Source organism: Ammospiza nelsoni, chromosome 8 (assembly GCF_027579445.1).
Source record: "Ammospiza nelsoni isolate bAmmNel1 chromosome 8, bAmmNel1.pri, whole genome shotgun sequence".
Lineage (NCBI taxonomy): Eukaryota > Metazoa > Chordata > Aves > Passeriformes > Passerellidae > Ammospiza > Ammospiza nelsoni.
This window is the reverse complement of record NC_080640.1, coordinates 10,088,660-10,156,496: the sequence shown is the minus strand read 5'-3', so window position 1 is coordinate 10,156,496 and position 67,837 is coordinate 10,088,660. Positions and strand designations below refer to the sequence as shown.

The following is a 67,837-nucleotide window of genomic DNA, read 5'->3' as shown; positions in this document are numbered from 1 at the left end:
CCGTGGCAGGTTTGTACTGTCCGTGCACACGTTGCTGCACAGGACCAGAGTCCCTGACCCTGCCTGGACCCAGGGGCTTTGCTCCCTCACATCTTTGTTCCTGACAATAGCAAGTGTAGCAACACCCTCTGGCTGCTTACGTGGTTATCAGAACCGCGCAAAACTTACTGCCAGGCAGCTTAGGAGAGAGTAAGTTTTTCAATAATCGTCCTGCTGAGGAGAAAAGCTCAGTGGCTTCTTCAAGCCCGTCACAGGGAAAAAATATATATTTTTGGTGGAAAGCCAGTGATTAATTTGGCTGTGAGCCAGGCAAATTAAGCAGATGCCCAAAAATTTTCTTCATATTAGCAGGAGGATCAGTGTCTCCTGCAAACATCCTGCCCCTCGTGGTCACAGGCACACGGTGCTGCACAGGAAGCTGACTCCACTCATTGGATTTGTTTATTTGTTATGAGGAAAATATATCTACTGTGTTCTATGGCACTTGGTGTATGTCCTCTGAGGATATCCTGACCCTGAATGAAACACATTTCTGTATCTTGGTGTATGATTTGATAATTAAAATGCAGAAATTACTGGACTCTCTTCAGGGATTATTGATGAGACCAAGTGTAACAATGAAAATAGCAGCAACATTTTGGTGTTTTCATTTTTATGCAATTATAAACTAGAAATAGTTAAGGAAACATTTTCTGATAAGACTTTGCAGACGTATCAGCAACTGTTGAAATGCATACAAATTTCTTGATACAGAGCAATCCTAATGACTTTGTGAGCATACCTATCCATTAAAATGGGCATTAGTACTATCAGTTTCAACTTCACATTTCAGGACAAGAAATCTGTGCTGTATCTGTAGGACCAAGAGGGACTGAGAAGGCATCCACGGTCCAGCTATCTCCAAAGGCAGCAACAGCAAAAAGGAAATAACTTCTGTGGTTGCAGCAGCAGGACAAGCATAAAGAGGCATTTTATTTCTATAAAATGTTTGATGAGAGTTAATACTGAAGTAGATTTATGGTTATATAGTAGAGTATGTACTTTATAGTAGAGTATGGAGTTTTATGTAGTCTGCAGACATATAAAAAGAGGCACCAACATTATAAGATTATATAGACTATATAATGCTATATATAGGAAAACAAGCCAGATCTTGAAATGACTGATATTTAATTACTACTAATTGAAAATTCTCATTAATTGCATCCTTAACACTGGATTTATCTTCACCTAGAGACCTTTTTTCTGTCTTTGACTAAAGAAGCTCTTTTACACTATACTGAGAAAAAACAGTGCAAGGAGAACATCTTCCTGCTGTCTTACAGATTACACTCTTTTAAAATATGTTTTATCGTTCATTAAATGTTTGCTGCTTGGACAGATACATGCATAGCAGCACATTGCCATTACCTATACCAATACATACAACTTAGAGAAAAAAAAAAAAAAAAAAAGGCAACTTAATTGCCTTTTACCAAAAGAGAATGGCCCGGCCGGGTGGGAAGGCGAGGTTTGCGGTGCCGGGGGTGGCTGGGCACGCCTTGGAAGGAAGGGGTACCTACGAACCAAGGCAAACTGATGCGCGGCTGGGAGAGGCGCTGGCACAGCCCCGCTCGGCTCGGCCAGGAGGTGGTGGTGTTTAACCGGCTGCTCGGGAAACAGCTCTGCTCCACAATTCCGCCTCCTTTTCACAGACTGCTGCGTGATTTTTATGGCTAGATAATGGGAACATATATAGGAAGTTGTTTTTGAAGGCAACTTGGGCTATGCAGTCTTTTGGAACATGGATGTGCTTTGGTAAATAAGTACACTTAAATCCTCAACACTCTGCATTAAATCTTGAAGCACTTAAGGATCAGAAATCTGAGTGCTGAGCAGCAACCAATGCTTTGAAGATGTTATTATGTCAAAATGATTTAATGTCCTGTTTTTCAGCTTTGTATGGATGTGTCGTTGTGCTCAGCACAGAGACCTAGCCACTAGCCAAAAACTGGCATCTGCAAATAAACCAGTCTGTCCTCATGACAGAAATTGCATCCCAAGTCTAGGCCAGAATGGAGACTCTGAATCTTTTTAGGCTTTTCTGGTAGGCTGCCTGCATGGCAGGCATTGTTCTGTCAGTGGGGCAGTATGTCAATCTTGAAAGTTATTGGCATATTAATTTGGATTAAAAAAATATTGTATTAATATTTCAATTTTTAGGATTGCTTTCCTGAAGGTTTTTTTGTTCAGTTGTCCTGTGCCTCTAAGGAAAAATTGCTTTATTTTAGGGGGAAGGGATTACTATTTGTCATTATAAGCAGAACTGTCAACTTTGTCCATAGATGCAATTATGCAATATTTCCCATTACGAGGCATTTTGTTGTGGTTGCTTCTGCAAAATTTATTTCTACCCTTGATTGTGTTTTTTTTTTCTGCACCAGCTGTTTGAGTCTGGCTGAACTTAGCAGTTCAAAGCTTGGCTCTTATAAAACCAAGTTATAGAAAGAAATTCTGCTTTCCCAGGCACTTGATTAAAATACACACTTACACTGGTGAGAGGTTCAAGTGCCTCTTTGCTGTAAAGCGTGGGCTGAACATTTCTCAGGGAAGTTCTGTGTGTTTTGAGTCTCCATTTTTTGCCTTTTTACTCTCCTGAAATTTGGCCTAATGGTCAGATTTTTCAGTGCCTGCTTACACAGAAGTTTGTGTGGAAGGGAAGTTGGGTAGTGTATGCATTCCTGAAGATAATTTGACTCTTTGCAGCCCAGGTAATCAATACAAACTGTAGTGCTAAGCAAAGAAATTGAGAGTTCAAACATGTTCTGTCCTCTGAATTACTGCAGAAATGATTCCCATTGCTGAAAAAGGCACAGTGACTAAAACTGAGGAGGAAAAGTGAATCAGAACTCAATGAAGAGTAAGATCCAGGGTGGGGCAACATAGCAATAAGAAGAAAATATCAGAATTAGAAAGAATGGACTGAAAACTTGCATCCTTCATGATGTCATCCATTTCAGAGGGATTTGAGGCTCTTGGATTTCCATTCCCTTGCAACTGACAGCTTGTGGGAATGCCAGCTTAGGTGGGAAATGACAGCCTGCCAGTGTGATTGTTCACTGGCACACACAGCAGGTCCCTTTGCTGGGTCCTGATCTGGCCTACACAACACAGACTGCCAGATGGGATCTGCAGCTTTGTGTGAGCCTTTGGTTGGGAGCAATATTCCAAGTCTTTCTCTGAGGCAACTCTGCCATCTGTGTCAGGGGGCTCAGCCCTGGAGGCCTGGGCACTGCAGGAGAAGGCAGCTGGACGTGCTGGTTCTTCTTCTAGGGGTGTAGGAATTGTGTTCCTGAGACTCCTCACATCCAGAAGGTGTTTGAGAGGCAGGAATGCTGAGAAGATAAGGGAAGTTTGGAAAGTAGGGAGGAAGGGCCATGGCAGAGGGTAGAGGAGCCTGGGAGCATTAGGAGAAGAGCTGAAGCAGCAAGCCAGCAGTGTGGGAGGTTTGGGAAGCAGGAACTTGAGGTTAGCATGGGAACAGCGTGGGGGTGTTTTGGTTAGTGCGTGGGGCGGGACCTGGGAAGGAAGGAACAAGATGGACTGCTGGGATGGAGTGTGGGGCTGCTGAGGGGAGAGGAGACCCAGGTCCTGCCCAGTGAGGGCAGACAAGCAGGAGGGTTCTGTATGCACAGGGAGAGCACACGAAAGGAGAGGGAAGGGATACGAGGTGCAGCTGGCAGCAGGGATGACTGTGTGTGTTCTCCCCAGGGCAGGGCTGCTGCCAGCTGTGTGCCACGCTCTGCCTGGGGATTGTGGCAGCTGGATAGCATCCTCCCACCACGAGCTGTGTGGCCTTGGGTGCTGCTGAGCTGCTCTGCTGTGGCCCACAGCTGCAGCTCCCTGCCAGCAGTCAGTCCTTGGTGGTCCACCCCATGGGAGCTGCACAGGCCTGGTCTGAGCACTGTTCAGAACAGGGGATTTACAGTAACCAAAATGTGCAGTTAAAAATAGGCACTTGTTTGTGGGTCCTGTGTTGCTGTTTGCTGAATTTTAAAGGAAAGTGAGCTGAAAGAAGAGAAAGAGATCCTTGCAAGAACTGGGTTTATTCTCCTGTGTAGGAGTATCTACATATTGTGAGTGAGGTAGTTCTGTATGGAACAAAAGCTTAGAGTGTAACTTAGAGCTGATTGTCCCATGGGACTTGTAGTTGAGAACTGACCATAAAAGCTCTGATTCATCTGGAGGTAACTTTGCTGCCACAGGGGCATGGTTAGATTGCTTTTAGGAACTGTCATACATTCCTAGGTTTTGAAAGTTCATAGCATCTTCACTTGGAAGAGCTGCCACTCCTGATCAGTGTTACTTAGGGAATATGAGTAGTTTTGAGGGTAGTCAAAAATAGGAAGAGATTTGAAAAAGTGTTACTTAGTTATAAAAATGGTTTTGATTATTTTCTGCCTCTTCTGAAGTTAACATCAAAATATTAATTAGTCACATGGACACCTTTGTACCTCTGTACCTCTTGTTTCTTTGCCCTCCTTTAGAACAAGGGGTAATACAGATACCTTATGTTGTAGAAATGAACAATTAAAAAATGCTGCCACGTAGTACTGAGGAAAACCAAATGAAATCCAGTGAGAAAATGAAGAATTCTCTTTCTAAATAGAATTCAAGGAGTCCATGGCAAATAGTGAGATCTACTGATGCAGAAACAGGTTATGATTAGCTGATATAAGAGCAGTGTCAAGGACTACTGTAGTCTGGCTTTGTCATGCCACATTGTACTTCCATCCTGTGAACCTAGAAGTTGCCAGCAGCTAACGTTTTTGTTTCTGATCTATGATAAGTTTATTTTTGCTAACTGTAGTGTACATGAACCTTTAAAAAGGTTAACTATGCCATAGTAGCTGTAGAGAGAATTCACATGCACTGATGTAATATAAACAACATGTACAATTTACATAAAATGCAAAATATGTGCATCACTGTTCCAAACTTTTCCATCATTCATTCTACCGACAGACTTTCAGACACATTTTCCTGAAGTGAGAGGATTTCTGGAGCGTGCACGTAGTGGTGAGAGATGGCATTCACCCATCCTAGTGCATGAAGGAACTTGTTAAACATTCCTTCTACAGCATGTTAGTCACTACTTGAGCAGCAAGACTGCTTTCATGTGGTTTAGCATCCTGTTCCTGGTAATCAGAGTTTTTGGTAATCAGAGAGTGCTGTCTTACATCCTACAGCTGATCCAACACTTAGAGAAACTGGAAACGCCTCTAAAGATGTTTCCTTTGAAAATGAAACTGAAATGTCTCCTACAGAAATTGTCTTGCATGTCATTACAGTAATTTACAGATGAAGTCAGATTGGATCCTTGGCCAGCAAATGGCACTTTGCAGAGGCTGCTGATAAAAGAAGAGTATATCAGATGGGCATTTAGAACTATTTTTATCAATGTTCCTATTTATATGTCATTTGAAAGCAAAAATAGTGGAGCTACTGGTGGATATTTCTTTAAATGCTAAACTTAATAAAAACGTATTGTGGCATCCATCTTAATAGGAAACCAAGATAACAGGTTGCCTAGGGTATAGTAAGATACCAATTTAGAGATATAGCAAGGATTCTTTTTTACACAGAGATGTCAACACTAAGTTTGGGCTCTGGGATAATTTTTACTCATTGTATATTGGCTAAAAATCTATGGGAGGGGTTTGATTGGATTCTTTAAAAAAAATTTCTTTCAAGTTTCATCTTGCACTGCCTAAGTGCAGTGCTGTCTACATCTTTTAGTTACAAAGAGAAAAAGCTGCAGTTAATGTGTTGTGCTGTTTCATGCACTGAAATGAGGATTTCCATGAGGATTTTCATTGCTTGTGCTATACTTCCTATGTGAGAAAGTTTCAGTTCTTTGGTGTAGTTATCAATCTGAAGTCTTTGCAAAGTTTTAGATCTCCAGGAACATTTAGCACTTTGCTTGTGCTTTGTTCACTCAGGGACAGACAATGGATTAGGTCCCCTGCAATTATGGGGATGTTTGTCCTCATCTTGGTCAATCCTATTCACATAATTTGGTGAGAGGGTGTAATATGCTGTCTAATGGAATTTGAGCCTGTACTGTTACCAGCAGAGAGAGCTTAAACAAAAAAGCAACCGATGTCCAGGGGAACAAGGTGACGTTTTTTGTCAGTGACCATTATAATGGGTATGACTTGATATTATTGCACTATCTTTTCAAGGAGGCAATGTGCCTGTAACATGAATTATTGAGATGCATATGCTTTCCTCTGAATTTTGAGTTTGATGCACAGGCAGGGATGTACTGAACTATTTCAAGAGAGGTGCAGGCAAGACTATGGGCAGACAAATACCTGTTCTTCCTGTGTTTGGAAGGAGAATTTGATCTGTAGTTTTTACATGAGTATGAGAAGTCACGGTGGTTTACAGCATACATGAGGATGGACAGCTAACCAGCTAAAGTGAAACAGAAATCTTCTCAGTTTGAGGGCTTGGTGGGTTTTCAAGTTTGGGGTTTTTTTAGGCATTGGTTTCAAAATTGCCAAGGGATTTGCCAGTCAGGCATATAAACATGAAAACCTAAATATAGATCCAAACTGCTGAAAGTAGTGCTGATCCATAGATTTTATCTAGAGACAGATGACTTATGTATCTAACTTCTTTTCCCTTTTCTATCCTTCCTCCCACACCTGATGAAACTATTTAGACTTGCAATGTTGGAAGGCCACATACCTGAAGCAGCGGTGGGCTTGTTGAAACACCATTTTCCGGTATTAGTTTTATAGATCCAGAGATGACTAATAAGGAAGTTTCTTCATTCAGTATTCATGGATGACCAATTTTTGCTAGCATGAGGAACAAAGCTGGTATGAGAAGGTCATGTTGCCCAGGGAGCAATTCAAATCTCCAGAGTGAGTCATGACATTGGTATCTTAAGACACAGAGAGAAAACATGGTGCAAAACTCAAACAAGGACATTTTTTTCTTCTGCCTTTTTAATTTTTTTGAGATATATCCTGGCAGACTTATTTCACTAGCACTCCTGGTGTCAGTATTTCTAGACTTAGGGCATTTATTTGGGGTCTCCACCTCCCTTTTATTGTAATAGCATGAAGATGGTAGCTGCCTGGTTTAATCAGAAATATGACATAAGAAATACTACTGGCATAAATTCAGATGAGTTTTCATAGTACATTTCTCCTTTTTTAGTTACTTTGGTGATTTGAATATACTTGTTTCCTTTGGCAGGCACAGCACAATTACCATATCAAATTATTGCATATCCTGAAATCATACTGATAATGTTAGTGGTCTAAAGGCAGTAAATGCACCCCTAGATGTGATGCACCTCAGCAGGTCTGCTCTGTATCAGAAACTCCTCTACAGCAGAGTTGTTGTGTACATGGACCACAGTTTTCTGCACATCCTCTCCCAGGATCACTGCTGAAGTCAGAAGGGCAGGATATTTGCAGCTGGCAAAGCTTTTAGTGGCATCTTCAATTAAGTCAGTGAATCTCTCCTAATTCCATTTCCTGCTGCACTAAAAACTCCCTACCAGTAGATGATGATGCTTTTCAAACCATGATATCATATTAGAAGTTTAATCTGGATTATATGTAAATTAACAAAATCAAAGTTCAATAAAATCTAGGCTTGGTTTCAGACTAATGTAAAACAAGGCAAAATTAGGCTATGATATAATTTTAAGGCTAGCCTTGAGGGAGATCTTGTCAGGAACTGTGGTGCAAATTGGTTGAAGTATTAGATCAGCTATGTTAATACTTTTTTTTCAGTGAAACCACTTGGGAAACAATCTTCCTTCTCTTTGGGGCATCTGTATGGATGTGAGCAGGGAAACATTATTGGCTTTGAAACTTTAAATCACTGTGAACTAGTCCTGTCATCAGTTGTATTAATAATACAAGTTATTTTAGTACAGAGTGTTTGGTAGGTATTGATTTACTTCTTTTTCAGAACTTGTCAAGCTTTCAGGCAATATATTTACATTTACAGGGTATTAAAGAACTCTCTGTCAAGGCCCAAATAAGCTTCTATAAAAATGTGTTGATTTGAGAAATTTTTGAAAAGTTCCAATTTGTCTATTGGAGAAATTGTAGGAAGCAAGGAGGAAAATTTTGTCATAAGTAGATGTCAGTCTCCTTAGCACAGAAACAGGAAGAGAGGAAGGAGAATGCAGAATAATAGAAGGAAGGAAACTAGGCATGGTTTAACCTACAGGTGAAAGTTAACAATTTGTGTTCTGCTGCAGGAAGAAATGCAAAACTGACCCAATGTTTAGCACACACCCAATGGACATGCTAAGCTACATAAAATGTATAGTCACCTCAAAAAAACCAGAACTGTTTCATGGAGCTGTTTATTTTCATTAGACAAATTGACCTCTATATTTGTATTCAAACTATAAACAATACAAGCCAGCATGGAGCAGCTTCACTGTGGTTTGCTTCTGTGTAAAAATGTATTCAGCAGTGATTCTAAGTTTATTTAGGTGCTAATTCTGTAATAACATAGCCCTTAAGTGCAGTTTTAATAATTTTTACTTTACAATTCTATTTTTTCAATGTTTTTTCATTAAGATAGACAACTTTCACTTGAAGAAACTTCAAGAGTGTCTGTAGTTCACTTGGATGGGGTCAAGCCTCTGAGATGTAGAAAGATGTAGACATCTCCTGGGCAGAATGTGAGTAGCCTGTTTGGAAAGCAGCAACATTCACACAGGGAGCAGGAGCATGTGGGCACCAGTGCAAGGGCTCTCCATGTCTAAATTCAACACTTGTCTGAAAACTGGAGGTAAGGTGCAGAAACACAACTGTCTTAGGGTTCAAAGGCTGCTTACACACTTTAGCCATTTAGGAATCCTGCATTTCTGGTTTTATACAGCTGGTCCAGTGAGCAGGTTTGATCTTCCTTTTGCTTCATCTGAGCCTGTCAAAACATAAGACGTGCAGCCAACTTGTGCATGCACCCATGTTCGGACTCTGCTCAAGCTTGTGAGGAAAGGTAGCAGAGATGCCCTGTATTTGTTTGGTGATCCAATGAAGGCAGTTATTTACAGCTCTCAGCTCTCATGGAAGAGCCAGGCTTTGCCAGGTTAGATCCTTCAGGCAGAGGATTTTTAGGGATTACATGCAGAGGGTGACTTGGAACCTGGATGCCTGAGATATTGGTAGGGCTTTTATTCTGTCAGGGATTTGCAGTTAAACCCTGGGCTAAGTTATTTACCTCTTGTCCCTGCCCACCAGGGGCAGAGTGGGAACACAGTGGGTAGAAGCTCACAGGCACAGAAGCACTGCCAGTTGCTCAGGCTTCTCTGCTGGAGCACATAATGAAAGGAGTGTGCTGGGTCGCTCAGCTAAGTCATTTCTTTACCCATTGTTGCCTGAAATAGCGTCAAGCGAGCGTGACGCACGCTGCGCTCTGCCCAGGCCCACAGAACATATGTTGGTGTACGGGCTGGGAGCCCTCCATTCCTCTGTTCCTCATCCCCACCCGGCCTTCCCCAGTGCCTGCTGGCACTCTGGCCCTCCTCTTCCAGGCTGTGGTGATGTGGAGGCAGTGACAGAGCAAGGCTCCTGAAGCACACATCTTCAGAGAGCTGCTGCTCACAGGAGAAATTAATATACATCAGGTAAATCTGCGGCTGTAAATGAAACCTTGGGACTCTTCCTCAGCCGTGACTAATCCTGTGCGCACTGTGACTCAGCTGGTGAAGCATTTATCAGGAGAGCTCCCAGAGCACTCAGCTATATGCCTGTAAATAAAAATATCTTGTTTTCTTGTAGCAAACAGAATCATTGAACCTAATTTCATCGCCTCTTCCTTACTCCAACAAAAATAAGCCACTATAAATGTTTATAGCCATGCAAGAGAGGAAACATCATTGATAGTAAACACGCTGCCTTAAATTCACATGTGTTTAGCTCCTGATTTCCACGTTCAAAATCTTAAAGCTCTGGAACCTGACTGACTCCAAATTATTTTGTGAAAACGTGCTTTTGGTCTGCTTTGTGGTTTATGAGCTGCATGGTGATGAAACCAGATGTAATTCATCAAGTTTATATTATGGGTAACCTGTGTATGTTGGCTGAGGTTACTTAGAAGAGACTGTGAAGCTCACAGGTTTTTTTGAGGGACATGGAAACAGAACTTAAAATAAGTATATTATTCATAGTTTGGTTACCCCACCAAAAAAAAACCCTGCTAATTTCTAGGCTGAATCCAAACTTGACATCTGATTTATCACAAATTCCTGTAAAGCTGTTAGGTTTATTATACTTTCCCATATTTCATTGTGGTTTTGTTGACTTTTTGGCTAAGTCAACCCCTCAAATCATAAGTGCAAATTTTCTTTCTCATTTTAGCTCAGTTGTAGCATTTACTGCAAATTGTTATTTAAGCCTACATCTTGAGCTTTGGAATTGTTTTGTTGTTTATAAACTGCACCTGCCCCAAGATCTTTGTGCATAAAATGTAGCAACCTCTGCTCCCAGTACATTTACTGGGAGTATTGCTGTCAGTGCAGCAGCCCTGATTGTAATAAGGATGCTTTTTTTACAACTCTTAAAACCCTAAAGTGTGGCATTGTCACCTTTCATGTCAACTAATACTGCTAAACCTGTTTATTGTATTACTTTGTATTCTGCTGGAGTCCAGCATCTTTTTTGCTCATTCTCATTCTTACTCATTCTTTCATGACAAACTTTTCTTCTTTGAATACAATCAAAGTCTTCAGAAACTGAGCATTTTCAATGTTTTAGATAAATGTTTTGTTCACTATCATATGGCTGGCTTTGGAGAGTCTGTTTAAGAGAACCTTTAAATCAAATATGTCCCAAATAACCCATTTTCTTGCTGTTTGAAATCAGGAATAGGCAAACAGCAGCTGAGTACAAAAGTTGTGTTTGAGCTTTGAGGGCTGCTATAAAAACAGTATTTCACATGTTCTGCATTTTTCCTGTTTTTTAAGTTATGGGTAGCATGAGTGGATAGAAACAACTTCAATTTATATGGTGATAAAATTGCTTGCTGTGAAAATGTAATTACTTGAAAATATCTCAGTCATGCTTCTCAGTTGTGCTTCTCACTTTTGTTGGAGGCACTGAATCAAGCTATTGGGCAGGGTATGATTAATTGATCCTGGAAAACAAAACATCTCAGGGTGTCTCTTCATTATTTAGACTATTTGTCCTTAGGTCATCTGGATTATTCCAGCTGGAATATGCAGTAGGTAAAATTTTACAGTGGGAGCCTTTTGCTAAATGTGAAACAGATGGGAGAATCCTAGCCTGCATCTCAGTGGGCAGGAATTTGTGTGTAAAAACTGCATCAATTTTGTCAGACCACCTTACAGGCAACAAATAGTTCCAGGGCTAAAGCTGGTAGATGGAGTTATACCAATGCTTAATGTAATCCTTAGATATAATGCACCTCTCTGTGTTTCCTTGTAACATCTTGCCTGAAATCAGCCTAGTTCTGTCTAGCAAAACGACTTCATTTCTTAGACTTGTTCTTGCTGTAGATTTGTGTCATCAGGTAAGTACCCACATGGCACTTGGCATGAGAATGTCCTTGCAAATTAGAAACGCACCTGCAAATCCATTTTAGAGATGCTGAAATATCTCACTGCATGAAGGTGACATGTATTCAATCAATTTAGCATATTTCAAAGCCAAGAAAATGCAATTGCAGGTTCTTTCTTCTTTTTGTGGTGTTCCTGCCAAGGAGCCCAGCTGGGTGAGTTTTGGAAGATGGCACAGTGACACCTTGGGGTCTCTCTGCAGTGTGCCTGCCACACACACCTTGCTTGTCAGTTCTTCCCCCCCACCCCTCAATAGCAGTTGCAGTGCTCGCAGCTCCCCAATTTTCAGCTATGGTTCATTACTGGCCAGGTAAGCTGGCAGATTTAGCTCACAGTAAAATTCCTTTGGGTGGTGAAAAGGTCAGCGGATACTTGAAAATTAAGAGTTTGGTTACCGTGAGAGGAATAAAATGCCCGGGTTTTTCACTTTAGAACATCATGTAATTCTTGCTGTTTGCTTTTTGAATAGTGTGTCATACACCAATAGCACCTGCCAAATACCAAGCAGGCATTTGAGTTATTTGTGTCATCATTCTCAGTGGAATAAATGGAAGAGGCTTGGGTGAGAGCATACAAGGCAGTCTTCATACATCAGCCTGTCTCTTTGCAAAGCAGCTGTGAATTTAATGGGAATATAAATGAGAAGTGGCTGATAATTAGGCTGCTGGATGTTTTAGCATTATTATTGTTAATTTCTAAAAATCAGCTAGATAATCTGGAGACTTCTCTTGAGAAGCATATATTTTTGCTTTTTAATATCCTAAGCAGGGTTTCAGCTGGGTGACATGGTAAATTACAGCTCCTGGTAGGAAGTGGGTGTCAGAAGGGACTTAAGAAGATCCCTCAGAGATGAAAGGAAGAGGACTGTGATGGGAAAGATCAATTTTCTCTTTGCCCCCTCCACCCCTGAATCCAATGATGCAATCCTTACATGAGTTGTTACTGATATGATTTATATGCTTTTTGTAGTGGCTGTGAGAGTAGGTATGAAAATTGATTTCTGTGGCAATCCAGTCTTACTTGCACTTAGAGTCAGGCTGTTGCATGGTGCTAGTTCCAGCCTTCCCCATTTACCCAGGCAGCCTCTGCTGTCTTTACCCAGCAAAGCATTCCAGATCATGCTTTGCTTCCCATAACCTCCATCCAAATCCCTTGGCCTTTTCTACAGCATTCTCAATGAAACACTAACAATGAGTTGCTTGGGAAAGCAGTTGTGTGTTGGAGCTGAAAGCTGTGCCAGGTCAGCAAGTTTGTGCGTGGCTGCCTGCGCCTCCTTCCCGTGCCAACACAACAGGCATTCTCTTTTCCTACACTGTCAAACACAGGGGTGGCCAAGTGCACTTGCCACTCTGGGGGGTTGATTAGGGAAGAGAGATGGCAGAATTGAGATTGTTTAAGGGTAACAGGGAAAGATTCCTTCAGCCCTTTGCAGCATGCTTGAGAGGAGCAGTACCTCACTACTCTTGGTTTACAAGAGTAAATTACAGCTTGTGTTGCTGTTTGGGATGCAGCAATAACATCTTGAAATACTAGATCAGGGACACTGCTTCTACAACATTGCCTGAGATGAAAAGGTGTGAAAACTGATATTAATTCTTAGAGATTTGTCCTGCTTCAGCTGAGAATATGGTCCCTGTGCACAGGCATCTCGGTATTGATAGAGCTGTCTTGGCATGTGAAATCTGAGTGATGGCTCTATACCAAGGACTGCCCAGATGGTGAGCTCTCGTAAAGCTTTGCTCCTTTTCCTCTCAGACCTAGTTGTTAGGATCTTTTGTATCCTCACATGGTCAGGCATGAGAGCAATGGCTGCCTGACAGCAAGGTTAGGGGCAGAAGAAGTGGGATGGCTCCATAAATGGAGGAAACAGAGGTTGACTCTTACTGTCTTTTCAAAGATGAGCCAGTACTTGCTGCCAAAAGGAGGATTCTGGTGTAGTTGATCAGGGTTTGTTGTGGCTGAAGCAGAGACACTGGCAGAAAGAGAGGCATCCTCATGAGTGGGAGAGAGTGGTGCAGTGGCTGAGTAGATCATGGTGAAAAGAGGGAGGAAAGAAAAGCTGGGAGAGTCATCAACATAAGAGTAATGGAGAGGTTAAGAGAAGAATGAAGGGACATCAAGGCAAAGGATGTGACAAATCTATCTGAAGCTCACTCTGTCAACAGTCTGTTGTGGTAAGGTAGTAGCAGCACATCCATTTGGAGCTGAATATTGCCTCAGTAATTGTTTTCGTAATCCTCTTTCTACTCTAATACTGCAAATTATGCAAATGCGTCAGGTGCATGCTGGGTGCAGGATGCTGCTCAGAATCCCTCATGAGCATGCAACACTAATAGGCAGCTTTTGTCCAAAGCACAGCTCTTCTGTGTGACTCACAGTCCTGGCTGCTCTTGGAATATGCAGCAGTCTGTTTTGTTTCTCCAATATGCCACCTGATAGCTAAGGTCATGTAACAGGTTCTTGGCACTCTGGAACTGCTATGGAAATGTTCACAAGTGAATACTCATCACCTTCCAGATCTCATGCTGCCTGCTTTGATGTGGTGGGGAGCAGTGCAGTGCCAGTGCAAGGATGCTGATGCAAGAAAAGAGCACCTTAGTTCTGTCATGGATTCTCTTCAGCAAGTCATGGCAACTTGTTCAACTTGTACAGTGGGATCATCCTTTACTGTGGTGGTTTCCTTTCCATCACTATTATCCCTAAGAGCACAACAAAACCATAACACCTCAGAGGTTACTTGCTGGTGGCATGACAGATGCTGTTACTGTTGTGGTGATCTGCACAATTACCTACCATGCAAGGGTGGTGCTAGCCCACTAAAATTAGAAAGAACTGATGGCTCAGCCCAAAGTACAAACATTGCTATTGTGTGACTTGCTTGTTTTTGACTTTTAGCTAACAGTTGTCCCACCAGAGTGAGGATAATGCACAGCAGATGAAGAGCAGTGATTTTAGTGAATTCTCCACGCAGGTGATTCATGTGTTGTTCTATTTGCTTTTTTTCTCAGTTAAATTTATTGTAAAAGACCAGCTGCTAACCCAAAACATATGCCAGGGAAAGAAACATTAAAGTGCAAGGGTACAGAAGTTTTCCTTTTGGATTGTTTCAAAATGTTTGCTTACAGACAGGAATTCCTGCTGCTTGGGTTTAGAGAGTTGTCTTTTTCACTACCTCCAAACTGATTCACTCTCACTTATGAAGGGAGGCATTTAGCATTCAGCTCCTCCATTTTTCTGTTTCTCTATTCTCAGTGAGTAACTCCAGTGTTTCTTTGGGTAATTAAAGTTTACTGCAGGAGGAGCAGGAGTGGGTTGAGAGCACTGATGAAGAGATGACTAACAAAGTAATCGGCATGTGATTAAAGTGTGGGCTGACAGGCACAGATTAGCCCTCCCTGGACTCTGCTTTTATCTTAGCTCCATGTTTGAAATAATTCTGGGTAATAATATATAGAATTTCTATCCCATCTAGCTTATCACTTTAGAGCAAACTAGACAAAATGACTCAATTTCAAACGATTCTGAGTCAGCTCAGGCTGCAGCCACACATTGTGAGGTTAGGTGACTGACTCCTCTTTTGTTTCTTTAAAATTCTTTCCCTGTGTGAAGTATGGGGGGGAGAGGGTTGGTCAGAGGGGAAAGCTGAGGTAGCATTATAAAGCCTCATGACATGCATTGGTGACAGTCATGTCACAAAATGCTTTGTGAAAATTATGTCACAGAACACTTTGTGACCTGGCAGAAGCTGAAGGCTGGGGTGGATGTAAAGGTTTGAGTGGTGGATAAATCACGAAGGAAAAAATAAAACTTTTCCCAGAGGGAGAGTCACCACCTACACTTGCACAGAAAGTTGTTTGCTCTATGTGGTGATTCTAACAGATTTAACAGATTTTTTTACCAAAAAAAAGCATGAATTCAATTTTTTTTTTCTTTTTAAATTATAAATTTAATTTGTGGGGTTACTGACAGCTGCCTGATGCAAGATGACAGAAAGACGTGCTTTAAACATGTCATATTAACACTTCCTCCAGCTACTCATATCCTTTTCCACCTCTGTAATTCTGGTATCCTGTGAGTCTAATACTGAGGCATTACCTGAGCTGCTGTTCAGGTAATAAAATAGTGTTTTGTTTTTTCACCAACATGCAGAGAGAGCAGTAAGATGTCTGTTTCCCCTCCCCAGATTCCTCCATCTGCCACTATGGCCTCAGTGAGGACTATTTGGAAGCTAAAAGGGCCAGCATCCAACCTGAAGGTACCAGAGGAGGTGGCAGGGATGGAAAGAGAAATCCCATGGGGTGGTGGTGTCCATGGCCCACCAGAGACACTGAGGCTTCCTCAGTGGTGACTGCCATGGAGTGCTGAGGTGCTCATCCCATCAGAGAGCACAAACAGCATCCCCTGAGCTGCCTGAGCAGCTGCTGCTGCCAGCACTTTCCATGAAGCACAGAAGTCATTACTAAGAAAAGGAACTTAAACCACTAAGTTATTAGTGGATTATTTGTGGAATCTTAGAATAAGGAAACAAAAAGAAGAAGGAAAAAAAGAAAAAAAACCCAGGAACCCCTAGGTTCCTGGAGAGTTCAGTAAAGTTTTGGTATGTCATTTTTCTCTGAGCATAGCCCACAGTAGCCCTGTACTGCCCATGCTTAGGAGCTTTCTTTTGGGAGATGCAAAATTGCCACTTCCAGCTGCTGCAGATGTTGGGAACCATCAGGAGACTGTCAGTGCAGTGCCATCATACTCAGTGGTAGTAAAATAATTTGTATCATTCTTATCAAGAAAGGGATAGTACAGCTGAATAACTCATTCCTGATCGCTGCTCAAGACAGTTGTGATAATCTGCATTCTTTTGTTGATGGAGTATGCGTCAAACTAGTCTAACAAACTGATAATTTTTTCATCTTACAGGATAGAATTGGTTTATCTCTTTGATTTTAAAATGTTCTTTTAAAAAACTCATTTGTCATCTGCTTAAGGCTGTCAAATGAATGCTTGTTTTAGAAGAACTTACAAGTTAGAATAGTGTCTTAATCAGGTTTCTTGGCACAACACTTAATGATGCTCCCTTTAAAGCCAAAACAAAAAACCCAGGGATGCATTATTTACAATATAGAGTGAAAAAACTAGATGCTTCATGCCATAAGGAAGCATGGGTGTTTGCACATTAGCTGAACAATATCTGCAACTTCTAAATTAGTTGTTGTCTGTACACAGAAAAACAAAGTCCCAAAACCACAAGGTCTGCAAAAGTCATGCTTGAGATAGGTATGATCCTTTAAGTTCACAAGAATGATTTTAGGTGTTGTATTCAGTTCAGCATTAAGACCTTGAAAGTGACACAACTATAACCCCAACCTCCTCCTTCTTCTGTTTCATTCTTGTTTATTTAGATATGGGACTTCATGGAAATGGCTAGGAAAAAAGGCTGCCAAGAACTAGGTTGCTCTTCTCTTAGAATTGAACAGTTCAGGTTGAAAGGGACCTTTGGAAGTCATCCATTCCACTCCCTATATCATCTTTACCATGACAGGAATTGGAGCCTGAGTGTGAATAACAGATATGGGTGGGAGGGTGTTTGGAGTGGCTCTCTCTACCCTTTCTCTGGATCAGGTGTGGGCAGGGAGCAGGTTTTAGTGTTGTGGGCTGCTGGTTTTAAGTCTGAAAGAATCTCTCTGAATGACTATGGAATCAGTTAGACTGACAAGTGGTTTGTTGGTGGGGTTTTTTCCCCAGTCTGATTTCAAGGCCATTATTGGCACTCTTTTTTAGATCTGAAAGCCAGATGAGTGTTAAAAAGAAAAAATTGTGAGGGAGAAGATACTGTGTAATGCAGTTTGTATTGCAGCTTTCAATATTTTGAAAATTACCTTAAAAAAATAAAATAATCAAACAACTTCCTAGACACAACAGATTATTTTTCTGTGGTTTTGATACATCCAGTCTGGTTGCCAGTGTGGGTGTCTAAATAGCCATGCCAGCTCTAGTGGGAATTATGTGGGAACTGGACTGCTGCAAGGGAAATTTTAGGGGGACCACAAGCACAGTAACTTTTGAACCAGGAACTCTCTACTGTAACAGTCTGGCCATCCCAATGAGTGACTAATTGGAACACGGAAGCAAAGCAGTTCCTGGCATGTGGTTATCAACCAGCAGCTCAAGATAGGCAGGTGATGTGAGTTCCTTCTTTGAGTTCTGTCTGGGTTTTGTATGACATCTGAGCACCAAACCGCCAAGTAAAGCCTTTGTGTCTGACCTGCCAGGAGATTCCTGGGGTCTCTGGAATCTGCAAGATGACTGGGGGTTTAGCTGGTAGCTAGGTTCTATTTTATCATTTAGTCTCCCAACTTGTAATATTTTGTGTTCCTTCAATCCTGGCTCTGTAATGAATGTTGCTTTGCTTAATGGCAGTAAACACAAAACAATCTATTTGTGCAGCTGCCATCAAAGGTGTCAGGTTTGGTTGACATTTTGAATGCTGCTGTATGTACAGCTTGGAAACCTGTTGGTCTCTGCATGTCACATTGCTCTGTAATAAAGTCCATTGGGAGAGAAGTGGAGCTATCCTCTGTTACACCACCAAGGGAGACTATGAAACTGCTCACAAGGACAAACAAAGAGAGCTGAACGTTGTTTTCAAGCTTCTCCTTTGCTTGTCCTGAGTGAGGGGATGGGGGAGGAAGGACCTGCTTTTTGCAGATGGTAGAATGATTCACCAGCTAATGGGATCTTAGAGGCTGGCAAGAGAAGATGTCATTAGCTGTGCTGCGCGTCTGTGCTGCGCACATTCGGTCCGGCGCAGCGCTGGGTGTGCTGGCTCTGCCGGCTGCTCGCTCCACCAGCGCCTCTCCTGCCCTCTGCTTACGCACATCCAGTGCTGCTCCTGATAAACTGATTTATGGGCAAGTGACTCTCTAATGGAACAGTGCTCTCATCTGCTAGGATGACAAAGAGCTACTCTTTGCTTATTAATAGTGGTTTAAGAGACAACTTGCTGGTTAATCGGTGGTGAGATACACAATTGGGTTGCAATTTACATTTTAATCCCCTTCACTTTAAATGCATAATAATATGAGACCATTGTAGTAACCACTGTGGTCAGAACTTCTTGAAGTGATTGACAAAATACCAGGTTTGTTAAAGCATTCAATATTCATTAGCCTTTCACAACTAACTAACTAGCTAACTAACTAGCTAACTAACTTTCAGCCTTCAAGAGTTCCAGAATACTTGTGCAATGGGGATTATTTCTAAATCTTTCACACTAAAACCAGTGTTCAGTTGTCAAATATCATAGCACTTTAGCAGTGGCTTGTCCCATGACCACAGTTCATGGGATAGGCTTCAACTTTACTCATGGGAAGTTACACAAAGTGGTAAAATAAGTTTTAAACTTTAGATTTACCAGGCTGTCACAGAAGGTAGCTTTTGCTTTCAGTTGCAGGTTGGCTCTTATCCAAAAAGATTTTTTTTTTGTCTTATGACACTTATACTGTGCCATTTTAAAACTCTTGATATTTCTAAGAGAAAAACGTTAAAAAAAAATAAAGGAAGACTGTGTCTGTTTTGAATAGGCAAAGGTGTAAGTTCTTCAGTTGGAGAGTTCTGTCTCTGTGTCAGTCAGCTGAGTGACTCTGTTGTGATACTAATGCAGGTCTGAGTCTGGATTTGAAGCCTAAATTTCTATAACTGAAAAACTCAGCATAGCTATGTTGAGAAAAGTGATATTTGTTTTCATATGCATCATCCAATTTAAAAGCTTTTTTTCCTTCTCCATTATATTTCCCTCCTCTTCTGCTCTTGCATATTTGTTTTGACATGATACCTGTCTTTCTTCATAGTAAAGAGTTGTGATTTTTCAAAAACTCTGAGAATATCTGCATAATATTCAATTTAGTGGTTTAATATTTAATAATAATATATTATTCTGGAGACATGGTACCTCCTTCAGCTTAACTTCTTTTATTTGCAAGGCAAATCTTTGAAGAAGATATGTCATAGCAGTCCTGCCTTTATTCTAGTTAATAACACCAAATTGCTCAAAGATTACTATTGTCTTTAAATCTTATCTATCTTAATCCAAATAAACTTTCAATGGCAAGTACATCCCTTCTTCTGAATTGTTTTAAATGATAGGAACAGGCATATGACTAATTGTGGAACCATACAGAGCTATTTGCTTTCTTTGGCGAGCTACCTCACCTGCTTGGGCTGTGCATTATATCAGGGAAACCAGCATGATTCATAATGGAGGAGAAAATAAAGTGGTAGAAATGATAGAAAGTGTTGAACAATACTCATTTGTAAGGTACCGCTGTCATATCTCAAAGGGGTTTAGAGCTGCTGTTTGACTTCCAGCTGTCTACTACTAGTGAAAATGTATTTGAAGACTTTATTATGTATCCCATGGTGAAACATTTGCTCACAAGCTTTCCCTGTAGTGAATGCTGAGATTTGGATGTACCACTCTAATTTGTTTGCTCCTAATGCAGTTGTGTACATCAGGCAGCATTTTGCAGGCAAGGGAAGTGCTTTTTTGCAAGAAAAATACTCTGTACTAAAAACCCCAGCCCTGTTACATTGCAGGCTCTCCTGCTGCAGCGTGCTGCCAGTAGAGCTCCTGAAATGTCTCTCCTTGATTGCACAGACAGCCACAGTTGGCAGCTGTCTAGCACAGACAAAGCTAGAAAGAGATTTAGCCAATTCTGTCATCAACAATCTGGGGTAAATACCTCTCTAGTTCTGCTCTGGAGAATGTGTGCTCAAAAGTGGAAGGAAGATGAACCTTTGGGCTAAACAAAAGTAGGTCTAGTAAATTGTCTTTTAGGAAAGCACCTCTGTGCTGAGAAGCTGGCAGTAATAACATGGCATAACTGATACCATGGCATAATTGGTCTACTGTGCTTAGTAGGGGAATGCCTTGTTAGGGAATGACATTAACATTTCCCTTGTGTTTCTTTTCCTGAAATGTACTGACAAGATGACAAAAAGATTGTATCAATAAATAAGTGGCTTTGTAAAAAGCTATAAAGAACTGAAGAGTAGTATACAAACACCATCAAATTATTGCAGTGCTGTAGAGATACAACCTCATTTTGCACACAGTTTAATGGGCTCAAGATAGGAGTAATGAGTTTCAGGTAACTGGAAGTGGAAAATGAGTGCCTAGGTCTTGGCTCTCATTTGGAATTAGCTGCCTGTACCAGCAGTATGTCTGAAATGTGCCTGGGACTGTCCTGGCTTGCCTGTGCAGGCTTTTTCTTGACTCACATTGTCCTCTGAAAACAAGGGAAAGGGACCAAAAATACAAATGCTGGCTTGGCAAAATGGGGAGCATTTTGTATATGCCCAGACATTTGTACATCAGCCCAGGATATTGGCCCAAAGCCCTGGCCAGAGAGGTGAGAAATGTCATCCTGAAATCAGACATCAGTTCTTTTGCCATCCTGCTTTTGGCTGAGATAACTGGTCCCCAGTCTGGTACCTTCTGAGACCAGCTGTGCCCAACTAGGCACAAGCTGTGGCCAGCTCCTTCTGCAGCACGGCGTCCTGTGATTTCTTTGTTCCTGACATTCTCAGTTTTCTAAATCATGTGCTTTGAGGGCAGGTGGGGTGAAAAATGTGAGTTTGCTGCAGTGCAGTATAATATACATTTTATAGGTTGTTATATGCAGTACAAAAAGGGAAGGGAAGGGAAGGGAAGGGAAGGGAAGGGAAGGGAAGGGAAGGGAAGGGAAGGGAAGGGAAGGGAAGGGAAGGGAAGGGAAGAGAAGAGAAGAGAAGAGAAGAGAAGAGAAGAGAAGAGAAGAGAAGAGAAGAGAAGAGAAGAGAAGAGAAGAGAAGAGAAGAGAAGAGAAGAGAAGAGAAGAGAAGAGAAGAGAAGAGAAGAGAAGAGAAGAGAAGAGAAGAGAAGAGAAGAGAAGAGAAGAGAAGAGAAGAGAAGAGAAGAGAAGAGAAGAGAAGAGAAGAGAAGAGAAGGAAATTAGCTCTCCCAACATTGGAATGCGAACAATTCTCTCCTATTACCCAGCAGCAGCTACCTCAGGAGCTGGTTATGTGTAATGCACCAGTCATAAAGCAGTGGGAGTATGTTAAAAATCAAGAAATGGAGTGGAAGGGGGGCTGGGAGGTAGTCTTGGAAATGAGTAGTTCTCTCCCACTCAGCAAGCCAGTTCCATTATCTGAATTAGTATAAAAATACCCACCCACCCGTAGGAATGTACTAAGTCACTCCCTCCATGCCAGATATCTCTGATTGAGAGTAACTGCTTGCTTTTGAGAGCCTGGAGTGGATCTCTGTGGAGTGCTTGAGTAGGAGGTGAAAAATCAGCAACTAATGTGATGGCTTCTGGTTTTGTTTTATTTATTCTGAAACATTTTTTCAAGCCCAAACAGCAGCCTGCCAGGGAAGGTGTCTCTGCTTGGGATTCATTATAGTTATTAACAGTAGCAATATGTCTCTGGCTAATTACACTTGGTTTGTGAGTGGCAGCCTTTGATTGGACAGTTTGCTCTGCCCTCCTGGGCAGGGGATTTCTTCTCAGGTCACAGATTGTAAGTCATTGCTAGATGATAATTTCATGGTATGTTATGGCTGTACATGCTTGAACCAAAGATTACCGCTGCTTGACTCTCTCAAGCTAGCCTTTTCACACATCTGCTGGAAATAGGAAACAGGGATCAGATCCTGCTTCTCAATTGCTGCCAGTTTGTAGCAGAATGAAGATCTACTTGCAGAAATTTGCCACTTCAAACTATCTCTGATAGGAGCTGGATATAGAGTTCAATGAATTGATGCAATGCTATCCAAGTTGTCCATGTGCATGCTGGGAGGGTGGAGGCAGGTTTGTGCTTGGGAGCTTCAAGATGAAGCATTTAAGAGTGACTGCTCTGGACTATAGTAGGAGTCCTAGTAAAATAAATGTATTGTATAAGTGGCCTTGCCCCAATCCTAGTTGTTCTAAATGGGCTGCAGCTGTGATGTCCTTAATTGGGTGGCAGCTGTGGCTAATGAAGATAATGGGATAAAAGGGGGTGGGCTGGCTGGTCAGGGAGAGCTTTGGAGAAGCACTGATGAAGAAGCAGGAAACAACACTGCTGTGAAGAGCTGTGTGTGAGAAAACCACCCAGAAGGTATGGGACTCTAGAAATATGATTACAACAATATGAAATACAACACTGGACAATCTATAGGCATCTGGGTACAATTTCAAGACATTTAGAAGCTCTTCAAAAACTGAATTCAACTGAATAACAAAGAGGAATGTTTTATTATTATTGACCTTGCTGTCAATAATAATTAAAACATTCCCCTTTGTCATTCAGTCTGCTGGGCAATGTTTGACAGGCATTGCTGTGGACTCTGTGCCACCTTTGACACTGAATGTGGAGCATCATTCAAAGACCCATCTGCTCATTCATTGGCAGCTTTTGGTCCCCTGGTCTTTGCTGAGTGCTTTGGAAATGACTTGAGGAATGTACAACTCCTGTAGTGTTTTGAGTTTGCTATTTGTACTGAGATGCTTAAAGAATGTTTGCAGCATTTTGCTGATGTTTTAAATACCATCTGTGACCCTTAATGAACACAATGTCCCTCTGCTTGCCCTGACTGTAGCTCTCAGTTTGCACTACTGCTGATGTGCAACAATGGTGCAGATAGCCTGCTATCAGTATTATTCACTCATTAACTATGAAACTCTTTCTTGGCAGAATTCTTGGGACTCTCCCCACTCGTTGCAACACTTGACATGAAAACTTTTTTTATTAATCTGGTTTGAAATGCAGCAGCACTTTTTCTGACCTGAAATTATTGATTCTCTTTGTCTAGGGGAAACCTAACACTACTTAACTAACAAATGACACATTTATAAAGAAGTCAGAAGACACTGCTTGTTTAGAAACAGCTCTAAAATTTCTACCTAAAATCATAGCTCCCTGGGGTAAGGCTCACAGCAGTTTTCAGTAATGGTCAAAACAGCAGTGGTTGGGTTGTCCCTGCATCCCTTAAATGAAAGAGAGAGTGGGATTTGAGCAATGACAAGTATTAGCAATATATATCTCACAAAGATTTCCCTGAATTGCTGTGAGGAAATGTCTCAACTTTGGCATTTGGGAAGGGTTTGGTTTCTCCAGTAGAGGGGAGGTGATGCCCTGAGGTCAGTTATGTCTTTCAGCAGCTCAATCACTCCAAAACTTCCTCTTCTGGGTACCTCATTCATTAGAGACAGACCAGCTGTTCTGAAAAGTAAAAGAAGAGTCAAATCTTTCTTCCTGGAGGGTATATGAGTTATGGAGAGGCAAGAGAGGAAGGAAGGCAGGGGAAACAACTGGTCTCTTCATTGCTTTTCTTTATTTCTCTTTTCAAAAGGGTTATAAATGTCACTTCTCTTTTAATGTATCTGGAAGCTGAAGCACTCCTATAATGGAAATGGTCATATGGTCCTAGCACAGCTGTAAGGGGTTTTTTGTGCTGTTTTTCATCAAAATAATTCAGTGGTCTTTATCACTCAAGTTATAAGCAGGGGGCTGCCTCATATAGAGTTTTTATTTTTCTTCTCCCTTCCCAGCTATATTACATTAGCTGATAGTTTTAGGAGAGAATTGAATGAATGGGTGCATTCTTTCCTGTCCTTCCTGGAAAGTTCCTCAGGTTGGTGTGTATTGAGTAGGAGTAAAACTGGCCTTGCTCTTGGACTGTTTTGTAAGTAAACCAAAGAATTGAGGTCATAGAGATGTCAGTCAGTTTTGGCTCCTTTGCTTGCTCAGAATTCACATTACTTTCTTTACAGAGATACCTATGAAGCTATAATTAATATTTTTTTTTGTAGATGTTGAAGTATTCGGGTGAGCAGGGCCCTGAGTGCAAAGGTTTAAACAGCTGAAGTAAACTATACCACATGTGCTTAGAAAAGCATTTGCAAAATGCTTTGTGAAATGATGAAGTTGGCTTCCCACACACACCTACATGTGATGCATCATGCACTGTCTGCCTAATGAACTCTGGGGTGGACTGGAGCAGAGCTGTATCTTCAGAGACAGTGAAAGGAGAGTTTTCTGTCTCTGTCAGCTGCTGGCTAAGCTTAAGGCTTTGTCCATCTCAATTTATTTGTTATGGGAGAATCTCTGATTTATTTTCAACTTCAGCTAGGCAGAGCTTGACACCAGCTCAAATATTCTTTTGAGGCTTTGTTTTTGGGACACAATGTAAATAGGTTAGAGATGGGAAGCTGAGATGCCTGTAGGCAATACAGGTAAAAATAGAGCTGAAACAATCTATGCTTCACAGCTCAGGCCTCCTGTGTTTGTAATGGACCTTGCAGGCTGTAGGCAGTGAAAATTTGTCTGCTATGCTGGTTCCTCCATTTGCTGCTCTTTTCACATGAGTAACTTTTTTAAAGTAAAATTCTTTAAAAAAACTTTGTGGCAAATAATTCAGTTGTATCATATTCACACACTGACTGCCTTTGCCAGCACATACCTGATTAATGCAGTGGTAATTACACCTGCAAAACATGCAGACAGTTTGCACATGGAGACTTTGTCATATGCTAATGCTCTCATTTCCAGCATATTTGCATGCACTGATGAATGGAATTCCTCTCCAGCCTCTCTTTTATCAGAGGCATGATTTATAGCTTGTAGCCACCCACAGCCACAGGGAAAGCTGGGAACAGAATCTGACTCTGAGTTGACTTAACCATGGAACCATCCTTCCATGTGTTGAGTGGGTTTGGAAAAGTGCAGGAGGGGTGACCTGGCTGTTTCTCCGGGAGATTAGTATTTCATTTCTCACCAGAAGGTCAGAGATGGGGAAAAGAATTCAAAAATATAACTCAAATCCACCAACCTAAAAATTATGAAGTCAATTTTGCAAGGCTGCTTTACTCTCTTAGTACTCATCTGCCTTATAAATGGGACAACTCCAGGCTGTTGGTAGAATTTTTCTATTTGTTTGCTTTACATATCTTCCCCTTCTTCCTTGAAAAGGAAATAAATGGGCCATAGTACCTATTTGATATGGGTCAGGCTTTTCTGTCCTGTCAGATTGCTGTTTATTTTATACTGAAACTCTTTGTGGTTCATCACAGCCATTTCCCAAAAATACTACTTTACATGTACATTTAGTGTCTGAAGTTAATTGACAATTATGCACATGTGCTCAGTGTCAACAATGTTGTCCAGCTGTCTTTGTTTGAGTAAGATCTTTGTAAAAAACAACTGAGCCACTGCAATGGGGTCAGAGTAGTTAAGTAATGTTTGCTGTATCCTATTAATCTACAGCATTTCATCAGAGCTTTATAATCTCCCTCATGCGATGACATGAAAGAATTTTGCTAACAGCAGTAATCTGTTAATAGGACTTGGACTATGGCCCATTTTTAAGAACTTTAACAAATCATTTTGTGAAATTCAATGAGAAAATGGGTTACAGAATGACTTCTAATGTGTTCAGCTGTGATTTCAGATAGATAAAAATTGTTCTTTGTTCAAATAATTGTTTCTTTTAATGTCTTTTAAAACTGGAAGTTGACTGATGGCTGTTCTGACAGCATAGGAGAAAAGAGAAACAGAGTCCAGCTGAACCAGTTGGAAGGTGGCATAGCTCTGTGCTTTGGTTTGCCTGGCCTAAGTTGTTTTGAGTCTTTGGGAAAATTACCTGATCCCTCAAAGGTTCAGTCTGCCCCATGGTGGGGGTGATATGACTGCTTCCTACCTCAGCAGTGCTTGTGGTAATAAATACCTTAAAGATTATGAGGTGACAGAGCTGGGTTACTGTTGCACCAATGATAGAAATGAGGGCACAGTGGTAGTGCTGAGGTGTTTTTTTCTCTTTTCCCACTGTTCCAGCTTCACCTCAGCACAAGCAGAGGTGGAAAAATGTCTTGAAAGCTCTAGTGGAGTGTCAGGAACTGAGTAGCAAGTAGGTAGGCCAGTGGGATATCAGACCCACCAATTTATTTAGGTAAATAATATCAATGATATTATCAACATTTTTCTCTTGTTCCCTCCACCAAGATTTAGCTTCAATTTTTAATTGTGACCTTCAGTACAGATTAAAAATAAGTCTATGCCTTTTCCCTTTTATTTTTTCCCACTTGTGTAGGAAAATATCTAATCCAGTGCAGCTTTTTCAGCCACTGCATATTTACAGGGAGATCAGAGACCAGGTTCTACATTGGCCACTGGTTTCTCGAGTTTCTCTGCCAATGCTTGGTGTAACTGTTTCTACAAGGAGCCTTTGGGTCTAACCCTAATGGGAAAGCTCTCTTTGCTATCTGTGTTTCTTTCTAAATCTTTTTGAACACAATGTTTTCTGCAAATTGTGGTGACAGGAGTCCACTGAAGAAGATTCTTGTGTCTCTGGTTCTGCAGCAGAGTGCTGAGCAACACACATCACCAGATTTTAATAAATACAAACCAGAGGCCATGACCAGTAGTAGAAACTCCCATGAGTTGAATCAAGCAGCAATTTGAGGTGGTGTTCCTGCAGCTACCTGGAAGATGGATATACTCTGTAGCCTGAAAAAACAGCTACAAGTCAGACAGGGATGCCAAGGGAAGGGAGTAGAGAAGTCTCTGTCAGAGAGATGCTCAAGAGAGGTTTTGGAGCAGGATCATGTCTAGCAGGGCTCTTGCCCAGTACAACCCACACTGGCTGCAGATTGGTATCACACAGTGCTGCAGTCACACAGCTGGAATGCATCTGGAGTTCCAGGAAGGGAAAAGAGAGATTCTCTACAGTATAGCTTTTCTTATATTTATGTATCTTTTGTATAACAAAGAATACTGCAGTTTCTTTTTTACCCAATGCAGATTTTCAGGCTATCTCACCATCATCTTTCTTCTGTTTTAACTTCATATCAAAAATAACCATGTTAGCAGTGAAATTGTCATTAAAGCCTCACTGAAATTACTGTGATGTGTTACTGTCAACAGATGAGTTCTATGTCTTCATTTACATTTCAGGCAAGCAGTCTCTGAAAATGCAAATACATGGTTTGGAGCAGTAGGGGCTGTAAGGAGGAGGAACAGATGTGTGGGAAAGCTTTTTACTACTGCTTCCTTTCATGGTGGTGATGGTAATTAGCAAAGGAAGACACAGTTTTATTAACATGTGTGTATTGCAGCAAAACTTATCAGCCAGGGCCTGTGACTCAGGGAAGAGAGACTTGGAAAATGCAAAATCTTGCACTGCATAGCCTTGGGTTCAAATCTAGCCCAGGATGTTTGCTGGATACTGTTGGATTTCTTATTACAGTAGCAATAAGCAGTTCTATCCAGCACACAGACACAAGGTGTTAAGCACAAAAGCAATGCTGTAGTCAGCAGTGCTCATGTTCTAAAAAGTTTACAATCTTAATATTTCTTTAAAAACAAAACAACAAAGAACCCCAAAAAACCAAAAACAAAACAAACAAAGTCACAAGCAGGTTTTAGGCATCCACATGCTGGTTTTGGAAGACAGCCTCCCTTAGAATTCCCTTGTATTCTTACAGCACTTCTGTGCACCTCAGAGGACACTTCTTGTGGTTCTCCTATTCCACATGGCCAAGGCTCATGTAATTAATTGATATCTGTATAGGATGCCAGGTGTGCAGAGTAAGCCATCCTCCCCTCTCCACAGTGATTCTCATGGGTGGAGACTTGCAGCCCACCCTCTGACTTTTCCTGCTCTTTCTCAGCAGCTCCATTAAGGCATTATCTGGACTGTCCTTACAGGCCATGGTGGCTCTCCTCACCTTAGGGGTCCCCAGGCTTCAATGCCAAGTGTTGTGACCAGGGCAGCTGCATGGCATTTAATTTACTGACCATCTTTCCTTTGGCAGCTGTGATCAGTAGTCAGGAGTGACAAAAGCCCTGGATTTTTCAAAGTACAGAAAGCACAATTTCAGCAGTGGAATGTCTTTACAGGGAGGGAAACTAGGAAGAGGATGCAGGTCCCATATTTCTGGAATCTCTGGTTCTTCAGTAACCCTGTATGATACAGCCCCTTCAGCCTCTATGCTTTCAGCCATTGCAACTTTCTCTTCCCAATTATTTTCTGCTAGGGATCTTCTTGGAGCATGGAAGGTGAGAGTTTGCCTTCATTTGCCCATTTCTTATTACTCTAGTAAATGTAAGGAATATCTTTAGAGTGTTCCCTTCCTTTACACCACTAGTTCAGCAAATCCCTAAAATAGGGAAGCACTCCAGTATAACAGGACAGACAGATGGAGAAACAGCAACCATGGTATCTACAGTAGTATAGTGTCTCTTGCCTGTTCCTCTTGTCTAGAGTCTACCATGTCTGGTAGATGCTGTTAAAGACAGGATATTGGAGTTAATGAATTTCGGGTCTAATTCAAAATACAAGTATTTCCCTGTGCATTTCTTTTGTTGTTTTTAGTTTTTGCTTCTTTGTTTTATGCATTTGTTTCATCTGTAGTACCTCAGAAGAAAAGAACATACAGTTCAAGGCAGGTTCAGTAATGAAAATACGTCAATATCAAATCCAAACAGTATTGTAAAGCTCACACTGAGGCTTCTCCATATGCTATGTTGATATTGCCAGCCAAAAACACAACATGCAACTTCCAGAGCTGGGTTTGGTGAACTTTTAAATCTGTACAAAAATAACTGGCGACAGCTTTCCTCATTGCAAAATCTTTTCTACTCTCTCCCAGGAAGAGCTGTTCCCCTGCCGGCTTTCAGCACCTCCTCCTCCCCGTCTGCTTGTTCCTTCCTCCCTCTGTTCTGCTTTTTCTCACGTTTGTGTGAATATCTTCCATCCCCAGTTCTTGTGACGGAGCGACGATGCCTTGGAGCTCTGTGCCCATCTCGCTTTCCAGAGACATTACATCACCTGCTGCTGAGCAAAGCTGATTCCCTGCAGCTCTCCCCTTCCCAAACATGGTCTGTCTTGGATCGGCCCAGTTGTCTGGGGGTGTGAATCAGTATTGCTGACCAGTCTGCAGAGTCTGCTGGTTTCTTTGTCCTCAAATTTCCAAAACAGCAAGCAGTTCCCAAGTCTAGGAGCAAAACACAAACATGTGGCTGAAACCTCAGCTCAGGCTGAGGAGAGTGCAGCTGTGGGGTGATGCTCACTGACCACAAGCTGTGTGAGACAGGTCAGAAGCTTCCCCCATCACAGACCTGATCTCACAGGGCTCTGCAGCCTGCATGAGAGTGGACTGGTGGTGCTGATTTTTCTGTCCATTGTTGTTCCTAGATTTGAGAGCCTGTTACTGCGTAGTTCACAGGAAGAACCACATATGATGTTAATGTGCAATAATTTACCTTCTCAGTGTTGCAAGAAGTGAGGGTGATGACCTCCAGCCTTCTTTGTAGGTCACCATGATTCACTTGGTTTTTATCAGGAATTATTCTAATGTTACACCTGTGGGTATAATACTCAGGATATCTTTCACAGATGTGATTTCCAGGAGAACTGTGGAGACTTCTCCATCAGAAGTGTTGGAGGGAGCAGCACAGGAGTTGTGATCAGAGCATGAAGTACTTGTTGCACTGAAGTGGGAAATCAGGGAGGTGACTGCTGAGCTGGGAGCAGTGCTAATAGCTGCATGGGCCACTGCTGATGGCAGAGAGATGAGGCCATAAGGTGATTGCAGGACAACAGGAGGTGACAACATAAAATGCTGTTTTCCTGTTGCTATATCCTGGGGAGGCTATCTGTCCTCAGATTGCTGTTGCCAATGATTTGATTTGTCTCTTTTTCTGTCTCCCTAAATAACGCCTTTTTATCACATCCTACTCTCTCGCTACTCATTTGGGCTGTTAAGTACCACCTGTTATCTACCCATCTTTTTCATGTGAGGAAACCTTCTGTGTTAATGCATTCCTGTTCCTTAAAGCAGAGCTTATTGGGTCAGTGTGGCTTGTGGTAACCCACACAAGTATGGACACTAATGTGATTTCTGCCAAAACCCATGAAACTACCAAGGACAGTGATGTGCATAATGGGTTCTGTTAAATATGTCAGTGTAGCTATTTGTTGTGCTTTGATTAGGTCAATTACCCTTAAATTCCCCATCCCTGAGGGGATTAAGCCACCCTTGGTGACTGTCACAGGGGGCTCCAGGGCCAGAAATGGTTTGTGCACAGCTTTGTGCCTGGTCTGTGCTGATGGCACTGTGAATGACGGCATGTCTGCATGGCATGAGCTGTCTGCTAACTGGAGCAGTTAAATGAGAATAGAGGTCCCTATATCAGTAAGACTTATTCCTGACATATAAGCACCTTTTTAAAGCTTGTGTTTGATAGACATTTCCTAGAGAAATGGCTCATCTTTAACTTCTAGTTACACAACTGCAAAAATGTGCATAGAACAGCACTGAGTGGAAATGTAGTGAATTAACAAATGGTGATTAATGACATCCAGCTTAAGAAAGGCTTTTCTTTGGGGGAATAGAGGTTTCCTCCTGTGCTGGTGGAGATTCTAATGAAAAATGTGTCATTGTGGAGTAAGCAGCTGACGTGAGATCAGCAGGAAAGTCCTTTTATTTTCCCATAACTTCTCTCTTTTGAGCCATTTCTGTCCATCAGAGTAAAAGGGAAAATGCGTCATAATACCGTAAGGCATGAATTAGAAATGACAGGACAGATAATAGTGGACATCAGAGATGAGTCAATGCTGAAAGAGCTGGATGAACAATATTAGCACCAGAAGATGCTCTGAATGACCAAAAAAAAGCTATATTTTTTTTACTCTGTGGAAAGAGCTGGAAATATCAGGGGTGTAAAAGTAGGTTGAAATAAAACTTTAAAAAAAAGGCGTGTCTGGTCAAGAATTTAAAATTTTAACCCATTAAAAAGTAAGAAATAAAAAGGTGTGAAGTTAGCTTAAATTAGAAAATCACTTCTTAAAGAGACAAAATTGAGAAGACGTGCTTCTTTCAAAATCTTATATTTTCCATGTGTCAATGGACATTGTAGGCCCTTTTTTGGTGAAAGCAAAGGAGTAGTAATATCATATTGTGTTAATTATTGATAATTTTATGGACATCCCATAAGAGTATTTCTGTGGAAAAATAAATTTTAAATAGATGCCAAAAGTTTCTTTAATAAGACCCCCTTGTAATGGAGCTGCAGTACTGTGGAATCAGTAGAAACTTGATTGTAGTTTTACCTGTTGTTGTCATTAATAATGCTACACAAGCTTTGTTTTGGCTAATCATAGCTAGATTTTGGTGCAAGGGTTTCAGAAGAGTTGTGTAGTTTTGAAGTATGTCTTGGCAGTACTTCTAAGCAAGTTTTTTTATTCTATTTCTTCTTTCTGTCCTTTCTGTCTTTCATTGGTTTCTTTCTTTCAGGAAGACTGTGTCATTATGATACTAAAGTTGAAGGAATTTGGAGTTTCTCAGCAAAAGGTCTAGTAGGAAAACTGAAGTAACTTAAACCAGAAATATATCATAAACAGAGAGTGGGTTCAGATTTGGGATAAAGGGCAGAAAATTAAGGTTGCAATGAATACATGTTATTTGTCTCCTTGAGTCATCTGGGGATTTCTCCACTGAACCATGGCAGAGCCACACTCAGCACAGGACATGTCCTGGTTAGCACAAAGGTCCTCTCTGTTCTCCTCCCTGCTTACTGGCATGGCTGGGAACTTTCTTAAGTAAAGGCAAGCTTTCAAGTTACTGCACCAAAGGATTCCCATGAATTGATTTTAAGGCCTTTTCTGGTTTTAAGTACCACGTTTCTCCCCACCTGTGGACTTCTCAAGAAAAGGAAAATAAAGCAGTTAGAATGAAGCAAATTTCATTGCAATTTTTTGATTTAATATCTCTCAAGCTCTTCAATCATGTTACCTTGCTTCATGCTGTGTTAGTCTCTGTCAGGGTGCAAAAAAGAAACTGTGAAAGGATGCTCAGTTGATGAGCTGGAAATGTGAATCTGTTTCTGCATACCCACTGCTCATTTGTGTTACAGCACAGTGTGAAAGTATATCCATCCTCTATGTGGCCATTTTTAAGAGTTGAGTCTCAAATTTTCTGCCTGGGAAAATTTGGAGCAGGACAAGACTGGGCACAGGTGTGACTATGCTCCAAGACTGGCATCCTCAGAGTGTGTACAAGCCTCCAACCTTAGCTCCATGGAGCCTATTCTTGCCCAGATTTTGGTAGCAGGTGTAGGCCAAGGACAGCTAACAGTAGACCACAGGGTGAATTATTGAATTCAATTGTCACCTTCATGATTTTAAGAAATATGTGCTTTCAAATTCATGTAATCATTTAGAAAGCTCCCTCTGACTGACTGCTGTCCAACAAGGATTTATCTAAGGTGCTATGTTTGTTTACAGCAATTTTGTGTGTATTGGCCATTCAGAGAACAGGGCTATCTCTGCAAGCATAAGTAAGACAAAGTACACAAGGAATTTTTTCACCTACAGCCTACACTGTTGGGGTTTTGCCCCATTGTGTCTGGAGCAACAAGTGTTTTTTCATGTATTTAATTTCTTTTATAAGATGCTCTGGGTCTTGTTCCCGTGGACATCTACAGAAATACCCTGTTTGTTGGCACTTGCTGTGATTCACTAATAAAAGAATAAGTGTTAAGTAGTGATGACACAAGACTTGGAAACTGAGACTCTGCCCTTAGCCTGAAAGCAGAGTTTGTGTTCAGAGGTACAAGCAGAGCAGCAGAAGAAACTATCACTTGAAGCTTTTTCTGATAAGTGCATCTGTGAAGCCTTTCCCCAGCAGTGTAGTTTGTTAAGGATTTAGACATGTAATTATTGTTTTGTTGGGTGTCTGTTGTGCATGCAAATCTTGTATGAATCACTAAGAAAACAGTTCTGTCTGTCACAGGCAACTTCCACTCTGTCATCTAGGAATGTCTATAGGGAACATATTTCCTGTGCAATGCCTTGACCCCTGAGCAGTGTGCCAGGGGCTTCTAGTGCCAAGCTGAAACTTTAAAATATTCCTCCTCTGCCAGGAGCAAAAAAGGTCAACAAAATGCTTCAAAGCCATTCATGGCAAGATATGAGAGATTTTGTGACAACTATCATTGACAAATACAGTACAAATTGATTTTAGACGGTTAAAAATTTAGGCAGAATTAATAATTAGCTTAGCCTTTATCAGGCTTTTGACTCTGAGTAGAAAATAATTCAAAATCCATATTGTGCAAAAGAGAAATCTAGAAAATTATAAGGGTTTAAAAAAGCCAGAAGGGACAGGGAGATAAAGCAAAAGCAGCAAGAATGTCAAATTGGAAAGTGCTTGGAAGAGTGGTAGGTCTGGGTCTTGATCAGGGGAAACTGTTGAGTCTAGACCTGACTAACACATGCTCACTACCTTCCTTAGCCAGCACCTGGGGCAGCCCAGAAGGGTTTGTGTGGGCCAAAACTAATGGCAGGTCAATAAAAACATTGCATTGCTTTATTTATCAGCAGTAAATGGCATCTTAGCAGAATAAACCAGCCTGTAGAGAGTTTACTGGTGTGCAGGGAGATTATATGTGCCCAGACAAGCTCCTTTATTGTTAGCCAAAAAAAAATTTTAAAAAAATAGCACGGAGAGTTTATTCTTATTACTTTGAAACTCTTATTTAAGCAAGCATGATGGCAACATATCTTAATATCATCTATAGTTATTTTGAATAGACTGGTAGTCATTTTTGGTTTGTCAAAGGCTAGGTAGTTAATTCCCTTGGCTTTCCTTCAGGTTCTTGGGGTTTTTTGAGGAGGAACATAAGCCTCCATATCTCCCACCCCTTTACAATCCTTCAGTGACGTTATGGGCCAGAGCGTGGGAAGAAATTTGCAATTTTGTTCCTGCAATCAGCTGGGGTTGCAGTGAAGGCCCTCAGGAGATCTGGCTACCCGATGCTTTCTGCACATTAGACAGATAATTTACAATTATCATTTGTGACTTTAGTTATTTATATATGTAAAAGAATATAGCTGCAATGAAGATTTCTGGGGCCCTCAGAAAAATGTGATTCCAAAATTGATAGCATTTCTATTTCTCATTATTAAAGTGTACTTGAAGTGAATCTGAAGTCAGGAATGAAGATCTAAAATTTGTTCATTGTGCCAATTAAAGTTGTTGGTCCCTTGAAGGATGATGAAATGTACTCTCCAGGAGGAGAAAGGAAATTGTACCTTGCTGAGGACAAGAAAGAAATGGCCCTGAAGCATTTTTGAGAGGTTCACTCAAGAACACATCTTCAGTGAAGATTAATGAATGAAAAGCACTTGGCATAATTACTGCTCCCCCTGCCTCATGGTGGGAACATTGTGATCACTGCAGTGACATCCTTTTGTTCAGGAGAGGCTCCTTCCACCACCCTGCACAGCCCCAGGCACCTTGTGCTGCCTTGATTTCAGATGGAAGGGATTCCTGCACTGACACCCCCATGAGCAGCATGTGGAGTCTCTCCACCTGTGTGCTGGGAAAAGCCTCCTCCTGCATGTGAGCACATCCCTTCTGTGTCCAGGGCTGCCTTGTGGGTTTATCCTGGAGACTCACCCCAGCTCCAGGTGCTAGACAGCTTTGGCCAGGAGTCCTTGTGCCAGTGCACACACACTGTTGGCCTGGGTATTCTTGTCCACCTGGTGAGGCAGATCAGAGCCCAGGCTGTGTTTGAAGGTGAGCTCTGAGCTGCCCACACTGCAGGAGGCTGTAGATTAAGTCAGGGGAAAGGAGATCAGTTGCTGTAATGTTCCTGCATGCTCCTACCAGTTACTGGGCATGGGTACTCCTCAGGCAGCTCTCGTCTTTCTAAGTGAGCATTTTGACCAGGAGGATTTTGAGGATTTTGCATATTGGTTTGGGATTTTAGGATATCTCCCAGTCCATCTGCAAGTGCAGAGCATAAGAATGTCCAGGGCACTGGGTGAACTGTAACTACAGTGTGTGTAATATGGAGTTCACACCAACATGGACATACCAGACTACCCACTCCTCATGTGATCCCTTACTCAGATATCTATTTCCCTCTGAGGTGCCCAGTGAAAAAAGGGATATTCTTGGGCCTATAAGGGGCTCTTTCTGTGTGCCTGTGAGAGCCAAACCCTTAGTGGTTCCTGACTTATCTTCTTTGAGAAAGAGTGTGGTGCCTCAATTGTGCTCGTATGGTTGCAAAGCTGGAGGTGGTCCCAAGCACAAAGTTCCATGGCAAAGCTTCTTGTACTTCCGTAGCTCCTTCAACACCTTTCAGGACTCCAGGAGAAGCTTTCAGAGGAACACCTGTTCTCACATAATTTATGGCACATCCAGAACTACTGGTCACGTCCACATCTCCTGCCTTGCTGTACAGCTACTGTCCAAGCTCCTCTACAGTCCTCCAAAAGTCTTGTGACAGCTCTGTACCCAGTCTCACAGGACAGATGTTCTGGGAACAACAAAGAATGAGGCTCTTGGAATCTTCTCCAGAGAATGTGAAGAAAATTTTTATCTTCAGCAATTCACACGCCTGCTTTTTCCTCATTCTTTGTTTGACAAATTGTTTTCTATTTACAGCCAGCACATTTTAATGCCCTCTCCCTCCCCCCAGCCTACTGGGTTCTTTTTTTCTCCTTCTGACAATGTTACCATATGGTTCTATTATTCAGAGATTCCTCAACATGTATTGCAACAGTCCTAAAAAATAATTAAGTGCTACTGTGGTGTGAAAGCACATCTGTGATCAATGGCTTCCTCTGGAAATTATGGGATAAAATGTCCCAAGACATTTTTCTGTCTTTCTACTTTCTCTCTGCCCTTTTCTGCCCCTCCTGCCCCCCCCAAAAGTATTATAATAAAGGGAAGAAATTCTGTGTGAACTGCTATTTTCATTTTCTTTCTTAAAAGCCCTGCACAGTGTGATTGGTAGATTTTTTGAGCTGTGACTAGGGAAAGAAATCTCTGGGGAGAAAAAGGTATATATTTAGCCTCTGTACATTTAGAATAGAACTTAATTCTATGGTGATAACCAATGATTTACACCCTTTAATCCAAAAGCCCTCCCGTGCCCTGTGGGAAACACAGCATATGTCCAGCAAATTGGTAACCATATGCTCCAGAGAACACATGCTCTCCCAGCCCTTCCCCTGCCTCACTCCATTGATGCTTCCCTGCTAAAGTGCTCTGGTCTCAATTTATTCTGCCTTCATTGAAATCTTTGTGAAGAGAAGAGTTATTTTCAGATTCCTTCTAGTATTGCGCATTCTGTCTTTTTGCAAGGTTTCAGGCAGTTGTTTATTGCTGGGGAATTTCACAAGTGAATCAATGAGTAAAGGTTTTCTCAGCTCCTGATAAAAGTCAGGCATATCTCCTACACAACTTTTCCTCCCAAAAAGTTGTGTGTATTGGGAAAATAAATTAAAGTCAGGGTTATCATAAACAAGTTTCACAGAGGCTTTTCAAAATGGATTTGTTCCTAAATCCTTTCTTTCACCTCCTCATGTTATCAGCCCTCTAGTGCTGCCACTGAAACTGTAAAGATAGTAATGAAAAAGCCTTCTTTGTCTATTTGGCACATGGTGAAATAGAAAGAAAAATGACACCCATATGTATTCTTTTCCTCTTTCTGGTCACTTTTAAACAGAAATGCTATAGCAGAGCAGGAACACTGGCTGAAAGCTAAAACTAGTTCATGCAAAGGGGGACCAAATACATTAGCCTGCAGCTCCCCTCCTCCAGCAGGAAAGATTATCCCAGATAAGCAACAGCAGGGTAATGTTGAACAAATTAGCTTGACTGATGAACCCTGAACTCTTGTCAGTATTAATGCCTGCTAAGTTAAGCAGGCCCAGGCTTTATTATGAGGACTTATCCTCAGAGGCCAATGCAATATAACCTATTTTTGCTTACAGATGTCATGTAGGAGGGACTTTGGGCCTTTTCCAGTGATCCCAACAGGCTTTTACAGTTTTGTTTTATCCCCTAACCTGAAGGACTCATTGTACTGACAGTGGCTGGAGGTGAGTGGCTTTGGTGGCTCTCTGCTGCTGGTGTATCCTGTGCTAAATTCTTTGCATAAGGATGGACTTTATTCTGTGTTTGCACCATGTGGAGGAGCCTGGGCTGGCCCAGCCCAGAACCAGTCCCTAGGCATTGCTGCAACAGTGGTAATCCTGGCAAGCCAGTCCTGATTACATTCCTGACAGCAGGGTGTCTTAGAGTTCATTTGCCTTTTCCACATTTAGACATTTTGACTTTCAGAGTCAAAAGCCTGATTAAGCCTAAACTCAATATTAAATGTGAAACAAATTTAGACATTTGTTTCCGTCCCGTAGTCCCTTCCAAATTCAGATTTAGAAAACCAGAGCCCATGAGTTCTTTGTCAAAGGGTTCTGAGTGAGCATGGCCTAATGAAGGTTTACCACCTGCTCTTCCTCTCAGCAGCCAGGTGCTACATGGTCATTTTGTAGAGGTTTTCTCAGAGGGAGGTAGAAAAATGTATACGCTGCAAACTGCCATGGCTGTGGAGTCAGCCTGCTGCCTCCCAAGAGCCCATAGTGGGATTCATGGGCTGGTGGATGGCTGGGTGGGCACGGATGTGCAGAGGTGGGTGTGCTGTGGGGACAGTGTGCCTCCCAGGGTGGCAAAGCTGAGAAGCCCCTCTTCTCTTCTGTTTGTCTGGCCTTTCTTGTGAAGGCTGCCTGCTCTGTAGCACCAGCCAGGGGACAGCAGTGAAAGGAAGATGGCACAGGGGGCAGTACAATGCCACCAGCCAGACATGGTGGGAGAACCTGGGGTAATGGGTGCCAGCTGCCAGCATTGGTGGGCTGAGATATCCAAAGGGGCACCTCTGAGCACCTAAAGTATGGAACTGAGCTTTAATTTAATGTGTTTTAATGTGCTGAAAAATGGTTTCACAGTTCAAGACTTTAAATTATTTGGGAAGTGAGGTACAGGAGAACAATCACACACTTCCCTGACTCTTCATTTTCTCACTTATTCTTTCATTCATGGGCATTTCTTTAAGCCATAAAGAAAAGCATTTGCTAAAAAGGAAAACACACCTTAAATATTTACTCATATGTATTTGAAAATCACCTGGAGTGAGGAGAATGATTGGTGTTGGATGTAAACTCCCCTGGGATGTCAGAAAGGGATGGGAAAAGTTGGTGCTCTGGTTTTATTGCTTGTCTATGGGTTCCCAGTGCTTCTGAGGTGCAAGACCAAAGATCAGCCTCTTCTTTGAGCTCCAGCAGATGCTGGAAGGGGCCTTAGAGATACAAGTTCCCATGAGGAAGAGAATATTTGTCCTGTCACAATGTCAAATTCTTTTCCCCTCCTCTTCCCAATTTGGCATGGTGCTTGCATATCTGCTTCCCAAGGGTACTTGTTTGGTTTTAGTTGCCTAAGGGGCAGATTGGGAGACAAGATATCAAGGTTCTTATTCTTGCCTCTGCCAGAATATTCTTGTGACCTTGGGCAAGCAGATTTCTGAGCAAGACTGAAATAATCTTATATAATGCAGGCAGTCATTCCCTATTTCAGAGCAGTATGAGGAAGTTGGTTCACATTTATAGGATTCAGACCTGAGCTGAATTTGCTTAGACTGGTTAGGGGAATCTGAGGTTGAAACTTGAGTTCAATCTGTTCAGTGCATTTCTGAGATTCTCTTGGGGAGGCTGCTCAAACTGAAAAATCTTCCCAGCAGATTGGCTAAAATATCTATGTTTATTCTGGAGGAGTAACACCAATAGTGTATATGTATCTATATATATAGATAGACATAAAAATTCTCCAGAAATGTGTAGACTTCAGTGGAGGAGCTATTTTTATTACAGGAAAGGCTCAAAAAGAAAATATCCCTGGAAAGCTGTGCTGTGTTCATTGAATATTTCTGTGTCTTTGCTTCTCAGCTACTCACTGGAAAGGAATGGCAAACAAAATCCCTTTTGTCATGAAAATCAGCCACCAACCTCTGCCAACTGTCAGTCAAAGAAACAATAAGTTTGAGAGCCAGATGTGCCACCCTCCAAAAAAGGGGATGTGAGATTGGGTTAAAGGACAGAGAAAGAAATTTGCTCTCATAATAGGCCACTACAACAGTGCAAAAGCAGCTCTGCCAGCACTGCTCCTCTCCCCCATTAAGGGAGTTGATGTGACCATCTGGCTTTCTCTGGGTTCAAGTTTTCATGGGCACAGTTCCCATCAACACCACAAAACGGAAATCATTTGTTCCCAGACCTGATTGCAACACAAGTTGTAATTGAGTCCTTGACTGTTACAGTCTGGATTGGGCCATGGGCTAATTTAGGATGAACCAAGAATATAGATGGGAACCAATATGACAAAGGAATGTCATAGGTTGAAACTAAATCTGGCCACAGCTCATAGTTAAACATTGAAATCAAAAATCCCCAGGCAGGCACAGAGGGTTTATGAGGCTATTCTTGTTCACATGATGCAATCTCATGGTTTAATGCCATCAGGAGTAATGACTTTTCACCACTTCCTTTCACCTTCCTGATGTCAGCTGGTACTTGTGGGGCCTCAGGAGTGTCTGATGATGCTGCACCTTGCCCACATATGTCCCAGAATGAGAGCTGGAACAATCACAAGTGCACTGGAGGGAGGTGAAGGTGCAGTTGAAGGGGACTATCCAAGAAAGTAGCTGGTTGCTTTATGTGTATCCTGGAATAATTGGAATAATATAATTTGATATTGATGCTGTAGTTCTGGGACTGACTTCAGGCTATTCAAACCAGTCATCTGCTCAGCAAGCCCAAAATCACTGTGCCATGTGCTTAGTTTGCCTGAATGGACAAGCAAGAGGAGTAATCACAGTGACAGTCAATTACTACACCAGAACAGCTTTAATAGAGTAGGGCATCAACAGGGACATCTCCAGAGGCTTTTCAGCATTTACTGGAACAGTGGTCATTTGGAAACAGGAAATATATTTCACAATAGAATTAATTCCCTTTTACCCTCAGGTAAATATGTACACCATAATAACATTACAGGCATTATGTAATGCAGGGATACTTTTGTCCCTGGTGGCCAGCTCAGGATTCCTGCTCTCCAGTAATTTCCAAATGTTTTATTTGTCATGCCAGACCACTGGTGCTCATCTTACCCAGCCTGTTGTCGGTGTCAGGGGAACGTGGTACTGGTGTAACTGTGCTGATCAGGTGTGTGGTTACTTCTCTTTTGTTTTCCACATGAGAGTTACAAAGGTGCTTGTGGCTATGCTGCTGTTCTAAGAAGAATTTCTTTATATAACAAAACTTATTTCCTTCCTGCTCTGCAAACTGCACCTCTCTGCTAGATACAGATGGGACTCTACCAGCAGCACTGGGGGACTGGCTAATGCATAATATAATTTCCCTGTATAGGAGTGTCCTGGGTACTTTTGGGATTCTTAGTCTTCACAGCACTCAGTTGTACTTTTGCCTCACATAACCAGGTAAGAGTTGCTGATAAAATCCCTTTCTCAAGGATTGTGTTTAGAAGCCATTTATGTGGCCTGCACCTTTGCATAATCTTTGGGTTTTGTTCCATTACTCACAGATCAGATATATTCAATTCATTTCCTGCTTTCCAAAAACATTGATCAAAACAGTTCTGTGGGGCTGAGCTGGCCAGTGCCCAAAAATATTATATAAGGGCTGTACAGCTACTGATGAAAACAGCAGAGTATGTCCATCAAGCCCATAACAAGCTATAGATATATTTCTTCCCTCTTTCCCTCCAGAACTTCTCTCTGCCTCAAAAGAAAATTCTTTATATTTCCCATTGATGAAGTAATAATGTGCTACTCTTTACAAAGCCAAAAAGCCTTCCTGACTACAGCACAAAAGCTGCAAACCAGGCTTTCAAAAGATAATAATGCTTTACTGCAGCTACATACAGGACAAAAATTGTTTGAGGGAAGCAAGATGCCAGAATTAGAAATTCAATGCCGGAAAACAGCATGCATTTCCTGTCACTGTGATGTTATTATATAGAAAAGGCTGCTGCCAGGCCAGCTCTGCTGTGCATCTCTTTGATGAATAGAGAGAATCTACCCAAATATCAGCCCCTTTCTGCATCAACTTGGTGATCTTAGCAACTTGTGAATAACTGGCCCTAACAGACTTGCTCTGATATAGCCAACAAGTAAATAAGTGCTTCCTATATAAATTCCTACCTGGCTCATGGTGTGACACCAAATCACTCCTTCATTTGCCATTTTGCTACCTGAAGTGTTGATTTGGGCAGGCTGATACCTGAATGGGTGACCAGGAGAGATTTCCAGTTTCTCATGGTGCTGCAGACCAGATTGACTCAATATTCATGGCAGAATCAGGGATACAGCACATCTCCTTCTCCTCCAGTAGCATGAACTTTGATTGCTCTCAGAATCAACCCCATTTGTGTTCCCTTTCCCCTGGTTTACAACACAGAAATTAACTCTGCTCTTCAGACTTGAAACATGTTTTTCTAGAGAAGTTCATCCTGGTGCTGAGCTCAGTAACTTCTGGGTTTGTTTCTTTTGGTGGGTTTGTTTGGGGATTTTTTAAAGCACATTCCTCAGCTATATATTCTTGTTTTCTGTTTGAAAATCCACAGAAGAGTCCAACTCTGCCATGGGTAATGCAGGCACAGGTGATGCAAGAGTGAAACAAAGATCTCAGCAAATTTGCTGTCATCTTTGTGCCCACCAAGCAGTTGTATCAAAGTTCAGGTAACATTGTGGAAGGTTTTTATCAGCATTAAGATCTGAAAAAAGATGGAAACACTGGATGCTGTCAGGGGTTTCTTCACCAAGTTCTGACTTGGAGATGGGCCTGGACTGAAGGTTTTAACCTTTTGCTTTTCCAGTGTTTGTGAAATCACAGATTCCAATTTGGACTAAAATCTTTACAAATTAAAATAAGATACGTTTACAAATCAAAAGGCTAAATTCTTAAATGAGTGATGGGTTAGAACCCATGTAAATTATATACTTTTGCTTTTTGCCAGTCCAATGAATCTTCTAGATGGGGTGAGTCAGACAAACGGGTGCAAGTTGAACTGTTACCTTGTCTCTCTGGAGAGAGGTTTGGAAAAATCAGACTTGTCCACATGCTGCAGTGAGGAAATTGTGGCCCCAGAGACAAGCAAATCTGGACATTTCAAGTCACTCTCCCACGACTTGGCAGTTGAGAGCTGTTTCCATACTGCCAAGAACTGCCTGTGCCCTTTGCACTGCCTGGCATCTGTGTCAGGGCACTGGGGGGAAATGTCTGAATGGCTCCTAAGTCTGCTGGGAGTGACCATCCCCTCAGGGCTGAGATATTTGCTAAAAGTTCAACTGGTGTTTCTGCTGCTGCACAGGGAGCCCCACAGGTAGAGGGCATCAAGCTCAAGTCTCTAAATTGATGTTTACAGTATTTCTTTATGGTTTGTGTTGTTTCTCTTGCAGCTTTCCCTGCTAAAGAAGGAAAGTTCTCATTTGGGAGGGATGTCTCATTCCAATGTGCAGATTTAGGCTACAGTCTTCCATGGCCAGTGAACCAAGGGTGGAACAACTTTCAGAAGTGCAGAACACTCTTGAGATTATTTGACATTGCTCAAGTGAGTGAAATAGGGCTGCCAATCCCACATTCTCTAAAATTAAGCATTCACAAATCTCAGAAGCTCATTGCTGGGATGTTCAATGCTTCACATCAGCCCAGCTTTACAGAACTGCATGCATGGATATCCAGCATAATGTTCGCTAAAAAGGAAAAAATCTGCTGTCACAGAGCTTCCCCCACTAAAATTTAATGGCCTGTACCCACATGACGCCAGAAGGAATTGTGCAGTGTATAGATTCTCATATTTTAATGTATAATTATGTATGTAATTAATTCTGAAATATTATTGGATCAGTTAATATAAGTAAACCACTTTACCTTGGAATTTATTTTTATTTGTATTGTATCAATGTTAAGGACCCTCAGTACATGCAAAGCAGGTTGGTTTGCACCTGATGAAGCAAATGTCTATTTCTGTTATTATGTCTGACAGATGCAGAATGAACTTTCAGTAAAAAGGGTCAGCATTTAAACATGTCGCCTTGCAGGTGGTGCTATTATGTTGCTACTGCAGTTCAGTTTCTGGTTTCCTCTAAGTCATCTGCAGTTTCACACCAAAGTTCAGCCTGGAGGTGAGCATGCTCAGTGGGGATGCTGAACATGTACTCCAGCAAGCTGTTCCAAATGCAAATGGATTCTCTAGAGTGCTTGGAGTGTGGATTTATGCTTTAGGTTTGCATTGTAGCCAAAAGCAGCAGTCCTGCCCTCTCCTGAACATCTGGGTACATCTTCCTGCCACGTCCATTCCTCGTGCTCACATTTGGAATATGGAGAAAGATTAGTTTCTGACTGTCCCAAGACTTTTCCTTTTCAGGATTTTGATTTTCAGCTGGATCAGTAGGCCAGTTTGACACAGCAATTAACCCTGTGATGGCAGTACCCACACAAGAGACCTGATGTCAGTCTATGGCAGGGAGGAAGCAGACTCAGAGTGGCTTAAACTGATGATGGAAACAAATCTGTAATGAAAGCTGTTAACTTGTGTTAGTGCTGGTTCTCCTTCCACCTCTGTTACAACCATCCTACCTTTGAGTTCTTTCTGGATTTCCTGCTTGGAGTTCATTGCAAATTCTTCCCTCTCAGTAAGGTCCAGCTTTGAGGCAGGTCAGGCCATGTTATGGAGCCAAACAAAGACTCCAGTTTTTATCTGATTTGATCTGTCTGGGGATTTACACTGCACTCTCACCCAAAGGTTTCACTTCTTGCTTTCATTCAAAGGAAATACAAAACCTGAAACAAAAAATCGTTGAAGCCACAACAGTTCCCTTGCTATCTTTTTGTCTTTGGTAGCAAAGGTATGGAAACAATCTCTGAATGGTGCTGAATATTGTGTTCAACTTAATTCAAGAGGCCTTTCAGCAAATTTAGCAAGCAAAGGTGTGGGTTGGGCCCAGAGCTGTGGGTGTTGGGTTCGGTGGTGAGGGGTTTGTGGTTTTAGGGATAATTTCTGCACTGGGGTTTGCTCTCCAGGTGCTGCTGTGTGTTTCTGAAGCACTTTGGCTAGATGGCGCTGGGACACACTTGTGTCCGGCAGGAATGGGGCTGGCTTAGGATCAAGTCAAATCTTTGTTTGAGGGTGAAAAAACCACAGTCGACACTGTTTTTCAGTTCAGACATGACTTCATGAGTATCCCATCCAGGGTTGAAAGGCAACCTCTGCTATTTGTTGTATCCTCCAAGCCAAAGATTTGGGACAAGGCCCTGATGAAGTGCAGGATCATTCAAGGTGTCTGAGGAGGTGGGGTGGGGGTCTGTCAGCAAGTCTGCACAGAATGTCCCTTAGAGGGTCACCTGGTGGGGAACGGCTCTGCTTTTCTTCTGCATGAGAAAGGTAGTGTGAGTAAAATGTCTTTAGTGACACTGCTGCTTTCTTTGAAGAGCTGGGAGGCATGATTTAGGGGAATTAGTAAACTTACCTCATTCCTGATATCCAGGCTGTCTCATAAGCAAAGCCCGAGTTCTGTACTTTTGCAAACTGAGAACTGAAATGGGAAATATCTCTTCTGTGGTTGCTTTTATGAGAAGAGCACTTTTAAGGTTTTCTCGTCAACTGAAGTTATACGAAGCTGCACTAACTGTGAAGACAAAAGACTTCACCTCTGTTTTGAGGGTTCTAGAAGATTGTATATGTTTTTTGTGACCTTCCAGTGTCGGATGAAAGTACCTGTACATCTGGGCTGAGCTCCTACACAGATTATCTGTGATGGTTTCAGCCACTCAGTGAGGCCCTATGCAGGTTCTGAGTGCTTGAGCTGGTCTCCTTCATCAGACAGCATTATGTGAAGCAACATGATCCATTCCTGGCCCTATAAAACCATGCAAAATGGGAGAGGACCTGTAAAGAAGGTTCTTGAAAGGCACCTTGGGGTTTTTTTGCTTGTCACCAGTCATTCCTTCTGGACATCTTTTCCTGACATGATGCTTGTCCCCAGATGGACATGTGTTGGTGGCATGGCACTGCACAATAAAGGGCATTTGTTTCCTGCCTGACAGTTCAGGGATGTCTGTAGCCTGATATGAGGCTCTCCCTCTGTGACTTATTTCTCTCCTGAAGAGTTCCTACTGGTAATTCACAACATTTTGTTCAAAGGGCCTATGACCAGCATTATTTTGTAGGTTTCTTTCACTTGCTGCATCCTGTCCTGCTCCCTTCCAGCAGCTGTGAGCAGATAGCAGGGTTGATCCAAACTACCTCCACCAGAAGCTCCTCTTTATCCTCCCCAGGTTCTTGTGGGAAGACTCCTCTAAGCACAGATTAAATCAACATCTGAAGAGCATCTGAGTCTTGGGCAGCTGCTTCTCTCTGTTAGAAACTTGGCTGGGGGAGGAATCGAAGGCAGTCAATGAACAGAACTGACTCTGGTCTGGATCCTGGTCATGAAAGCTCTGCCTGTTTTCAAAAGCCCTCTCTTACAAACAAGTAATGGAGAGTCTCTAGGGCAAAAGATAGAATTTCTTTCATTGCTATTAATAGTTGCTTGGAATTTGAAGTCCTGCAGCAATTATGTGTCTTAATGCTGGATCGTAAGTGTGCTTTCTGGCACCTGCCTCTCTTAGGAGCTCTGTGTCTTCAAAGGCTGAGTAAGTCAGACAGGAGAATAGCTAATTGGGCATGACTAGAAATAGCATGAAAAGCTTAGTAAAGGAAATGGCATTCCTCATGGGGATATCCATGAGGCAGCATTGTGAAGGAAGTGGTTGAAAGCCATGAAAGTTGTGTCATGGCAGGCTGAGTTGAGCAAAGCACTGAGGCAGGGAATGGTCATGGACTGCTCACAGATGACCCCAGGGTCCAGTGTCTGGATGGAAATTCCTGGAGCCCCATGAAACCCTCACTTTTCAGTGGCCAAGTGGGGGGGACATCCTTCAAAGTCTGGGTACAGCTAAAGTCTATCACTAGGTGATCCTTCTGGAGTTGTCAGCAGGGATTTCTGCTGCCTCTGCCTCAGTTCAGCCCCCTCCCAGGCAGAAGGGTTCGGGTCACTTGTTAACCTCTGCTGGCCTGTACTCCTCCAGAAGGCTGAGAGGCACAGGCTGCTGTGTATATGAAATTCTCAGTCTCTGAGGAAAAGGCACTGCCCAGACCAACCATTGCAGCTCTCCCACCCCCAGTTATCCCACAGCTTTGTTCCCACGTTGTAGCAGCAGAGAGGAAACAGTGACCTAGACCAAAGGCATTGCTGCTACTTACTCACTTCGGCCACCAAACTCCCCCTTCCAGACTTTTGTGGAAAGGTGGATTTTTCTGTAAGTCTCAGCTTTTTTTCTTATCTGAGGGAAGCTCAGCGGATGTGAGACCTGCCTTTTTGGTGGATGTGCTCTTTCTTTTATCTTCAGGTTGGAGATTCCTTCTAAGATCAGTGCATATAATGAACCAGACAAGCTGTGAGGTTTTTATTAATGAGAGAAGGGAATTTTACCCTTCATACCCTTCAAGAATAATTATACTTCATGTTACACATGTATTTCCACCCTGTATGAATTTTCTTATTTTGAAATAAGCATGTCCAAACAGAGCTATACTGGTATTTTTAGCCTTATAATTATGTTAGTAAGTTCTGAGTTAAGACCAACTTTTAGACATCAGGGTTATTTTGTAGGGTGAAAAGCATTATTACACATAATGGTTATCTTCTGACTGCTAGCAATCTTGTGTAGTCTTATTCTATTACTTTTTTCACAGTATCACTTTTCCAGACTCTTCCAGAGTTAACCTTAATTATTTGAGAACCCAAGAACCTTTTTCTTTGTCTCACATCTGAAATACACAGCTTTCTTTTACGGGCTAAATTTTTTGACAATCACAAGTGCAATCTGAAAACATGGCAGTTCTGAAAAGCAAGTGAAGAATTTCATTACACACAAGGCCCTTCAGAGAGGATATGAAACATGTAGCTGTCCCCACAAGCCCAGCAGCACCACACTTAATAATTTAGGCTCAGCATTATGGTCAATATATTTTGCAAATGGCAACAGCTTATGCCATGTGAGAGGGAAGAGAAGGGACATTTCCTAGCAGAGTGCCCTTATGTACAAGCTTAATAGAGACACCTTTAGAAGGACTCTGTCATTAATTAGAATCACAATTCCCCCCAGGATATTGATGCAGGCTGTGCTTGCAATGTGTGCAACACCACGACTCTTGGAAATAGGTTTGGTGAAGCAAACAAGAGACACGCGGCATCCTGAAATTCTCCACCTGAGGAAAAATCAATGTTGCTTTCCTTAGAGTGCTTACAGACATCAGCACCCAGGAGCCAGGAAACCTTATGAAAGCAAGAGCAATAATTTACCAGATCATTATCTGTATTCCAGTATGGACAGAAGGTCAGTTTAGCTGGGCAGTGTACACACAGATTAATGCCCAGCAGCGCTGGACCAGGGTACATCTGCACAGTCACATTCCTGCCCAGGCTTAAGTGAACCTGAGATGGTCCCTGCTGATCATCTAAATGGCTTCAGGAGCCTAGCAGCCCCCAGTCCTCTGGCAAGGCTGAGGTACCATATGACTGTCTGCATCTGACCACGTAGACACTTCCTGTGGGATGGGATGGGCTGTGCTGGCATCTGTGTACAACACAGCCTGTGATGAATGCAGCCAGAAAAGCCAATCAAAGGATCCTTCTTTTTTAGAGGCAAAGGCTCATGCATAGTCTCAGAGTTGTCTCATTTCCCATCTATGCCCCTTGGTCACCTGGGAGCCTGGGCTGCACAACCAACTGGTTCCCAGTATGCAGCCATCTCATCCTTGGCATATTTTTAGTGAGAGGAGAGGCAGTTCATACCAAAGCCACAGGATCAGTAGTCTGATTCTAAAATTCTTCTGAAACAGTGATCTAAAATAAGTTTCAGTTACCCAAAATTCCCTGCCTTCCCAAAGGGCAAAGGAAAATCTCCACTCCTCTAAAGAGCATCCACCAAAAGTCCACATTGAATAAAGGAGCTTTTTTAAGGGAGTCAGTAGGAAACTGAGAAGAATAATTTAAATTTACCCCGTCCTGTGGCCCATGTGGGGCCTGCTGGGCTTTGCAACACTTGAAGGTCAGTGTTGGTGCCATTTCTTTCAAGAGTCTAGCAAAAAACATTTCTTTCCAGCAGAATCCAGGGGACAGGACCCCAGTAAGAAACTTCTGCATGCTGGACTCTTCTCAAAAGCAAAGATGCCTTTCTAGAACCCTGACTCATGTGCCCAAGAGCTGTCCTGACTGTCAGAGTAGAGTCTGCTTGGTGAAAGAAGGGACTGTGCAAGATGTGCTCTTGATCCATCTTGTTGGAGCTGGCCACACTGCATAAATTAATTCACCACTGAGCAGGAGTTGTGTTTCTGCTGTCCAGTGGCCCAGAGACTTTATGAGGGACAGAGGTGCCAGTTTCAGTGACTGCTTCAGGCCCTTAGACAGAGCTGAGAGAAATGATGGTACTGGAAAAAGAAATTAGATTTTAGCCCAGGCCCATATTGTGAACACTGGATCTTGTATCTGCTGAAGTAGAGATGGGTTCAAAACAAAAGGCAAGAAGAGTTGTGAGGGGAGCCCACCACCTCAGCAATAGAAATGACAATAAACAATGGTTATTTCTTCCCTGTTACAGGTTTTGCAGGATGTCCTAATTACCTTGACATTATTAGTGCGGAAGTTGTGCTCTATCCACCCACTAAGTACAGGAAACATGCCCGGTGTGTAATTCTATCCTTCACCTCGCATGCCTCCGATGGGCTGGAGTCTGAGAGGAAACTGAATAGCCTGGAAAGGTTAGCCAGAGACAGAGAGAAATTAACCCTTTCATTTTCACTGACTGCCCTTTATTTTCTGAAAGTAGAGTTGGTGGGTGGAGCACAGGTGTTGCCTTGGAGAGGATTAGAGAAATCTTGTAGTATTAGATCCACCAGTTTCTCATAATCACAAGGGATGCTTGTTGTGCAGCCTGTTTGTTTCAGATATGTTCAGTAATTGAGGGAAATTTATTATGGTTTATTTCTTACTGGTTATTTACTACCATGTCACTAAGGCGAAAATCAAGGTTGGAACTTCACCATCTCAAACTGGGAACAGAGACACTGCACAGAGCAAAGACTTTGCAGTCTAATGTATGGCATGTAACAGATGAATGAGGAAGAGCTACAGAAGAGAGGCTGTGGTCATTGTCTTTATTTTTCCTAAATATGCAAATTTAAAGGAAATATTAATAATCAAAAGGGGCCTTGCAATTGTGGACTAATTATTTCCTCTCCATGCCCTGGTTGGAATGGGTGTCCAGCAGAGCAGCAGCTCATGGAGCCTCTGCTTATTCTGAGTGGATATGTACAAACCCACCTGTGGTTCTGTGTCTGAGCTCTCAGAGGTATTTGCACATAGAAGGGAGGTGCAGTCTGGGTAGCTGGTGAAAGAGCAGACACAGGTGGAGAAGGTAATATGGGGAGGCACAGGACAACAACAGGTGAATTCTCTTGGTGCAAATGAGTGTTTGAGTTTTGGCATTGGAAACAGTAGGAATATATTAAGGCAAGAGAGGCCACAGAACAACAAGCAAGAAAACTGTAAGTTAAACACAAAGGTTGAGCTGGCTTGTGTGCATTTCAAATGCTGCTCTAATTTGTATCTATAGGACAACAAGGATTAAATGGTGATAATCCCTTTACAATGGTGTAATTGGTACAGGTGAGTCAGTTAGCATCAGGATTGTGTAAGTGTAGAAATAATTGTTTAAGTAAGTCATGGCAAAGGGATTGAAGGAAATACTGGAGAGTAGAGCAAGATGTGCTCATAGAAATATTTATTCCCTATTATAGCCACTTGGAAAGAGGTAAAGAGCAAGTCAGAATAACATTACACTGTCTTATTTGCACACTGAGTTCAGGAACACAGAGTCTCTGCACAAGAAAAAAAGAATTGGCTACATTTATATTAATAGAGTGAAAAAGAGCTTTGCCTTTCACTGTTCATCCAGCCTTGATTGTCCATGAAGGAAAGGACAGGTCTATAAATGTTGTGCATATAGCTATGAAGTGTCATTGCAGTGCTCTGAAGTTTCCTATCTGTGAGGGTTCTGCCAGGACAGGGATGCTTTTCATGGTCCATTTTGAGGACTGCCATAGGAGGGACTTGCCATGCAGGAGACTTGGCTTTTGCTCTCATTTGTTCTGTGTGTTTCTCAATCAGACATAAAATCATTCTGCTTGAAATTACCCATCTGCTCTCTGTGATTCAGGACAAAGCTACTAAAAAATCAATACAGATCTTTCTCCCCTCCCTACTCATTACTGTGTACTTGAAAACTACAGTCAGGTCTGAAAGCAGATTTCTATTTGCATTTAAACACTTCCCTGAAATACTTGCTGTAGTAAAGTAGGAAATGAGGGAGGGGGAAAATGCAAAAGTCTGAAAACGGTATGAATCCTGAGAACTTCAGGTCTGAAAGTGTTATAATTGAGTTTTTAGTGGCTTAGATCTTTTCTCAGCAGCAATTTCACAAAACTAGACATTAGGTTTACATGAAATGCTCACTTTGAAACCATGATTTGGATGACTTGTCATGTTATGATTTGTGGGTGACTTCTTTGTTTATTTGCTTCTTAAGGAAAATAAGTAAGAATTTTTTCTTTATCCCACTTGAGAAGATTCATGTTGGAAAATTAAGAACTTGATAGAAAAAGTGTAACATTTCTGAGCTTACTGAATTCCTCTGTTATGTTTTCCATACCTCTGCTGATACTGCAAGTAAGGATGCTTAGAAAAAGGGTAGAAGGAGACAGCTTGATTATATTCCCCTTCTCCAACTTTTAAAAATATCCCAGTATTGTTTTGAGAAATCTGAAGACTAAGCACCTTCAGATGATGCAGCTGACAAATTAATTTCCGTTTTCAAACTTATTACTGTGAAAGGAAAAAATGCAATTTTCTGGTTGCAAACTTCTTTTAAGGACAACTGACTCTTGCTTATTTTTTAACATTTGTATTTGCATTTGGGATCAATTGCTCCTGTCATCAGGTGTCTGGCACAACTGGAATAACACGCTTCTTTCTGCCAGTTCCTTTTACTGATTTGGCAGAAAGAGCTGCTGCCAGTAGTTGCAGCAGGTCCTGGAGAAGCACAGGTCACATTTGTTTTCCTGCTCTTCCCTTCCAGCAAAATGGGCATCAGAGGGATGAGTGCTGAGGAAGTGGTGTGAGGAGGTGACACGGCAGCTTCTTGATGGCACCAAATGAGTGCCCTGGGATTATCCCCTAATTGAGGCCTCTGGGCTGGCGGAAGATGATGTGGTGCAGGAGCAGGAGCATGAAGAAGGAATGCAGGAGGTTTGAAGGCTGATAATGCCTTCTGTGAAGCCTGGAGAACAAGCATAATAGGTTTTGACCAGACACTAGGGAAAAATAATATTTTAAAGCCAAGCAAACAGCTGGCTGACCCAGAAAGGATAATTAGCAAAGAGCAAGGTGCACTAAGGCCCAGCTTGCATTATGCTTTGACAGAGCCTGGCTTAAATTTCTCCACTTCACTCTATTTCTGTTCTCTTATCTTGGCCCTATGTATTTTGGGGCCTGTTTGAGCTGCCAGATCTGAACACAGTCTAGTTAGGACATTTCAGCACAGATCAAATAAAATTCCTTACTTCCCCCTCCCATGACCCTTGCTGTGACATTTACAGCATTGAAGTAAATTGTTATTTTAAGCTACTTCTGTACTTCCCTGAAACCCAGCAAGGGGAAGGAGCCTCTTTATATGATGGCAGCAGGGGGGTTAACTTTCCAGTAAAGCCACAGAGATTCAAATAAGTCCAAATTGTTATTAGTCACCTCAGGATCAGATCAGCCAGTGGCCATTTTGGGAATCCACAAGGGATTTTTTTCCAACCCTCTCTCCACTCCAATGGTTAAGTCACAACCTGCTTGAGGCCATGCTGGCTGTGCACAGTCTGGGCTCAGCCCTGGCTCCTCAGAGCCTGACAGGTAAACAAGAACTACAAGATTTCACTAATTCCTTACAAAAATTAGATTAGCCCATCCCTCTTCATAGCTACCAAGTGCTTGAAAAGATTGGGAAAAAACAAATAAAGTCTTTATTTACTAGCAATTTACTTCCCAGGAAGAGCACTTAACGGGCATGCAGAGAAATTGTGACACTTCTGGCTGGGGGTGAGATTCCCTGTTGCTGGATTTTTCTCTTCTTTTTGCAATGGCCTCACCCTGGGGAACCTCTAAAGGCCCAGATTCTGTAAAAGGTGGAGAATCCTGTTAAATCAGCACTTGTGTAAAAGCCTGGCCCTGGGCACCATGCAGGGTTGGGAGTACACAGCAATGGGAAAGCTGTTTTCCCTCTCCTCCCTGGGAATGAGACCAGGGCATCCAACTGGTCTGCACTGCAGTCCAGCAGTGGACTGAGGGGGGTGTGGGCTGTGCTGTTTTGAGCTGCTTTGAGTTAAATTGAGCCCTGTAGAAACAAAAGCCATTTACTCCCATCAAACTATGGTCCCACACCTGACACTTGATCTCTGTAGCAGTGAACTCCCCACATCTCCTGGAGCCAGGCTGTCATCTTGGCTGGTCTGCCCACTTATGTCCTTCACTTGCAAGGGAACAGCTGATAGTGGAGTTAACTATGTGCTCCTAATTTTCTCATATTAATAAATTCCTGCTTCCTCCCACGTCAGCTTTTCCTTTGTCGTCATCACATTCCCCACTCACTGTCTAGCCTAGTCCCAGCCCTCTGTTCATCAATATTCTGCTATTATTAGCTGGCCCAGAAATGCATGTTATAGCACTGGTGCCACTAGAGCTGCAGGGTGCATTTTTCTGTATTATTGACATCCTTCTCTCTGCTGTGAAAATATCACCTTCCTGTTCTCTGGCACTTTCAGTGTGTAGTGTTGGTAAGGCAGAAGCATCTTTCATCCTGCTTTTGACCAGTCCCCTTTCCCTGCCACTAGGAGAGATGGTGATGGCTTAGCGAAGAGTGTGATGGAAGTAGAAGTGGGTTTGTGGTGTCTGGGGTAGATGGGCTCAAAACAGGCTGAGCTGGCCCCAGAGTGCACTGGCCCCAAAGCTGACAACTAGAAATAATTGTGTTTGTTCATGCAGGGCATCTTATGCTGACTGCCCTAAAGATGGGCTAATCCCCCAGAGCTCAGGAATGTGGAGAACTGAGAAATCTTTATTACTTTGTTGCTGAAGTAGGTATTTTCAGTAGCAGTTGTATTTCTTTTCTTATTAAAGGCACGTGTAATAACAATAACCAGCTTCTTTACTAGAGGTATTGAGGACAGCTGAGATCAGAATAATTATTTTTAAGTAGAACATATGGTCACTTTTACGTGTGAGCATGGCTCCATTGCCACTCCTGTTTCATCCACTCTACTAAATTTTGCTCTTGACTTCTCAAACACTTTGCTCTAGCAGTTCTGGAGCTGTTGTTTAGGCAGGTTAATTGTTAAAATCTGCCCTTCTAGACTTATCTAGCTGGAAAAGTGTCCCTCATGCATGAGTTTGGCTGCTGGAAGCAGGGACTAGAGGCTGAGTGTTCATTGCCTTCACAGGCATTACCAACCTGGTTGTTTTGATTTTCTTTTCTTATGCTTTTCAAACCCTTTTCTGTTCTAAACTACACCTATGGGAAAAATATTTACACTTGGGGCTTTCCTCATTTAGGGGTGTTTTTCAGAGCTGGTCATATCTCTGGTAATACCTCTTCTTCAACTGAAAAGGAGAAAATTGCTTTTCAAATGAAAAGCCCACAGGATGTAGTTCCAGAAAGAGGCTTGACAACCTTCACACACTTTATAAAATGTTTCTCAGCAAGATATAAATCTCTCTTCCTTGTTGCTGTTAGACTCTTGCCACAGCCATATGGCACACAGACACTTGGATCCGGTGCTAATCTGCTCTGCCCCGTGCCAGCTTTACTCCTGGTGCAGCCCTGGGGCTGTGGGGACACAGGGTACCACTGCAGGGAAGGCTGAAGGAGGGAGCCAGGGAGGGGGCAGGCACTGCCTGTCCTACTCAGATATCTGCACTTTCAAGTGGCTGTTCCCTCAATGCAGACCTAGAGGTCTGTGGCTCTCATCATAGTGCAAGGCATTTTAGCAGCTACCCATCACCAGACACAAAATCTTTTTTCCCCCTGCAGTCCTGGTCTTTGTCACCTTACAACAGCTCCTTGAATGCTTTGAATGAGCTGGTTAAATTGTTATGCTAGAAAATATCTGCTCCTCCCTTTTTATAAATTTTATTTTATTTCACATTTTTCTGATCTTGCAGGGCTAGCAAGCTGGATCAGCTAGAGCATATGGCTGGGCACTGAGAGAGGAGCAGGATCTGTTCTGTTTGGGCTCACCCCATGCTGTGGGGCCCCACATCACACTTGGCCCTATGCCTTGAGTGTCAGGTGATGCTACTGCAAGGCTGTGGATCATTGCATGAGCCAAGCAACGACTGAGGTAAGTGTCCCACCAGGGTTTGGTTCTGCTTTGCAGATCCTCTCTGACAGCAAGGAGCAATGTAGTGTGTGCTGGTGTCTTCTTCTCCAAGTCTGGGCCCCAGAGAGCTCATGGACTTACACTGGCCAGGGCTTTCCTCCTTGGAGACCTCAAGGACAGATGCTGGCCAGTGCTCTGCTCTCCAAGAACTTCTTGACACTGCCTTTGGTCATGGTGAATAAGCACTGGCTGTGGTATTGGCACCTTTCCTGTAGACCTGTAAGACTCACAGTGACTCCAAATTAATGCTGCTATTCTCAGATGCTTGTGTTACACTCGTCTCACCTTCCCTGTGACATCCATTCCTGCAGCTCTCTGGGCACATGTGGCTTCTGCAGTCCTCTGGCCTTTTTCTTTTTTCCTAGTGTAGCCTCAGGATGGGGAGGTGAGCACATTGTGCATCTCTGTGAGACTCTGCTTGGTGCAGGAGCCTCCAATGATGCATGACAGAAATGGAAAGCTGTCACTTGATAGCTGCATGGAGGAACAGGTCTTACTGAGCCAGCTGACTGTGCAGCTGGAAGAGGTTAAAAATTAGCCCAGCAATAATATATGGGAGTATTTGACTTTCTGTTGGTTTTGTAAGTAGTATCAGTGTCATTCCAAGCAACCTGAAGTGGGAAAGAGCAGGGGGAGAGGGAGGAATGGGGTGGAGATGGGCAGGAACTAGAAATATTTGTGGCTTATTATATCAAACAAAGAAAGCCTTTGATTTTTGTAAAGGGAGAGATGCTTTGGTCATGCTCTTCTGCATGTCTCTCTTGAGAGGGTTTTATGGATGTTTTCCTCCACTACACCAAAGATATACTTATCCACTTAATTTACAGTGCCAAAAATGTTGGTTCTTCTCTTTACCATTCATGAATGTCCTCAAAGGACACAGACTTGAAGACGGGACTTTTTTGAACATTCCTGCCATGCAGTGACAAGGTGACTTCTTATTTCAAAAATGCTTAACATAGTGAGGCATCTTAAGAAAACCATGAGACATGGGGCACAAAAATCCATTTTCACTCCACAGGTAATCTGGCCCCATCTGAAGCAGAGACCTGCCTGTATTTCTGTGACCTTGATGATGTTGTGCTAATCTGTGTGTGTCTGGTCCAGAACCTCTGGTGCTCAGAGGCTGTGTGCTTATTTTGCAGCCACTTGGCTACCATGCAGGAACTACAGGAGATGCACTGGAGAATTACCATTATTTTCATTTCATATTTGGAGAATCACAAATTATTTTCATTTCATTTTCCTGTCTGCAGTCACAGGGTAAAAGAGGTAAGGTTCAGTCCCAGGTTCTGCACTCTATAGCCAACCAGGTCATCTGGTCTGGACTAGGAGCACACTCTGGCCTGTCAGAAGTTTCTCTTCTGTGTATGGCAAGAGCCACTGATTTTAATTTGAGTCAGAACATGAGTTAACTGTGCAGTGGAGAAATATACCCTGAGCAGCTTCTCAGGATGTCATAAGTCTACAGTTGTGGGAAACAGGGTGGTAAGACTTGAATTTCTGGTGTTAAAATTGGAGAGGAATGATATTGCAGGTTTGGTTTTGTTTGTTTTTTTTTAATTCATCAAAAAGAAGTCACCTTGAAGGTCACCTTTTAAGAATTCTTTGGCTGTTCCTGACCAGATGATGTGTGAAAAGTAATACTGTTTTCTGTGAAAACAGCTCTGTAAAGAAGAGAGCATAGAGAAGAGAAGAGTTGAGAAGAGAAGATACAAGTTCCTGTGCTGAAAGACCTGATTATGCTGGACCAAGCACAAAATCTATTATGGAGGTATTAATTGCTTGCACCATTTATGTAGTCACACATTACACCTGCTCTTTCCTGTGGGATCAAACACCAGTGGGGTTTTCCATCCCAAACTGGATGTGATGTCAAAATATCAGGAATTTGCAAGGAGCAGGACTGAGCTGTGTTAAACCAATGACTTAAAAAGAAAAAAGCCACACAGGAAAACCAGATTATGAGATTTGCCACCATTCAATTTAAAAGTCATCCTTTCCTGTTGTTCCTTGAGCGCTGGGCTTTCCAAGTTCACCATTCTTTCCTGGGACAAGTGACTCATGAACCTGATAGGAAAATGCACCTGTTTTTAGCCAGAGGTTAAAGCAGCTCTCCAGTTACCAGAGTAAACAAAGGATTTATTTCTGTCCTTAGCAGTTACCCTGCAAAGCCCAGGAATACAGGAAGGCTGGCAGAAGCCACTAGGTTTGAGCCAAGTTTGCTGAAGTCAGTAGAAGGTTTGTGATGTCCATAGTAAGATGCTCCTAGATGCCAGTGGGATTTGGCCCGTGTCTTTTGCTAGAGGGGAAATAGAAAAAAAAAGTTGGTGCAGTGATTGTGCTGGCAGCCAAGGACTCCAAGGTGTCTGCCACAGTGTGGGATACCCTTCTCTGGCCCCAAGAGTCCATCTGCATCTGTAGTCCTGGCAAAAGGGCAGCTGTCAGTCATGGAGGTGGGATGGGTATCAACACATTAGACTGAGACTGATCAAACACTGCAGTAATGGCAATCATGCAAGTGGCTAAAATATTTGGAAATCAGAGTGTTGGATGTATTGGCATCATGGAAGCTGAAAGGTTTTATGAGCCAGGAGTCACTTATTAATCCCAGCATGAGAAATGGGATGTGTTTGTTCTCCACTATGGAGATCATTGAAAAATGCAAACAAAACATTAGCTTGTTTCAGGTCAGCACTCAACACAGTATAAAAACAAGATGGATTTTAGCCTTTATTTAACTGGATTTAATTATATGCATGAGCTTCAAAGTGCCTAAGGCCTAACGGATGGTGACCTAAGGTCTGATTAAAAAAGCAACAACACCCTAAGCCTTAAGCTTGTTTGTTAGGCCATATGGCATGACTGGACCATGCAATGTTTCAGGCAGACATGCTAGCAATAAAGTACCCAGGGCATCCAAAGCATTTGCCAAATTTCTACTTTTACTCAGAAGAATCTGAACACTGATTTTGCCTGGCCTCTGTACCAGCATGGCTCAGGAGCTTGGCTAGGATGGAAAGGTGACAGTGTTTCCAACCACACCTTCCTGAAAAGTCTGCAGTGCCCTGGGAGAGCATGTTGACACTTGGAAAAGAAATTGGCCACTTGACTTCTCAGTTTGGGAGACCCATGTGGCTAGAAAATTCCAAATAACCAAATTTCAGGAAAAGAGGCAATCATCAAAGGCTCATCTTAATTTATTTTTTATTTATTATTAGCATGACAGATATTGTGACAGTCATCTATTTGTATTTCTGTGATTGATTTCAGAGAATCCTGTTCTTGGGTCTGGATAAAGCACAAACAACTCTCTTTGTCCTTTGGATAGCACAACACAGCTTTGTGTCATCTCTGTAAAGGAGACCAGCCCTTAGCAGCCTCCAGGAATCACCTCAGTGGGCTGACTGATGTCCACCTGCTTGGTCTCTGAACCACACAGCTCAGAAATGTCACATCCACATCCTCCTTGCCTGCTGAGTGCCACCCAGACACAGCATGGCAAGGACACCTGATGGGTTGTGCTGGCTCTGTGCTCAGCAGGGTGAGATTTGCTGCCTGTTGTGTGCAGCACTGCGCCCACCTATGGCTGGGGCACAGTCCTGGGGTGCCTCCAATGCCTGACAATTGTCTGGCAAGGACTCCCAGCCCAAGGTCCATTGATGTTGTGTGCTGGGCTGAGATTCCAGCTGGTGGTTTTGCTGAAGGGTCTGCCTTCAGTGCCTCAGCCATGGGATCAGAGAAGGAGCAGCACTAACACAAGGAATGGGACAGGACATCCTGACCAAGTCACAGTGGCCTCAGCCTGGTCCTGTTGAAGGTGTCATGAAACTGCCCTATAAGTCTGATCCTCCTTAAAGAGTAATTCAGTGTTGCAGAGTGAGCAGCTAAACAACAAATTTAATTTTATTTTCTGCTATGTCCTCTCTCTCATGTGCTCCTATTCATCTATGGACCCCATTAACTCTCTGTCAGCCTCCTACTTCTGCTGTAGTTGAAATTGTCCCATCATTCCATTTTATGCTTTTAGTGAGTTGCTTTTCATTTTCTTGTACTTTATTGTTCTTTCACACCCACTTTGTCAGACTGTGTTCTTTTGCATCTTCCTTAACTCCCTATCATCTTAAAAAGAAATTATTTTTATATCTCAGAAGTGTTACATGGTTTAATCCTGTTGGTTTATTTTTTCTTTCTGCTTTGAATATTTTTTATTTGATGAGGAGTCAGCTGTATAGTGTCTCTAAACAATCTGATGTCATCTAAAAGTATTTTACTAGTTTTAGCTACTGATTTCAATGAATTTCATCACTTCTATGTGATTTCCCTTTTTAAAGCCAAACATTTAGCTTGATATTCAATCTTTGTAGCTCTTCTGTCTTCTCGCTTCTGAGAACCTGAGTCTCTTTCATCTTTCTCTCTCTGGCATGAACTGTTCTGACATTTATACTGTTTAAACCTGGTATAATAGTACTTTACTAATTAGCTTTTTCTAGAAAGTTTCCCAGATACATAGATTGCCCATATACTTCTTTGAATTCCAGCATTCTAGTTCATAATTTCTTATTTTCAGATCACTGCCATGGGTACCAAAATGGTTTTAAGAGTGGTTGCAGACTAGCAGCAAATTTTTGTGTGCTTTGTGTGTATATTATTTAATTAGGGCTTCATTTACAGAGACCTGTTTTTTCTGTTTCTGCATATCTCCATTACCTTCTGTCCTACCCTTTTTCTTAAGAGAGGTTTGAGAGTTTCAACCAAACTGAATTCTTCCACCTCTCCCTTACCTGTCTTAAATTTAAAACTCTTTTTTAACTCTGGCTCCATTAAGTCCCAGATCCTTTCTGTCTAATTTACATAGATGTCTTTTTTTCTACATATGCTTCACTTTTCCCTATAACTTTCCCCTTTTCTGATAAACTCATCAATGCCTATAACAATAGTCTTGCAAAATTTGAACATTTATTTTGCATACATAAAACTATTTAATATTACTTATCATTCATCTCCAGGTTTTGAAGTGCTCTCCCATGCTGCTCACTTGTGCTCTTCCTCTTGCCACAGTTAATGGCACAGTCATGCTGGAAAGTTACACCCAACCAGTGTTAGGAAATGCTCCCTCCTGCCTTGTAAATCCCTGGTGCCACCAGCAAGAGTGGAGGAGGAGGAGGAGGAGGGGGCGGCATTCCAAGCATATGGATTCTCAGGCAAGGGAAATGAAGCCAGCTACATCACACATGCTGCTTATCATGGTCACATTTACTCATGGTGAAATCTTTCCCACTGAACAATGGCTGGGTTCTCACCATTTGCTGTTCCAGTGGGGATTTCATGCTCCTTGGAGATTTCACCCTCATGCTGCATTTTCACAGTACCTCCCAGAAGGAGCAGCCCCTTCCCTCCCTCCCAGCTGTGCTGTTCTTCCTGTTCCTCCTTGGGGCAGGCACAGGTACTCACCGGGCCCAGGAACAGCAAGGAACAAAGTATCACACCAGCATCTCTGTGTTGTTAAACAGGACAAGCACAGGATGAGGGACAGAGATGTGACACACACTCAAGGAGAGCAGGTGTGCCACCTCTCCTGTTATCCTCTCTAGGTGCTTCCCAAGGCTCCCACCATGCCGACTTCCCTCTGATCCCTGACCACAACGCTGTGCGTCACACGTCACCCCAGAGCAGCACAGCTCTTTCCCAGGAGATAAGTGGGGTTTTTTTGACTACACAAGAGCTCTCCTGAGCTTTCCCATGCTGGGAGGGAAGGTGGGAGGGAGGAGATCCGGCTTCCTCCCTGTCCAAGAGCCAGCCCCGTGGGCCTGCCACAGCACTGCTGGGAATATCCAGGGGCATTATGCAATTTGCAGAGGCGGTTTTTCATGCAGCCTGGCAAGGCAGCGTCTGATAATGGCTCTCCCTTTGTTTTTAGCACACAATCGAGCTCATGATCTTCTCCCCAGTGCAGGCAGCCCACGGTGCTATGTCCTGTACTGCTGTGATGACGAGAACAGAGTTGTGCACAGGACAGGGAGCCCTGCAGCGCTTTCATCAGTGAATCACTGCTCCAAGTGCTCATTAGGCACAAATCATTAATGGTCTAAAAGGACTGGAATAATCTAGCTAGGCTCCCGGTGAAAGTGCAGTTTGTCTCTTTTTCAAGAGGCATGGGAAACCCTTCTTAAATCTGTTTTTAAACTTTGAATTTGGCTTCTGCGTAATGCCACTGATTTCATTTTTCAAAGGTCACGGGAGAATTCTCTTCTGCTATCTCCAAAGGGCATGACAAATGTTCCTGTAACAAGTAATGAATTGTTCAACACAGTGCTCTTAGCAATTACCTTGCCATAAAGGTATTTGCAGCAGGTACAGGAAGATAAACCAGTTTGCTTCCTATTGTTTTTCAAAGAGGAAAAAATTGGGGTAAGGTTGTAGACATTTGGTGGTGAGTTTCAGGAATAAATATAATTTGATGTATTTGCTGAATGTTTTACTGGGTCTTAAAATATCCTTTAATAGATTTTAAAGCCTATTTATAGACTATCCCTTTTAGAGGTTGGAAAATGTATTCACTGCTGTATTCTATGTACCTATTTAAATTGCATCCAAATTTAAAGTTTTCCATAACATTAATTTAGCACTTTTTCTGAATGCTTCCTCTCATGTAGTCTTTATTTACAGGATTCTAAATTATTTTCCCCAGTATCATTCTGCCTCCTGCATGAGAGCTCTTTCACATTTTGGACTCAAATTCCCTTGTAACATGGTGGGCAAAGGAGTCATCCATGCAAGAAATTAGAAGCAAAAAGTACAGTATGTTACTGAATGCAAATCTGGGTTTGTTTGGCAGGAGGGAACCAAGCCTGCATCACCAGCAGCAGCGTGCTGGCCTGTGGGTGAGAAGTGTCACTGCAAATCCGGTTATACAAGTGTGTGCCTGCCTCCCTGACCTCTTCCACTTGGCAGCCTTCTCTCTGCATTTTTGTCTGAGAGGCTAATGTGGGAGTGAACAGTGGGAACAAAACTGCCCCTCCAGCCCCAGGCTGAGCCCAGTACATCCCAGTGCACATGCACTGGCTGGGTGGGGGCAAAGAGAGATTTCAATAGCTCTGGCATGTGGGTAAGTAGAGTCCAGTGCAATCAGCCAAGTGTTTTTTCAGCAGCCTGAAATAAAAATGAGGCTAGGGAGATGCAGCCACATTTGATGTAAAGGCTGTCTGTAATAGGCAGATGTTCCTATCGACTTTTGCTGCAGAAGAGGAAGCAGTGTAACAGCTCTCTGGAGGGAGTATCCCAGGAGAACACCTATTTTCTTGGGGCTGGGGGCTGAGATGTAGCCCCTGGCTGGAGAGAGGACATCCATGCTGGATTTCCAGTTTCTGTTTGAAAATCTGGGTGACCTTTACTGCTCCAGCAGTGCCTGTGCAAACAGAGATCCCCACTCTGAACTTTGATTTACACTCAACTAGTAAAAAGAAAAATACTGTAGTTAAAGAATCAAGAAATAGGTACAAAGAAGACAAGTATCTGTAGCTCTGCAACAAAGTTCAGCTGCATATTCTCAGGTTACAGAGTCTATCCCCATAGGACACTTTTTCTCCTGCCTGTTTCATGGTGCTGTGTCTGGGCTTTGCAATAACTGTTGTGTGGGGCAAACCATTACATCTTTGTATTACGGGCCTTTGTGTCCAGCCTCGAAACATTATTTCATTCCCTGAGGTGAATGCTGTTATCAGGAGAATGAAGTGTCCCAGTCCCCTGGTAATTATTCATTAGGTAAGATGTAATGTGTGTGTGCAGAGTTCACTGTGGATCCCACAGGAGAGGTCTGTGAGCCAAGCTTATGTCAGCTTTAGGGTAGGGATGGGTGACTAACCAGAGAAAAACAACAAAACTACATCAGGAGCAGTTTGACCAAAACTTATCGCAAAACCTTTTCTTTTCATCTCAAGGCTAAACTTGCCATTCAGATCAGAAGGCTGGGAAGACTCCAGGTCAATTTGCACCCACATCTAGAACAAATCACAGCTGCACTGAGGCAAAGCAATGTTTGGGATCACAAACCTGTGACTGTTTGTTCTACCCATACTTCTTGAGGTAAAATGCTTTAACTTCTTGCCTTTTTTAATACACTTGTTCCCCATCTGACACCAAGGTTCCTATTTTCCTGTTCAGAAGACTGCCTCTGCAATATTTACTGCCTGAAAAAGAATTGTTTGCAGCCTTAGTTGCATGAGTTTTGCATGGAGAATGTCTATTAGTGGACATAGACACAAGCTAAGGAACAGCACACAAAACCACAGTGGACATTATACAAAAGAAATCAAGTAAGTGGGAAGATATTAATTGGCTGGAAGTTAAGAGTGGGGGATTGATGAGACACAAATCTCAGATAAAATCCTGTTCCTCTGGGTGGACTCCCAGAGGAGAGGCCTATGACTGGACTGGTTGATGCAGGAACTTGACACCTGTGGGATAGACTTGAAGTCCACTTCAAGGCTTATTTAAAGTTAGTCCAATCCAGTACAGTTGTGGGAAGCAAACCTTTTGTTGCAGGCTCCAGCAGTGAGGATGTAACAAAGGAAAGAGCACTGGTGATATTAGAACTCTTGGGGCTCTGGACATCCTGTCTGTTTGGCTTTTCTTTTCTGCCATCTTCCGTTCTATCTGTCTGTTATTCACCCACAAAATTACATAATATATCACCAGCTAGAACTGCATCTGCCTGCTTAATGGATGGCTCATTATCTAGGGAGGGAAACAGAGAGGGCAAAAGCTTTTATGTGCCAATAGCACTGCTCAGATGCTCACGTGCTTTACAGAAGGAAAGGGTGTAACACGTCTGTCCTAATTTATAGCCAGATGGCCTGAAAGAGTCAAGGTGTAATGAAGGTCAGCATAGCTGGAAGTGGGGTGGAGGCAGTGGAAGTTACTGTCTTGACATAAAAGCAATTAATTCTCCAACAAAGTCCCTCTCTCATGCAGCAGAACAGAGTGAGGCAGTCCTCTCTATATTTAAAAGTACTCCCACAGCTTTGATCTTTTCCATTTTCTGGAAATGTAAGCTTGCAAAGAGGGTCTGGCCTCATCTGGGATGATGTATTGGGCCATGTGGTGCTGGCCTTGCAGAGCAGCATGGGCATGCCTGCTGTTCCCTGTCACTCTGGAAAGATCTCCAAACACTCTGGTTGCTGCAGTAAAGGCAACATGCTGCTGCACTGCCCAGGTACCTGCCTGCCTGGAAATGCCATCACTGCTTCTCAGAACTGGGGGTTTGTCCACTGCCAGTCACACATATGATATTTAGCTATGAATGCAAATGAAAAAGCAAATAAGAGGGAACACAGTCTCCTAGTAAAACTCCATCTCCATGTACTTTAAAATGTGGAAATATATAACTGTATGGGATTGAAAGCAACCCTTTAGCCCTGCATACTCTTCAGTGTCAGATATATCCCATCCAATCAGTACATTATGGCAATCAAATGTAGGTTTTTCTTTTACTGATTGTTAAAATAAACACTTGTTTTGAGCTCAGGATAGAGCTGTGTTGGCACCAGGTATCAGACCCAGTTTCAGCAGAGCTTGTGGCAGATATCTACTGATTGAACCATATGGTGGGGAGCTTTTGTGCTGCCTGTGCTGGCACGAGACCAGAATGTTGCTTTGGGTTCCCCCAGACATAAAAATCCATGGAGTTTTGCAGCTGTAGTTTCATTTCATTTCACTGTCTGAGTAACCTTCTTCTTACTTGATTTTCTTTTATTTCCTCTATATGTTTCCCACAGAGAAAGTAAAAGATTCCAAGTTGCATTTTGAAAAAGTTTTAAGATTAACTTCTCCATTTATGTGAAGTGACTCTGGGTTTTGGTAATAAAATCTGCTGGGATTGTGGGTAGAGGGAAAAAGAAGATTCCTCAGTGGGGGTGAGTGCTGATGACTTTAACAAAGTCATGGTGTAATATGCTATTGCGCTGACTTTTGCCTTGTTTAATTACCTTCTGAATCCCAAGAAGCTGAACCGTGCCTCACCAGTTCATTATGTCCCCTGGGTTTGCTCTCCCCAGCAAATAGGTGCTTTCCCTGCAGTCTCTAGAGGCTCTTTGTTGCTGTTCTGATACATCAAATGTGTTTGTTTTGCACATTGATGTTTTGTTTTCCGCATCGCTTGTGTTTTCCAATTCCTTGGAGTACGGAGGATGCTGCTGAATTGCCAGAACTGGCAATAGGATGCTGACTTGAGATTACTGTCAATGGCCTCATTACGTTAACAAAGAATATTTTAAGAAATACAAAAGATGTGGTATTTACTTTCTTGGGAGAGGGAGGGGAGACAGAGAGAGAGAGAATGTGTGTATATGAATGGACTTACACTGCAAGTCCCCCCCACTCGCCAGCTGGAAATGACTGCCAGCCTCTCTCCACATTGTCGTCAGAGTACCGATGGCTTCTGATTTGTATTTTGGGCTGCTCTCTGTGTCCTTGGCTCACCCGTGCGTGCAAGACAATTACTCTTCCTTCTGAAGAGCTCCTCACCTCCGTCGTGGCACATCTGAAACAGGCACAGCCTTTATAGGGACAGCAGTGGGACTTGCAGCATCACAGCATCTTCGAGCTGAACAAGTCAGAGCTGCTGTGGTCTCATTCCCTCCTTCAAGCCAGCACTAGCATTGTTGTGTCTGGAAAATTAATCACATCGGGAAACTGAGCTGGGAGAGAAGTAATGCTGTGAGGAAAAAGGTCATTAATTCCCAGTCCACTGCCCTTGTGGAGGAACACGGCCAGGTGTGGCCAGGGCCAGGGAGGAGTTGGCACCTTAGTCCGCTCTGCTCCCTCCAGAAATTCTTGAGGAAGAATATCAAAGAGGAGGATATTGACTGCAAATCTTCTGTCTTTAATGAAATGAAGATTTGTGCACAGCCCGTATCTCTGAATCAAAGGGAGCAAGCTCTCTCCCTTCCTCCCTGTTGTCAGGCCATCAGAGGGTAGTTGGCATATCTCTAATCAAAGGAAGTGTGCTCCTTCCCTTAAGATGGTCTGCTCGGTGACAGTTCTGTAAACACAGATCAGTAAGGTGTCGCAAATCCTATCCTATTACCAGTATTCAACAGCAAATGAAACACCCTCAAGCTTAGCATATTATCATTTCATGAATTTACAATTAAGGACCTAGATAAGATTAATTACTTCCAAGGTGACTCTTTACAATTGTCTGTTTATAATGGAGTTTGTAACCAGCCCACTGTGGCTTTGTCACCAGGAGAAATCACAGACAATTTAATGGAAAAGTTTATTTAACAGCCCTTTTTCTCTTTCCTTTATAGTTCCCTTAAGAGAAAAAAATCCCTAGCAAAAAGCACATCCAACTGATAGTGAACTTGAAAAAAAAGCTGTCTACAACTGCAATATTTATTTCTGTTCCACCAAGTAAAAATATTTTAGGCATCATGTTCTTCCAAAGCCTCTGAGTCAATGAAATGTAGCAATATTTCAACAGAAAAGATCTGTACATGCTGGATAGAGTGACCAGATCTCTGTCAGCTTTTTTTTTTCCATACAAAATGCTGAGACAAGAGGAAGAAAGGAGACTGTGAATTCTACCACAAAACATCTACCACAAAGCCTATTTAATTATTTGTTAATCTGCCTTATGCCCAGCTGAAAGGGACCAACCTGGGTCTAACAAATTGCTGGCTCCCAGCTGATGGGAAGGCTGTGAAGCAAAATCCAGCATGCCACAAAGAACAGGATACAGATGGGTGGGATTTCTCCAGAGGAGATACCGCTGCCTGAGAAAAAGCCCTGTTACTCTTGCTCAGTCAAAATGCTGCTGTCAGTGTGAGAAGGAGACAAACTCTCTGGTCTGCTATGGGCTGTATGCCTCAAGCAGAGCTTGACCAGAAAGGCTACATTGATTCTGTGGCTGCTCCTGGCCTTCCAATATACAGAACAGGAAGCATTATCTTTAGATGTACATGCTAAATTTATCATTTATTTTTTCTTTCCCAAGGTAGCATTGGAGTTGATTAGTAATCACTGTGCTTGGGGGGTCAAAGTTCAAGCAATAAAAAGCCCTTAGCTACACCCTTCAAAACCAACAAAAGCTCAGATTTCAGGGTGGCTGTTTTTGATAGGTGGCCTGTTCTGAATGTTGAGGTTTCTTATTGCCCGCATTTTTCAATCTGTGAAGTAGAAACCTGTGCTTTTACTTTTGGTGTTAACTCCTGAGGGTCTCAGCTCTTGCTCAAACTCCAGAGAAGATGGGCTTCCTGGAAGACACCTTATATCACAAGATCTGTGGTAGAAGCCTCAGTTAAGCTTCTGAATTGTAATGCAAAAGCCCACAGGAGTTAGGTGGGAATTGTGCAACTCCCTGGAAATCCTTTCCCATTTTTTAATGAGTTCTTGTCTGCTCCCTAGTTACAAGATCACAAAGCAGTTCACTCCACATTTCTGAAACATCAGCAAACCCTCCTCCACAAAACTGAAAATGTTTTGCATATTAAAATGAGGGGTGAGATTTTTCAAGTTTGTCTGGAGGAGCAGAATGACTTGGCCCCACCATGATGAGAAGAGACTGTACTTCTACAGTGCCTGGGCAGCTCTGCTTGGGACATCATAACTGGGACTTGTCAGTCTGTCACAGGCTGAGATGGGGGAGCAGCAGAAGACTTGAGCTGTGAATGCCGGCCATGAACATAGAGAAATCAGAAAGCTCCTGAGCTGGTCTATGGGTGCCTGGCTGCAGCTTGTTCAATTGTAGTCAATCACTGTAGTTAGCAGCTCTGCCTGA

At 42.5% G+C, this 67,837-nt stretch overlaps 1 long non-coding RNA gene across 1 annotated transcript; it reads left to right on the top strand.

Moving 5' to 3' along the window:
* Positions 1-22,665: 22,665 nt before the first annotated feature.
* LOC132075932 (uncharacterized) lies at positions 22,666-40,954 on the top strand. Its single transcript, XR_009418855.1, has 3 exons — positions 22,666-22,735; positions 37,404-37,511; positions 40,884-40,954. It is a non-coding gene; the product is annotated as an uncharacterized LOC132075932 (long non-coding RNA).
* The last annotated feature ends 26,883 nt before the right edge of the window (positions 40,955-67,837 follow it).